The sequence below is a fragment of the Sphaeramia orbicularis genome, chromosome 11 (assembly GCF_902148855.1).
Source record: "Sphaeramia orbicularis chromosome 11, fSphaOr1.1, whole genome shotgun sequence".
NCBI lineage: Eukaryota > Metazoa > Chordata > Actinopteri > Kurtiformes > Apogonidae > Sphaeramia > Sphaeramia orbicularis.
The window spans coordinates 15,871,150-15,932,097 of record NC_043967.1 but is presented as its reverse complement, the minus strand read 5'-3'; the positions used below and the strand labels follow the sequence as shown (position 1 = coordinate 15,932,097).

The following is a 60,948-nucleotide window of genomic DNA, read 5'->3' as shown; positions in this document are numbered from 1 at the left end:
ACGTCGGGTCATGCTCCTAATGAGACCACGGATGGTGTCTTTGGGGTTCTTCTCCCAGATCTGGACCAGGGCATCACTGAGCTCCTGGACAGTCTGACGAGCAACATGGTGGTGCCGAATGGACCAGAACATAATGTCCCAGAGATGTTCTACTGGGTTTAGGTCAGGAGAGCAAAGGGGCCAGTCAATGGGGTCAATGCCTTCATCCTCTAGGAACTGCCTGCATACTCTCACCACATGATGCTGGGCATCATCATGGACCAGGAGGAACCCAGGTCCCATTGCACCAGGGTAGGGTCTGACAGTGGGTCCAAGGGTTTCATCCTGTTACCTAATAGCAGTCAGGGTTCATTATCTAACCCAGGAGTGTCCAGTCCTGGTCCTTGAGGGCCGCTATCCTGCGTATTTTAGATGTTTCCCTCTTCCAGCACACCTGAGGGTCATTATCAGGCTTCTGCAGAGCTTGATCATAGGTTTATCATTTGAATCAGGTGTGTTGGAAGAGGGATACATCTAAAGCATGCAGGATAGCAGCCCTCAAGGACCGGATCTGGACACCCTTGATCTAACCTGTAGAGGTCTATGCGTCCTTCCAGGGATATGCCTCCGCAGACCATCACTGACCTGCCACCAAACCACTCATGCTGAATGATGTTGCAGGCTGTATAACTTTCTCCATGGCATCTCCAGACCCTTTCACATCCATCACATGTGCTCAGGTTGAAACAGCTCACATCTGTGAAGACCACAGGGCACCAGTGGTGGTCCAGTTCTGGTGTTCTATGATAAATGCCAATGAAGTTGTATGGTGCACAAGGCCCACTACAGGACGTCGGTCCCTCAGACCACCCTTGTGAAGTCTGTTTCTGATTGTTTGGTCAGAAACGTTCACACCAGTGTCCTGCTGGAGGTCATTTTGTGGGGATCTGGCAGTGCTCAACCTGTTCCTCCTTGGACAAAGGAGCAGATCCTGGTCCTGCTGAGGGGTTCAGGACCTTCTACGGCCCTGTCCAGCTTTCCTGGAGTAACTACCTGGGGCAACTGTGGGACTGACTCAGTTGGTAGAGTGGGTCGTCTAATGACCGAAGGGTTGGTGGTTTGAATCCTGGCTCCGACTGTCCACATGTCGAAGTGTCCTTGGGCAAGACAGTGAACCCTACATTGCTCCCAGCAGGGCCTGGCAGTGCCTTACATGGCAGCAGCCACCCACTGGTGTATGAATGTGTGTGTGACTGTGTGAATGTGAGGCTTTGTAAAGCGCTTTGGGCATCATGAAGGTGTCGAAAATGCGCTTTATAAGTGCAGTCCACCTGTCTAATGGAATCTCTTCCATGCCTTTGAGACTGTGCTGGGAGATGCATCAAACCTTCTCCCAATAGCATGTATTGATGTACCATCCTGGAGGAGTTGGACTACCTGTGCATCCATGCTCTCAGTAGAGATGCAGAATCCAAAACCAAATCCAATGAAAAACTTGTCAAAAATCAGCCAGAAAAGTTGAGGAGGGAAAAAATGTCAGTGGCCTCAACCTGTAAAACCATTCCTGTTTCGGGGGTGGTCTCATTGTTGCCCCTCTAGTGCAACTGTTGTTTATTTCATTAACACCAAACCAGTTAAAACTGATTAACAACCCCCTCCGCAACTAAACTGATCAGATTAATATCTCAGAAGCTTGACCGATAGGTTGGTCTACTCAGATTAAAAAGTGTTCGTCTACTTTTTTTGACCAGTGTATAAAAAAACATCAAATAGTAACACTGACTCAAAGCAGCGAACTGCACAACACTTTCCCATTCATAAGAGCTACAACTTCATGGACTCACAGGAGTATTAGTGCCCTCGACAGAGCGTAGTGAAGCTTTAGCAACAGTACATAATACAGATACCATATATGACTAACTATGTCTTCGATGTCCAGGAACTACATATCTGGATGAACGACACGATCCTTTAAAAAGGCGTTCGTAACAACTGGAGCTTTTTTTGTTTTGTGCCCAATATGTCAACAGACGCCAGAAAACAACTGCAGTTTGATCCGCTCTTCCGTTTTCGCCTCTTCCTTGACACCTCCGTCATCTCTCTGACACACATCTGTCCATCTCACAGACTTCTCCAGCCTGGACAGAGGGACATCGTCAATGTCAGTTTCCTCTTCCTGGTCGTCAACGGAGGCTCTGCTCCCCGACAGGAACAAGAAGGCCTTTTGATGCCGAGTGCCGCCCTCCCTCTCCTCGCCTCCACCTCTCTGAAGGGCCGCTCCTTCGCTCCTTCCGCTGTCCCTGCTCTTCCTCCCTTCTTCCTCCTCTTTTGTGTTTCCTCTCAAACTGTCCATCTCCGTCTCCATCACAGGGGACCGGCTCTCTGTCTCCTCGGTTGTTTTTCCAGCAGAGTTTTTCTTTGCCTTGTTGCGACCCCTGAGGTTCAGCATCTGAAATCAAACACATGCGTTAGAGACAGTTTTTAGCTTTGTGCCGCATCTTCTCTTTCTTTCTCTCCAGACACCTGACAAACCACAACAAAGTCTCACTCGCTGAGGCTTCTTTCCTGTACAGTTTGAAGCAGACAATTTGCCTATAATTAGACGTTTGCTGACTGAGTTTATATCTGCTGTACATCCCATATTTAGCAACATGACTTTTTAATGACACCCTTTGTGACCCTCTGTATCCTAAAGGCACAACAGAAATGTGACAGAAATGATTTGAAGATGGAAAAACAGGGGAACAAACCTTGAAGTCTTTTCTCTTGCGCTGCAAAATGGGTCTCTGGAGGAAAAGGATTTGCTTGGTGGACAAACTCCCGTCACTGCAGAAAGACAGGAGCAGCACTTTTATTACTGTACCTGTTATGTTATCATATGAAGAGCTTGCATATTACTTTTATTGAAATCCAGATTCTGTTCCTTGTGGTTTGTAAAATGACAAGTTACAAGACAGTGCTTCAGCAAGGTGTTTTTTTGGTTTTTTTTTTTCCCATCTGACAGATTTCAAGAGTGGGCTCCTTTTGAGATGCTCACATGACCGTGATTTTAACAGAGCTTGTGCTATCCTCTCTGTGTGGATCTACACTGTATTTGTCACATCCAAAAAAAAAAAAAAAAAGTCAAGTCTAAGACAATAAAAAAATGACTATGAAGCCAACTAAGTGATCTTGTAAGGGAAAGTAGTAATTAGTCTTTACTGGTTAAACATGATTTTTAGAAATCATTGAACTAGAGATCAAAGTTCTAGGTTCAACATGCATAGCACAACTATTATTTAGATAAGTTTTTTTCAACCTTGGGGTCGGGACTCCATGTGGGGTCACCCAGAATTCAAATGGGGTTGCCTGAAATTTCCAGTAATTGATTAAAAAAAAACAACTTATTAATAAAAATATATGGTGAGTTGAGAGAGACAATCACAATCCATAAGACATGACAAACTGAAGCTGAAACTGAAGCACTGTGGTACTGTTTATTTTTCAAATGTTCATTGTGGTTGGTTTCAGATGCTGCAGCTCTTTCACAATTCATAGTTTGAGTTATTGTTTGTTCAGTATTAATTGTCAGCCTTGTAAATCCAAGCTGGACTGACTGTACATATCCTGAACAAGGAAAAAAAAAAATTCACTTTGTGCAGTAATCTACACCTGGCTTTTCTGCCTCCGTCCATAATACTATACATTATATAGACTAAATGTCATCTAAAATTAAGGTTTATTTGAAACATAGTATAGCAAACTATTAGATGATCAAAAACAAATTAATTTTAGCAAAAAAAATACAAAAAACTGTCCATTTTGAATGTCTGGGGCCGCCAGAAATTTGTGATGTTAAAATGGGGTCACGACCCAAAAAAGGTTAGGAACCACTTTTTTAGATTATTTTCACTATTTTTATCCTATTTCTTAGCTTATTGCCGGGACCTGAGTACATATTTCATTCTTTCATGTGCTACATTGAATGAATGGCAATAAATTAACCTTGAAAATTAAGTTCTGAACAAGGACAGTAGGAAGAATCTTCTGTGGGCTTGAGAAAATGCCCCACTCACAGCTGAGTGGTTATGTTTGACAACTGTAGTATTTTGCAAACATTCTAGTCCAACACACTGGAACAAATCAAAATCTTTCCAAGTGTATTTTTCTCATTTCTAGTCAAAATATCTTGTCACACTAAAATAAGACATAATCACCTAAAGAATAACTTTTTAGTGAGATATAAGAACTTATTTTTAGACAACAGATCTTGAAAATCTTATTTCAAGAAATCTTACCAAGATAATTTTCACTTGTCCTGTGGTGTCAGAAACCAGTATTTTAATCAAAAGTATTCAATTTGTATTCAAAAGTATTTAACCTGTATTCATTTGCATGCCAGGAGTTATTCTTAGTGTAATGTGAAGATTGTACCAGAGTAGCCTACTTTTTTTCCTGGGAGAACCACTACAAAAAGACATGTCCGCCAGTGGAAAGATTTTGGATCATGGTGGACAAAAGTAAAGTGAGTGGAAATTTTGGACATTCTGGGAAATAATTTACATATTCTAAGTAAAAGTTACATATTTATATATGATAAATTAATACTAGGAAATAGTTACATATGTATATATGCTGTCCAATCTAGATAGAGACCAGTAAAAATTTACCCTATCATGGACAGAGCAAAAAAAGGCGGGCTCTAACATGACTAGATTAATGTTCTAAATATGGTAAAAAGGGAAGGTCTATAACTAAGACCCAATCTATTTTTGGGCAAATAAAAATGGTCTCCCAGAGCAAAAAAGTCAGTTGTTTCTGCAGATATCAACTCAGCGTTTATTTTGTGAATGAATAAACACTTTATGCGGCTCCAACTCTGCTCGAGCTCCAACTTTGACTTGACTCAGTGTGCATTTACTTGACAAAGCTCCACTACATAGATTAGGGAGTTCAGAGACATAAATTCAACATGCCAGAAAACAGTGTGGAAGAGCATCAAAGGGACCAAAGATGTGTCCCACCTGCGGCTGTAAATTTTACACGACAGTTCCATTGGCAGATTCTTTTGCTTGAAATAAGCAAAATTTAATTGAATTAAGCAAAAAAAAATCTGCCAATGGAACAAGTGAAAATTATCTTGGTAAGATTTCTTGAAATAAGATTTTCAACATCTATTGTCTAAAAATAAGTTCTTATATCTCACTGAAAAGTTGCTCTTTAGATGATTGTCTTTTTTTTAAGTGTGATGAGATATTTTGACTAGAAATGAGAAAAATACATTAGGTAAGATTTAGATTTTTGCAGTGCATTAGGTTTATTGATCAGTAAAGTTCTAATAATCCCACAAATGCAGTTCTCTGTATTAAGATACAGTCTAGATATATGTGAAGTATGTTCAGCATAATAGGATGAAACAGCTTCTATAAACCAATGTAGCAATATTTAGTGTGACCTCTATTTGCACTAAACATGTCTTTAACCATTTTGTTCAGACAATATGAGATTTATTGCATTAATTTTCTGATGCTTTATACCAGGTTTCATTCAACATTTGTCAGATCTTTAACCTTTACAACCCATTTAGTTCAGTTTTTTTGTGTGTCTCTTGAGGCTGTGCACACATTTTCTGTAGTTTCTAGTTTTATCTGAAGAAACAAGAAAGAGAAATGATCTAAATGTTTTCACTATAGCTAATTGCAGAATATCATTGTTTTAGTTCTATAAGCTCTTAATGATCTCTTTAATGACTTTCAACACCAGAGAGAAAAATCTGGTGCAGTGATGAAAATTTCTATTACACTGAAGAACTCATTGGTCATCCTGTATTCCCTTTAAAGCTCAGCTCTCTAGAATTAACAGCCTCTGATCCATTTGTGCAAGTGGTGTGTTAGACCATAGAGCTCCAAATAACCAGTTGAGGACATGTTAAAAGCATATGAATAGATGGGTTGCAGAGTGTCTCTCAAAAATTTCCTATTTCCACCACTCGCACCTTGATATTTTTCCACTCAATTTGGGTGAAGTAATGAAAACACTGAAATAGAAACCACCAGCTGATACATGATGGTGATTACTGATGGTTTGTGCCGCTGCAAACCGTCAACCCACAGCGGAGACAGTAGTTGCTTTTCTATTGACCATCAAATTCTGCAAATATAACTTGCGCATAAACATTTACCTAATGGAAAAACAACAATTTCGCTAAAAGTCTCATTTTTGATTAAAAGTTTTTACGCTGGCAAGAGGTGGTTTTTCTGGCATAGTGCAAATGGTATATCACGCAAAACTGCAATGGAAAGACCTTTTTTCGCAACTAGAGTCAGGTGAATTAAAAAAACGTACGTTGACGTACGTTACAAGTGACGTAGAAGAAGAAACATGTCCCGGTATGTGTGGACACACCAGGAAACCCAATCATTTTTTAATTTAGTACGAGATAGAGGGGTAATATATAATAATAATGAATATATCTGTAAATCAACACCATATTTACTTTCGTCGCCATGTTTATGGAATGATTTCTAATGTCATCTCACGATAATAAATAAACAAATCATCACATTTTGTGATTTAATGGAAAAACTGACATTACGCACTTCTGTTTTTTTGACATTATTAAATATCGGTAAAGTTTTGCGCAGATGCCCAATGGTATAGCAACAAGTGTCTGAAGCATTTAGAAACAATTCTGAGTCTTTATTTTTTTTTTTATCCTAAGGGGAAATTTGTAAATTTAGTCAATTCAGCTCATATTCATCAGATTATGAAAACATAATAAAAGACATTGCTGCAAGATTGGAAGACTATCCTCCTACAACTCAAAATCCTAAAGAGCTGCCAAAGTTCTGTCAGATTTGAAATCATGCCCGATTCCAAAAGCCATGAAAAAGCTTTTAGTACCAGCCTATTAACACTTACAAGAGAAGAATTTTTTTTTATATACTTTACTGTGGGTTCAACACAAAAACTGATATAAATATTGCTGAAACACTTATAATTCGTCTTAAAGGCATTTCAACAAAATTTCGTTTTGGATTTAATCTAAAATTTGGCATAAACTTTTATATTAGTTGAATATCAGTTTTTATATTCATTTACTAGTTTCCTTGAATACTGATAATGATTATAGTCAGTATCAGCCCTGAGAGGGTCAGTGTATCTTTTGGTAATTGGATTTTCTTTTCAGAAACAAAAGAAAAACTAGTGGTTAATTGAATTTTGTTTTAAAATAGAGGGATTAAAATTGAATTTCAAGGTGTTTTTCTTTTTCAGTGTCCAAACAGATAAACCAAATTTAAAAAACAGATTGATTTTCATTTTCTCTTTCTTATAACAAAAAAGAAAGTTACTACCTGACAGAAATGGGAAAAATGGACAAAAAACAGCTGTTTTTTTTTTTTGTTTTTTTTTCATTTTCTGAGGCCGGATGTTGTCATTGTCAAGGAAACAGCATTAATGCCTAGGTCACAAAGATTCTTATGAACAATGGGTTTGTACGAATCTTCCAGTTCGTAAGAAATCTGGACATCGTAGACATGCTCCCTCCACGAATGTCTACGAACTCCAGATTTCATACAAGCTGGAAGATTGGTTTATCTGTTTTGACAGTGAAGAAGAAAAACGCCTTGAAATTAAATTTTAATTCCTGTCTTTTAAAATAAAAATTAATTAACCACTAGTCTTTCTTTTGTTTCTGAACAGAAAATCCAAATACCAAACAAGAAAAGCACTCAGAGAGTGCAGACCTCCGCCAAGACAGATCTGCCACCCCCCCCACCACCAAAATTTAATAATTTCTTCCTTGTGCCAGTATCAACATTTCCTGAAAATATCCTGAAAATCCATCCATAACTGTTTGAGTTATCCTGCTAACAAACAAACAAACACGCAAACAAACACACAAAGCAAAGCGATCACAATACCTCCTGGCGGAGGTAAAGATACACTGACCTGAGAGATCCCTAAACTGGATTTCAAAGAAAAACTGAACACGGATCAGGGTTGTCGCCAGTGGTGTAGTCCAGGGTATACGGCGGTATACGGAGTATACCTACTTATTTTTCAGTCATCATTGCGTAAACCCACTTCTAAATCCTCCTGATGCACACCATTCAGCAGTATGTGAACCAGATTCCTCATTTTTCCCCCTAGGATGGTGAAGCCATGACCCACCCTACTCTGCCTCTAATGGGCAAGCACTCGCTGCTGTCACTGATTAGATTGGTTAACTTTAGGCATGAGGATGAATGAGCCAATTAGAGGCAGAGTAGCATGGGTCATGCCAAGGAAAATATTACTAACTAGTGCCAGCCACCTCTGGAACCTGATTGGACACCTCAGGTGCCAGTGCCACCCCAGCTGATTGACAGGTCACTGCAGGTCTCGTTGAAAGGTGCGCGATTATCGGAAATGCAAATGAGAAAGGCAAAATAAACGTCTTTCAAATGAGTGACACATATTGAGAGAACCTACTTTCATGGAATACATAATTCTGAGGTAAGTTTGAAGGTGGTTTCAGAATGAGTCACTGTTAAAGTACTGACCATATGACTGCACATTTAGAGAAGAGATTTTGTCACCTAAAGTTCAACTGTGTGAGTAGGCTAACGTTATGAAAGGCTAATGTTATGAAAGGCAAACTTTATCCTATGTTTGCCTCATGTTTAATATGTTTCCATTCATGCAGCTGCTTGTGTGACCAGTAAAACCTATAAACTGCTCCTGATCAAGTCATGATAATTTCATAATAGTGAGCAAATACTACTGATGGATTTTTGGGTAAACGAAATAGAGTAGTCTGACATGTCACTGTTTCTAAAACAGCATGTTTTTCTGGACTACTTAAAAAAAAAAGGCCACTTCTCCAGGGACTACTACACCACTGGTTGTTGCCTTATTAAGTTCAGGTGTAGATTCATACCTATTGGTCTTGACAATTGGTGTGGGTAACACACACATCAGCCTCCATCCATACGGAGCCAGAGACTGAAGCAGCGGGATGTAGTCTGTTTTCACCACCACACCCTGGAAAGGAGAGGAAACAAGAAACGTACTGCAGTCATATATATGTGCATGTAAAAACAGAGAAAATGGAGATGAGTAAATGCTACAAACGCTACACTTTTCCATTTCCGCTCTTATGCTTAATGTTTGACTGAAAACAGCTTAAATTCCAAAAAGATTTCTTCCCTTCCCGTAGAGTGAGAAAACGTTAACTCACATCGACAACAGTCCACTGCTCTACCACGATAGCATCATAGGAGGTGTTGGTCGTCTCCTCTGCGGAGCTTTGGAAGATGAACACGCTGTCCACAGACGACACCCCATTGTCTAGAAGATGGACAAATTACAGACAGGCTGATCAGCAGAGGTGGATGTATGCGACTGCAGCAGGGGTTAAAAGCTCATCTTACCCTGTCCAATCTCACACTATTGATCCTCCATTTCCCTGGGGCTTAAGTCTGCTTATTCCATGGGTGACTGAACAGTGACTTATGGTGTAAGCCATGGACATAACGCCATGCATATCATCCATTACCTAGCAGGCCATTCTCAAACCCCAGCAGCTCCATTCAAGCACAAGTGCAATTCAGGAGTAAGGTGATCAGTTCATTTAGAGGGTTTTCTTTTGGGTTGGGGTATTGGGGACTATAACCTGAGGAGCTTTAACCCATAACAACCCAGTGCTACTTTTGTGGCACTTTCAAAATTAATTTTTTCTCTCTATTTAACCTTTCTTAAGTGATTTATCATCATTTATTTCAATATTCTCCTCTGTATTTAGATTTTTTTTTCAGTAAAAATCTAATTTTTTCCTATATTTCACTTACTGATCATGTATCTATTTTAATTTTAAAGTTAATGTTACTTTATGATTTTAAAATAATTAATGTCTTTCTTTTATTCTGTGAATGCATTTTAAGAGCACAATTTATCTCTGATGATTTTAATGTCTTTTTCCCTTTGTAGCTTACCAGCCGACAGGCTGTAAGCTATTGTCGTCATGCGGTGTCTAGCGGCGTCATTGGTCATCTGTCGTCCGTTACAAAAATTTCAATCGTCTTCTTCTCCGAAACTACAATTCCAATTGACTTCAAACTTGGTATACAGCTTCTTTATGATGATGTCAACAAAAGTTCGTGAAATTATTTGGATCCGGCTGTGATTCTGGATTTGGTGAGACTTAGAAAAACTTCCCCATTATAGGAGATAGGAAGTGGATCGATGCAATAACTCAGTAAATATAAATAATGTCCAGTGTAAATTTCTACAGTCCAGCCCTGATGGGGAGATGACCAAAACATAATGGCCACATGCTGATCAGGATCTTCTTCTGGATCCGGGAACTTACGGAAAATTTAACATGGGCTCTTATGGGGAAAAAATTTCAATTGTCTTCTTCTCCGAAACTCCAGTTCTGATTGACTTCAAACTTGGTATACAGCTTCTGTATGATGATGTCAACACAAGGTATTGAAATTATTTCGATCCAGATCTGATTCTGGATTTGCTGCAACTTTAAAAAATTTTCCCATTATAACAGATAAGAAGTGGATTGATACAATAAATCAGTAAGTATCAATGATATGAAGTTGGAATTTGAATTTTTTACAGATCTGATTGGAATATGACCAAAACATGGGCTATTTCTGTAATATAATAAATATACATAACTGGGTGATAATAAATGGCATCTGGATACATTTCCCAAAGCTTTTAATTTGGCCGGTAAGCTACAGGGCCATTGGCCCTATTTTTTGATTTTAATGTAATTATAATGTCTTGCTTTTTTTCCTTTCTTCTGTGATTTGTTTTATGCCTTTGTACAGCACTTCGAGTTATCCTGTGTATGACTAGTGCTATACAAATAAACTTGCCTCACCTTGCCTAGATGTTCATAAAAATTCAGATTAAACTTGAGGGTTATTATACCAGAAACAGAGAAAACTGAAGAAAAAGTGGCTTTCTCAGTAAAATCTATCATTAAATGAACATAAAACAAGTGTCTCCATCCACTGTCATTGATCCAACTCCATGGGTTTTACTGGTGAATCAATGTTGTAGAAGATGACGGTGTTTCCATGGTCACTACGGAGCCTCTGAACGTCCAAATAGGTCATATCTGATGACCATGAAAAGATGACACACTGTATTTTACATCAATTATTTACATGAATTGGAAGGATTAGTGGATCAATAGGTTTTAAACATTTTAGATCAGTAGGTGGTTTTGGTCACCAGTGGATGTTTGGGTCTTTATAGGTCAAGAGAGAAACCACTGAACATTTGAACCAAAACCAGTGCATTTCAATTAAGTCTTGAGATGAGCTTGATTTCTATTAGTATCGGATGTGGAAGAATTACTCATATCCTTTACTTGAGTAGAAATATAGCAGTGTAGAAATGCTCCATTACATGTAAAAGTAAAAAATTAAGTGTTAAAATCAAAAGGTCTCAAAAAAGTAGAGTGGGCCCTTTCAAAGTGGTTCATTGTCCTGTTAAATACGGGCTAATTCTGTTTTGACTTTTGTGTAAAAAATAACACACAGCCCTAAGTATCAAACATTAAACTACAACGTTTCCCTCCAGTAAAATAAAGGAATAGAAAAATAAGGTAGTGTATAAAGGAAGTATTTCCCTAAAGTAACATAAATATAAAGTAAGTACTATGTCAAAATTGTACTTAAATATAGTTCTTCATTGTGGATTATTAAAAACAAAAAAAACTATCTTTATTAAAATAGCTGAAGTGAACATCTATGTTAAAGTAATACATTAAACATATATATCAGCTGAATTTTGGCGTTGGCCTTGTTACCTTGCATCACTATCAATAAACAGGATGTGATTTCTCTGACAGCAATCCATGTTTGTTGAGTTTCATATAAGGTTGTAAGTTTGTGACTGATTTCGTTCTCATTCAAAGACAGTGAGATGTATGGCACAAAAACCAGTAGCATCAGTTGTTTGTTTTTGTTTTGTTTTTTTTTACATTGAACATTTCTTTGTTTCTGTGGCACAAAATTAGGAATAATAATAGACGGTAAATGAAAGGGGACGTTTAAAGGCCATTATAATAATAGATTTGAGCAGGACAAACCAACAGCAGATTAATCAGCCAATATCAGTCATAAAAAATGATGCTGTTGGAGATTAAACTCTATGACTGTTGAAATAAGAGTAATAAATACTCACATAAACATCAAAATCCGAGAAATGAATCAATAGGTCTGAAGGTGAATATCAAACTACAACTAACCAGAGGTAAGTCAAAGTGCAGTTTTTAAAATAGTTAAAGGTGCGGGAGACTTTCGTGACCAATTTTTCATCAGATCTGTAAAACCTCAGCCTAGGGCTGCACGATTAATCGATTTTAAATCGAAATCGGATTTTTTAATTAGGACGATTTTTAAAAAAGGGAAATCGTAAAATCGATTTCATCTTTCTTCTGCCTCCGGGCCGCGCGCCTCCGCGCGCCCGCAGGCTCTTCCTGTGACAGCGGTCTGTCACAGAAGTCCGTGTAATGACCACAGACGTTAAATCTGTTAATGAGCCCGCAGTACTTATAGCAATATAAGCCGTGGCTTCACGCAGGGATCCCGCAATTGAAATATAGCGAGATGGGGATCACTCATCTTCCGTTGTCCCGGATCCGTACCGTACTGTCTTCTTCCGAACCGGGTCTGGGTCTCGGGGTCATCAGCCTCAGCAGAGGAGCCCACACAGCCCTGTGCCCACACACATCCACCAGCTCCAGGACAGAATCCCTCCAGCGTCGGTCTGTTCCACACAGATCCCTCAGTTTAAATAGAACCACATGTGGATCACTCATATTAACCTGGTCCACGCACGCACGACTGATGCCTGTCACTGACTGACACTGGTATCACTGCTGTGGACCAGATACCCAGAAAAGGGGAAAAAAAAAAACAAACAAAAAACTTTTTTTTTTTTTTTTAAATAATTAATTTAGTCCTCTTACTTGCCTAATTTTTCATTCACAAATGTAAGTTCTTTAACACAAAACCAAATATCATTTATATTTTGTAAGATGTTGAACTTTATTTAAAGCTGTTGGATAAATGTGGAAACAAAAAGGCTATAAAAAACATAAGTATTTGCTCTGATTTGGACATTTTATTATAGTGTATTCCCCCTGGCAAACTTATGTTATTTTCTTGTTGTATACATTGTTTGTATACTCTACTTCATTTTAAAGATTTAATGAAGAGAAAAAACAAAACTGTGGGTTCATCACGTGATCCCATCACAGCTTTGAGGTCAGAGCAGTGGCTTGCATTGTGGGCTGCTCATGAAAACGACATGCTGACTTCTGTTGTCTTTTCTAGTTATACCCAAAAATCGAAATAGAAATCGAAAATCGAGTTTTTAGAGGAAAAAATCGGGATTTTTTTTTTTTGCCAAAATCGTGCAGCCCTACCTCAGCCATTTCCTCAGTATCACGAATCTGTAAGTCTGTCTGTGATTACTCACCTGAATCTCTTGCATCACAGTGAACAATTTCGAAGTGCCATCCATCATAAACAAAACATGTGTTTACAAACAGAACCAGGAGGTAACTCAGGCATCTTTGGAATTTTGTCGCGACGTGCATTGTGGGAAAGGGAGGTTTGCGCAGCCACCTGCAGCGGCAGCGTGACCGTATGTTATTATATGGATGAAACAAACACGTGGAAACATCTGAAACGTGGAAATGGCTGGAGGAATATGCATAGAGGGAAGGGAGCTCCTGCTGTTTCCACGTCGTGTCTTTAGCAGCTGCCGCTGTCAGGTGGGAGCGCGAACCTCCATTTCCCACAATGGACGTCGCAACAAAATTCCGAAGATGTCCGAGTCACCTCCCGGCTCTGAATGTAAACACACATTTTGCTTATGGTGGATGGCACTTCGAAATTGTTCACCATAATGTGAGAGATTCAGGTGAGTAATCACAGAAAGACTTACAGATTCATGATACTTAGGATATGACTGAGGTTTTACAGATTTGATGAAAAATTGGTCACGAAAGTCTCCCGCACCTTTAACACTTTTTATCAGAATTTGGACTCCACACCTTCATTTCACTAACTTATCCGTCACTTCTGTGCTTGCATACCTCATCAGTGACTGAAAATCTTTAGTGCCTGTTCACAGATCACTACTGATCTCACCTGTCACTGCTTGATGGTTTGATTCTTTTTATCCTCACTACAACTGTATATTGTGTACTATTTACTTTATCTTGGATTAGTCTATTTTCTTTTTTTTTTCTTACTCTATTTATTCTCCAACAGCTTCATATTTTTATTTTCATACAGACCAGGTGTTGTGCTGAGCCATTTGTTGTTGTAAAAATTTAATAAAAAGTTAATAAAGATAATTAAAAAAAAAAAAAGTTAACTTTTATTTCCATTCAGTTATGATGCATGATACCAGATAGCGACCAGTATTGGAGCCAAGTTCTGATTTATTATTTCTGATTTATACAGAGTTTTTATCTTATCTACCCAGATTAACTGATTAATTCATCAGCCTCTAATAAAAAACACAACAAAAACAAGAAATGACAACTGTGGGTGTATCAGCTGTAATTCTGAACATTTACATTTGCCAAGAATTTTGCAATTAGTGCATTCCTAATAAATTGTTAAATATACTTAAGGATGGTTAAAAAAAACCCACAATCAATTATCAAATGTAAATTGATGACTTATAGATGATGATGACCAAAAAAACAGAACTTTAGGTAAATATTGTGTTGAGTAATTGATTCATAAACACAAATCCAGACATTTTCAGGTCATGTAATAGCAAGAGCTGCACAATATATCATTGGAGCATCGTCATTGTGATGTATGTGTGCACAATAGTCACATCACGGGTCCTGTGATGTAGGAAGCAAATTAACTCAATGTGGTCTCATCTAATTTCAACCTGACATACAGTGGGCACAGCGATCAACCTGTCAGCCAGTAAGCTAAAAATGAACAACGAACAAGACAAAATCGCCAAAAACGAAGACTTGGTGCCAAAAAGAAAAGTGTTAGATCTATGTTCTCATATTCAAATATTATTTACGCATATTTTGACTTGTTTGTTTTTCCTCTATTATTTATTTTTTGTAAATACACTTTATATTTTGTATACTTTTAAGTTGAAGGCCAGTGTTCTGTACTTCCTGCTGATGACCTCACTTCCTTCCATTGCCTCCCACCAAAGAATGAGAAATGTTTCTGCACCACACATTTCAATAAAGCGAAACAAAGAAGAAATTACTTGTCTTTTCTTACTGAAACATGTCAGAAGAAGGAGAGAATACTACGAGCTCAACAAAAAGCAACGTTAGTTATGTGGAATTATTTCGGCTACAAGAAGATTAATATTGTAACGTGTGTTCTGTGTTGATAGTGTCATGCACCTGTTACCACAACAAAATGTAACACAACTAATTAGTTTGACCATTTATGTTGGCACCACACAGCTATTATATCCTCCGGAGTATTTTTTTCATATCTCAACATATATATCGCAGAGTTTTTAAAAATCGCAGTCAGTTTATTCCAATATTGTGCAACCCTAGTAAAAGCTGTACTTGTAATAAAATTCCAGATGTGTCATTATCATGTATAATCATCACTGGCATGAAGCAGTGCAGTGAGTCTCTGCAACTGACAAGAACCCATCCTGAAGGTGGATGTGGTGATCTGGAATAGGAGCTGCAATATGTGGTTGGCTACGGCGACAGTGATCTGTGATGCCAACAGTCTGTCTTTAACATCTATTTAGCCTTGATATAGTGCTGTGATGAGCTCAAGAGTGCTTTGCTACAGCTGTCTGTGTACATCCTGCTCACAGCATAAACTGCATAACAATGACCTGCACATGTTGGTTTAGTGTCAAGTGTTGCAAGATGTCGACTCATGATTACAAAATGTTTTCACCCAGGTTGCTATAATATCAATTAAAAGGCCTAGCTCCATTACCAGAGAACACATGCTTTGTTACATTCCATGTTATTAACTTTGAGTATGTGGAACATTTCTTGTCTTAAGACCCATTTTTATTCTCTGGTGTTTGACTCAGTGTGAGTTGTGTGGTCCTCTGTGTCTTATGTATTTTATTACTTTTAACTATTTGATTTTATTGTTTTATTTATAGCATTATTGTAGTTTTATGTCCCATTATTGTAGTTTTATGTCCCATTATTGTAGTTTTATGCCCTGTATTTATTGTTGTTAGTCTATTTTCTTTTATTTGTTTTATTGTTTTTACAATTCCATGTGAAGCACTTTGGAAATGTTCTTGTTGTTTAAAGGGGTCATATTTTGCTAAACCCCCTTTTATTAGTCTTTGGTACATTTATTTGTGTATTTGGACCCTAATAGTTCAAAAAAGTTTGAATTTGAACCCACCAGGTGATGCAAAGCAATCTTTATATTCATTTCGAGTGGATTTCTACAACCTGTTTTAATTCCTGCTTAGTTTGTTACGTCTATAACTAGTTACGTCATGACATTTGCACATATAAGGTCAAGACTTCCAACTAACATTTCTCCGAGTACAACATAATTGTTGGTCAGCAGCAGCGGTTGCAGTCCAGCTGAAAATATGTCCAAACTTTGAGCCGATTACCTAAAATGTTCAGTTGTTGGTTGAACAGGACAGAGCAGCACAGTCAATAACCTAGAGGGGGTGGGGCATGAAGTGGCTCATTTGCATTTAAAGGGACAGCGCTCAAAATGACCTTTCTGATGTCATTAATCAGAAATAGGGTTGAAGATGGACCTGTGGAGTTGAATTAATGATGAATTCAGACCCAAGCATAACATTTATAGTTTATGTAGACCAGTGTGTTTTAAAATGCATAATTCCATTAAAAAAAAGCTAAATATCACTCCCTTAAATGTGCTGTATAAATAAAGTGGATCGGATTGGATTTCTACAAACATACATTCACATATGTTTCTTTGCTGTTTCTACAAACATACCATTATCTTCTCCGAGGTGGAAAAAGCCATCAATGAGGTTCGCGCCACTAGTGAAATGCTGAGTCATGTGGTCGAGCCAGTGTGCATCAACTTCTGTGATCAGCCCGGCCTCCTTTTGTACCTGAAGTGGAACTCTGAGCGAGTAGAACCTCAGAGATGTGTTGAGTTCCTCCGTGTGGTTATACAGAGCAAAGAGCTGCATCCCTGCAGGAACACAAAGGAACAGGAGCACTGAAAACTGGAAAGAGCTTTGCATCATTATGCTGGTTTAATATCAAAGGTAAATGTTAAATCATTACTTCTTGTCAGTTTAAAGGCAGATTTGCAGACCTGATTGATATTGTGATTTTATAGTTGGGAAAGAAAAAATGGATGAAAATAATGTAAAATACACACACACAAAAAAACAAGATATATTGTAATAAACACAAGGCAAATATTATGTAAAATATGAAAACATATACGAGAAACAAAGTAAATGTGTTCCAAAAAGCATAAGATGAAACAATGGAAAAGATGCAACAAAAGTGATATAAAAGATGAAATCATAAAAGATGTAACCAAAGGGAAATGTTGTAAAAGACACATGAAAAAATGAAAAATGTGTAGAAGGTGCACTAAGATGAAAACACCATATTATAAATTAAGAAGTAAAAAGACACTGTGTGCTGATATCATAATTCTCTACTTATTTTGTTCATATTTGTTTTGTATTCATGAATGAATGAGTAAAATGAATGCAATCTGACTCTACTCCAGATGAAAACAATGCAAGATGTTTAAAGTCATTTAGCTACAAAGTAAACAAATTAAAGCTTCAAGAAAAGAAAGAGCATATGTTATGATAACTGTAATGATCACATAACATAGTCATAGTTTTATTTTATCACAGTAGTCAGAAGTGTAGTGTACTAAAGAAGTGGGGGCATATAAGCATGTTCTGAGGGATTGTCCCTTGGTATTACTGCCTTGGAAAGATATACTTAAAAACCTAGAGGAACAGATAAAACAACCACTTCCAGAGTCTCCCCAACTGCTTTCTCCTAGGGGATAAATCTCTTAAATCACCAGGAAAGTCTAAAGGAGAGTTTGGGCTGGCAGTGACAGGTTTTACTTTAGGAGGCAGACTTATTCCACAAAAGTGGAAGAGCCCACAGAGAAACCAGACTGGATTAAGCTTGACAGAGACTAGTCGAACAATGAAAGATAAGATATACTTAAGAATTTAATACTAGGTAGTAGGGCTGCAACTAATGACTATTTCAATAGTCAACTAGTCATCGACTATTGTAATGACTAGTTGACCACACAGATTATGAGCCGCAAAAAAAGCTCTTATTTGTATTCATTACAGCAATAAAATACATTTTCTTTCCTTTAACAAGAACATTTGGTGCACAACAATTAGAATGCATGGCAAAGAGTCTGGTTTAGACCTACTCTAAAGTGTCAAGAAATAACTTTTGTTATGAGGTGGCACTATATAAGTAAAATTTGACTGAATGATTGATTAACACTTTCAGTGCCATGGGCCGATTAAATCGGCTTTACGAAAACAACCTGTAAAGTGCCACGGGCCGATCAGATCGGCTTTGGAGAACACGCCATATTTGTGTACAAACAAACCATCCACCCCCATTTCTTTCTCACATTTCGATGACGTTCTTTCTGTTTCCCCCTTTTGAGACCAAGCAGACGGGAATTTGAGGTCACGCGACCGAATAATATTTTTATATCTTTTTAATGTTTCTTATTCTCCGGTGTTTCATCAGAGGGAGCCCTCCATGCCGGGGGGCGGCTGTGGACTCCGGGGGCTGTGGCGGCGCCTTCTCACTGGGGTCCGCTCCTTTCTGGTGGGTGGGGGTCCCAGTTGGCCCTCTCCCACTAGTTGGGATGCGGGGCTGTGTTGCTGGTGCCTGGTCGCCGGGGTCGGCGGCTGCCTCCTGGTGCGGATGGCTCCCTGAGACAGCGCCTCCTAAATTGATGTTTTACTTTTACTTGTACTTTTGTTCTGGTCTACCCGTGCTCAGTCAGTCTTCTTAAGTATGTGTGAGCTTGTGGGTTTGCATGTATATGTGTGTGTGAGTGGGTGGGTGCGGGTGAGTGGGTGGGTGCGGGTGAGTGGGTGGGTGTGGGTGGGGGGCGGTACTGATTTTAAACTGATATGTAAAGCACTTTGTGCTACAGTTTTTAATGTATGAAAAGTGCTATATAAATAAAGATTATTATTATTATTATTATTATTATTATTATTGTTATAAATTATGCAAATTACGATCAATAATGAATCAGCTGCGTCCGGTGCGTTTTGGATCTAATCAGCAATCGGTCGGATGTTACCGAGCGGTTTCCTGCAGGATTCTTCAAATATTATAAAAACGACGCGAAATACTGAAAAACGGCCAAATTCTGTGGCACTTTTAAGGCTTATTAGCCCCTTAACTGTCTGGCACTTAAAGAGTTAAAAAAACTGTTAAGGGTTAGTGATATTCTGTTGTATTTTTGTAGTTTTTCCTTCCCTCATCTAGGTGTGGGTATGTTTTTCTCTTTCCCTCTCTCTTTTTGTAGGTTGTGTTTTGAGTAAGGATGAGTTGCAGGTGTGGTGCTGGAGTGCTCTCTGATGATTGGTTCCACAGTGGTGAGCGGGAAAATATGAAGGCGACTCACCCTACTTCCTGTGGACTCCTCTTTTCCCATCCCCCTTGTTTGACCAGCAGCCTGTAATTTTGTTTAGAGAGCTTTTTTTTTGTGATCGGACTTGAAAGGTGGGAATCTTTTGTTTAAGTTTTCTCCCATTTCTTGGTTAGGAGTCTAGGTGAGACTAATGTAATTTGTTTTTTCTTGGTTTATGTTGGTAGGTAAGCATAGTGGGCTTACAGTATTATTTTGTTTGTTATTTTCTTTACTTTGATTCCCTTCCTGATTTCACCTTTTTTATGTTCTTGTATAAATAAATAACTGAGATTGCCGTTTGGTCAATTGCTGGTCATTTCTTTTTTAACTTGTTCCCTTTTGTTAAGGGACATGGAAGGAGGGGATTCTCACATCATGTTTGCATCTTGGTAAACCCTAGGCTGAGCATAACAAAACATTTAATTCAATATTCAACAAATATTGCATGAAGCAATAAAATAACCATTAAATAAAAGTGCATTTTCTGCATAACAATTACAGTGCTGAACATAATTTGTTAGACAAAAAACCAAATACCCAAGAATTGCAATCAACAATAATTTTTTTTTTCTTAAACAAAAGTGCATTTTGTGCATAATTAACACAATACATAGCATTAAATATATAATGTAGAACATCATTTAGCATGACAATGCATGCCATGGGATACACGTGATGATGTCACTAATGACCCATCAACTACTAAATTAATTATCGACTTATACAGGGTTCCCATTCTTTCCCTGAAATTATTTTCCAGGACTTTTCCAGTCCATTTTCAGTCGCTACAGAGACAAGTTATCACATCATACACTAATCCATTACCCTGTCCCCCTAATTCTTTGGAAATTGTAACTTGTATTTGCCCAGATTGTTTCTTTGTTTATTACTCAGACATTTGATGTGCAGTCTATGGCTATAATTTATCTATGAAAAATACCTAAGACAAATGTATTATAGAATAATGCAAATACACCCACAGATTACAGAGTAGCACTTCATTAGCATGACAAACTGGAGTTACAATGTTCAACCGGATAATTCCCAACTCAACTTTTTCTTCTCTCTTACTTTTCAATAAAAAACAATTTCCTTTGTTCCATCTCAGTTTAGTCACACAAGGTCACAAGGCAGGGGGAAGATAAATAATTTTCCAGGATAACTTAAACGTTCCAGGACATTTTACCTTCATTTTCTCCTTTTCCATATGCTTTCCATGACTGGAAAATTGGTCAACAATTTTCCAGGTTTTCCAGGACACATGGGAACCCTGTAATATTTGTCAATTAGTCAACTAGTTTTTGCAGTCCTACAAGGCTGAAGAAGATCAGTTATTTTGAGGTGCTGTTCCGCAATTTTTTGAACCCTTGCTGCCTTTATGTTATTGTTTAGGTGACTAAATGCTGTACTACTGTGTTTCTTGTCGTGCCATTTTCACACAGAATATCTCTGTATGAAAGTTAAATCCAAAAACCAACAAGGGTGATTACTTACTACCTGGTCCTGGTGGTGAGGTTGCTTTCTTTTCTGACACTGAATTTTTCAGTCGAATGTGATTGTTGTTGTGAGTCGTTACACTTCTTTGCCCATCTGCACAGGTAGAGCTGGACCTCTTTTCACACTTGTGATCGAGCTCTGGAGAGCTGAGCCAGCTGTCTGAACTTGAACCTAGTCTTTCTCTCTGATTTGGAGGGTCAAAATGTGTGTCTGTGGTTTTGCTCGGGTCTGGTTGAGCGTAGGCGTCTTCCAGTCGGTGACTCCCTTCATTCTGTCCGATTGTTCCAGTGAGTTTCCCGGGACTGGGACACAGCTGGTTCCCTTGCTCCTCTAGTGAATTTGGACTTGGATGCCGCTGAAATGCATCTCCATCAGGTTGCGTTGTTGAGTCTTGAGAGGCACTGGACTCCTCTTGGGTGTACTGGCTGAATTCTGGTTCTACGGGCACCAAAGTCTGTGTTTTATGTTCTTCATGTTCTAACTCTTGTGGGTCAGTGAGGTGTTGGTCTGGTTCTGCATCATTAAGGTGCGGTTCTGTGGGATCCGTTGGGCTGGTGTGGGCACTGAAGGGGTTTCTGTGTATGGGGGAAGGACTAGAATGCAGGGAGGACAGCTCCTCAAGGTCCCAGTTCCCTAAGAAGCAGGGTCCTCCGCCCGGCTGCTGAAGAAAGCCCACAAACATCACCCCTTGCTCTGCCACATCTTGGATCTGTTGTGGGAGGTAAAATACACACCACAATGTTATCATCTACACACACCCACGGACTCTATTAAAATCAACAATGAATGACACAAATATAAAAGATGTAATTCATGGCACCACAAACAAATTTGCATGGTCTCTTCTCCTGTAGTCAGACAAACAAAGCCTCATTTACACACAAACAAAGGCTGACGTACGCAGAGTAGATATTCAGCTAAATAACAACCTACCTAATCATCTGCAAAGATCAAATATTCAAATGACAAAAGGACCTCATTATCTCAACGCATTCGTGTGTGTACATGTGCGCGATAGTGTGTGCATTTGTGAGCGTCCCTCCCTCCCGTGAAGCTCTGGTGGTTAATTGTCATCTGATATTTGGGCTGACAGTTTTCAGCAGGCTTGACGAGAGAGAGGGGGAGAGAGAGAGCGATCAGATCCGCAAACTACAACCGAACAATAATGAGACACATCTTCCTCTATTACCCACTACTTTTGACACTTCACTCATTCTCCCACACACAAATATACTAGCAGTCAATTACCATTCAACAAACAATTACACACACTCACACGGGTTTCGTCTGATGAGTGCAATCGGAGACAGACTGAGAGTGGGTGGGATGGCGAGGACTGGGAAAAGTAGGAATACACAACGTCAAAACTGAAAATGCACACACACCAGCCTGTCACCCTGTCTGCCCCATCCAGCTCTCGGGCTCTTATCTCTGGCAGCTTGTGATCTGATTGGTTATTCATGTCACGCTGCCGGAGCCTATCACATTATACTCAGTGATGTGCATTTCCATCCAATCAGGTTTCCCTTTGTGCTCTCTGGGTGTTCAGATGCAAATCTATTCAATAGAGCACATTTTCATTTCCCATTGTGGAAGTATTGGCAAATTCATGAGCAGAGAGACCAAAGGTGAGTTCTACAGAGCGTAAATGCCAGTGATGACACTACGGTTGGAAACATATCATAGTGTTAATCCTCACTAGTTTACTTTAACTATTGTACCTGTTGGCTTATAACTCCTACCTTTGTTTCTCAGTGACAGAAAAAACAAGCAGTTCCACAGGAGATGCAACTAGTGGGACTCCAGTCTGTCTTATATTTTACAGCCTGCTCGGGTGTTATGCATTAGACCTGAGGTTAGTTACTGCTCATCTCAGTTCTCCAAGACTCCCAATCAGGTAAATCAGGTTGAATGTTTGAAATGTAAAACTTCTAATCAAATGTGGAGCAGCTCTGCATGTCAGGACCAGAGGCTGGTTACCATATGGCACAGGCTGGCAATTATCGACAGTAGCCTGTAGCTTTTTAGTCCTGTTAGGCTGGCCTCACTGTCACAGCTGTGCTCTGCCTACATGACAACCACATGACAACATGTGGTGCAACAAGTACACAGAGGGTCAGGTTGTGGATCAAATTCTTAGTGTCCACAGAGAAAATTCCTTAAAATCACATACTAGATTTTCTATAATTATATGTAATGTTTCCCTCACTGAACTGAGTGGACTCTTCCGCCACATTTAGTCTCAAACGGAGTTAATGATGACTACAGGCAGCACAACTCAAATTCAATATATATGCAGCATTTTCAAGATGGATGAGCAACAAAAACAGGACACACACTTCAACAAGTGTCGACTTAGATATAATTGAATCATCTATCCAATTTTGTATTATATTCTATCCTGTATCAATTATATGTTTAAAGGTAAAATTTACATTCATGTTCTAAAAAATAGGACCCCCACAGGCAGCAAAGTCATGCTGCCATCTCATTAGAGTTGTTCTGACTTCATTTATCCACCATGATCACCTGGGAAGGGTTGTTTTTTTCTGGTTGGTAATGGCACCATGAGGGAGGCAGATACCAACTTGTATGACATTTTCCAAGACAAAGGAGACTCATATCACAGAGACTATGTCATTTATCAAGATGAACTGTAGATATCCACCTTTTAAGCTGAATAAAATTCAAAATGTGAGTGTGCAGGCTGGACAAGCGACTCCTGTGGGGAGCCTACCCTGATGCAACATGAACAGAAAGGCACTCAGTTCCAAACAAACGATCCATAAAGTTAGGAAGTGACACAAGCCTAAGACAGCATAGCAACGTAAGAAAATATTTTCAGAATAATCAGAGATATTGTTGACTATCTTGTTTAACTGTATGCGCTTATACTATGCATCAACTCTATGTAGACACGTATCCCAAATTTGGTGAGTGTCAATCATTTGAGCGGGGCTGTGGCTCAAGAAGTCGTCCACAAACCAGAGGATTGGCAGTTCAATCCCCGAGGCTATCTGTCCACATGTTGAAATGTCCATGAGCAAGACACTGAACCCAAGTTTTTCTCCAGCTCTCAGTGGCTGTTTTACTGGTATGTATGTATGTGTGTGTGTGTGTGTGTATGTGTGTGTGTGTGTGGTGTGTGTGTGTGTGTGTGGGTGACTGTAACCCACTGTAAAGCATTGTAACCATCGAGGTAGAAAAGACTAGAAATAATAGAAACGTAAATAAAAAAAAAGGAAAAAAAGAAATGTAAATCCATTATGATTATGATCATAGATACATGTAATACTGCCTCATAGGTCTCAAAACTTTTGGTTTTGGAGGGAAAACAAGGCTAGATGTAATGTTCAAGACCCAAGGGCTTTAAAAATTGGACAGTTGACTTCTACTAGTTGCATCTCCTGTGGATCTGCTTGCTCAACTGAGAAACAAGGGCAGGACTTAAATGAAGAATGGTAAATCTCCTCCATGGATAATTCTCTGAAATTGCAATTCGAGAGTTTCTACATCAAAGTCATTTTACACAAAGATCCTTTTGCACAGCCGCTGAAAATAAAATAGAACAAATGTTTATGCCTGGATGACATGTGTATAACACACTGACTGCAAAATATAACAAAAACATTTTTCTTCCCCCAGTCTTTACTACTTGAAGACAAACAAAGTTCCTTGGTATGACTGAACTGAGTGCACTCACTCTTTTCACATAGCTTTGGATCACGTCTGGGTCGGCAGCCTGGTTACCTGCCACACACACATCTGTCTCCAGACGATGTCTTGACCATCTCAGTTGGCTCTTCTCTGAGCTATAAGAAAAGGCATAAGAAAAATGAGACACATATTCAGTACAAGGCACCAGGTGTCGTCAGGGATTCCATCTAATTCTGCTCTTATAGCCTATAAAAAGTTAAAAGGTGCTGGTGCTGTTATAACATTACACCAGACTCTTTCCCTTAAGGTACTTTCCTGTTCATTATCACCAGAGTGGTTCCATCGCCCAGTAATACTACGGTTTCAACAAGCCTTGGCTCCATAGAATCTGGCAGACAGTTGCCCATGTTCACAAGTGTTCATTGACCCAGAATGATCACAGCTGAGACATAATAACGACTGTCATACAGGGTGAATCTTCCATTTAAGGAGAGCACACATTCACCACAATCACAATAAACTTATTAGACAGAGAAAGGGAATGAATTTCCTTCTGCTCCTACTGCAAGACATGATCATAAAAGGAGTATTCAGATACGCCTCTTCAGATTTGGATTGAGGTCAGTGGGAAGGCCGTGCTAATATCTTGTGCTCTGAGGCATGAGTGACACTCTCAGCTGGATTTGAAACAGTAGATCTGTCAGATTTTTTTTATTTCATTTTTAGGGTTTTTGATGAAAGGGGATGGCGGTGATGGGGAGATAAAAAGGCGGAGTAAAGGGGACAAAAGTGGGAGGGAGGGGGGTGAGGAGGACAAAAGAAAGGGGGGGACGGCCATCACTGAAGAAAGCAGATGAAAGGACGGAGAGATGGTTTGTGTCTTTCAGCACGCCGTTCCCCACTGGCGAGCGCTGATGATGCAATCAGCCGTCTCCACGGTGACAGGTGCCAGGAAGCAGCAGGACCACTTGGCAGGCGGGGCATCAAAGGAGCAGCCCGGCACCTGTCTGTGCACTAGAAAGTGTGTTTGTGTGTATTCATACAGTATGATATTACTTTATATCTCATTATAAAGAGCCGGCTGAACACAGAAGGATGCCCATAATTGTAGACTAAGCAAAATGAATCCCTTAAATGCAAAAAGCAACAAATGGAATAAAAGGCAAGGATTGAACTGCAGGGGTCTGAGGAGATGGGCGTCTTTCCACATTTATATACAGAAGCAAACAGCTAATTTATGTGCATGTTTGTGCACATGCTAATTTATGAGCACGAGACAGTGTAAATGATAAAGTGCTAAGCCTGAGAAGGTCTCTTAAGTGTATGAAAATGGGTTCTGTTCAGAGCTGATCTGTCAGAAACATCCGGAGTGACAAGTTGAGAAAGAAGCTAAGCTCTACCAGAGGTGAGAGGTTTAAAAATAACGCTCAAGTAAGGTTTTAAATATTGTTAGTTCTTGAAAAAGTGGCTACAGAGGAGAGTCACACTGTATAGAGTATAGTCACATGTTCTATAATCATATAGAGTAAAAAGTGAAAGAATTGGGACGTGCTAAAGTTAGCTGTTGCTTTTTAATGGTCGACTCAGCTGCAATTAATTTTACATCAAAAGATGAAAGTCAGCTACAGAATTTTGTTTGTAATAACGTCTCAATTAGCTTCCATGACGACACAATGAAGTTACAAAAGCCGTTGCCTTCCAGCTGTTCTCCAAAACCGGCAGCATCTTTACCATTCCATTTACCTTAGTCAATCTGTGACATACTGTAGGTAATTCCAGGTGGTGCTGATGCTGAAGACGAGGGTTTGTTAACTTTGCCTACCTTGGCGTTTCTCGGACAAGCACAGCCCGGTGGAGCTGCCGCTGGATGTGTGCATGGCGAGGGCCACAGGGGTGGACAAAAGGGTGAACAGCAACCAGGACAAAACCCTGTGCGTAGAGATCACGGACCTGCACTGGAAGCTCTCGGACTGAGGACAGACAGAGCACGGATGACACTGGCACCTCTGGAGGGAGAATGTGTCAGAGAGAAGGAAGAAAGGAGGTTAGTTAAGAAGAGGTGATGGGAATTGTTCAAAAAAGGAGGTGACAGAGAAGATGCAAGAAACTAGAAATACTGCACCTCTGTTGGGTGTTTGTGTATAAGACTCATACAGTAATGTACAAAAGTCTGCTGACACCCTCAGCTTTGTTGTATTTGTCTGGTTGTAAATGAACAGCAAAAATAGGAGGTTCCCTTGGTTAGCGGAGGTATTAGGCGCACTGACAGCTTTTGTTGTTATTTGACTAAAAGCTCTGCAGTTTTGCATAATGTTGGACCTAAATGACTCCAAAGAACAGCTTAAGGAAACAAACCTGCTCAACACACAATTCAACATTTGTAAATAATAGATACCAGAAAATCTGAAAAAAAAAACACTGTTTCTTTAGGACAGTATGGTATCTTTTATCTCCAGAGTTTTTCTGCTAGGTAAAACATTTCGATTCATGCACTTTAGTCTTATAATTGGAGGGAGTTCTTCATACTCACTTTATTTATTTACACATTATATATAAATACAAATGTAAGAACTTAGCTTATTTTGCAGGAAAGGTTGGAAGCCAAAATGGCTTATACAAATATCTGCTGTACAAAAAAAAATATGAAAAGTCAAAGAAAACAAACACAGATTACAGGTAGAATCTTATGTAGTTTCTTCTCAGTGTACAGAGATAGAACAAGAAGATACAGGACTATACACATATATATATATATATATATATATATATATATATATACACACACACACACACACATCCATACACACACACACACGGTCAGCATTAAAAATACAACAGTCTTTGAACTGAATGACTTTAACAGGGAAAAGTCAGTATTCAGTGTGACCTCTGTTTGCATTTAGTACATGCTGAACTCTCTTGAGACCACTGTGTTGAAGTTCTCATCAGTAATATTGTAGTTTCTTATGCCAAACATCCTTCAGAACTTGCAGTTCTTTAGACTCAGGCTGTCTTATTGGTCGCCCATTCTAATGATCCCACACAGCTTCTATACCATTCATATATACAGTATGTATATTAGAATCGTACGAAATTAACAATTAATGGCACTTTTACACTGTATTATATATACTGTATGCACTGAAGACATTGCAAAAAACTTAATAAAAATATTGAGTCTATTTTGGATGAAAAGCGAGTTCAAACCACATTGACGTGTGATTGCAGTAAATAAGACTGAGAATCAAATTATCTTCTCTAAATGAATATTTCTACAGAGGATTATGGTGTTGAGTAATGGTGAGAGGTGTGGTCTTAGCCTTATATAAATTGTCGTTGTACCATCATTTCATCCATTTCATATTTGTGTGCAATTTTGTCATAAATGAAATCGTCAAGAAAAGGAGGTGACAGATGATAAACAGAGGTGGGACCAGGGACCCTAAACCTATGTTCAGACAGCAGGTCTTAATGCACAGTTCAGAGTTTTTGGTGAAATCCAATTTTTTTGTATGTTCGTTCATATTACATATTAAATGCGACTTCTATCGGTCTTGAGTATGAATTGAATGAGACCCTGAAGTGACCCACATGCGCAAAAGAGGTCCTGACGTAATACGTAACCACGCAGACACGTGCTGTGTTTATGGAAGTAAATGTGTTTTTTCCGCTGCTCCTCCTCCTGAGATGCAGAATTGTGACTTTGTCGCATATCAATGATGTAAAGATCGGATAAAAGCGACTTGGCCATTCAGACTGAAGTCACATTGCAAAATATCAGATACGTATTGGATTTAGGACCACATATGAAAGTGGCCTGGGTTGGATTTGAAAAAATCAGGTTTGTGCTGTTCAGACTACCTTTAATAGATCAGATACAGGTCACATATGGGCAATAAAAAAGACATTTGGGCCACACTGGCCTGCAGTCTGAACATAGCCTTAGAGTAGTGTTTTTCACCCTTGGGGTCAGGACCCCACATGGAGTCGCCTGGAATTCAAATGGGGTTGCCTGAAATTTCCAGTAATTGATTAAAAAAAAAAAAAAAGTACTATAAAAAAATATATGGTGAGTTGAGGGAGACAATCCCAATACATAAAAGACATGACAAACTCTGAAGCTGAAACTGAAGCACTGTGGTACTGTTTATCTGTCAAATGTTCATTGTGGTCGGTTTCAGATGCTGCAGCTCTTTCATAATTCATAGTTTGAGTTCTTGTTTGTTCAGTATTAATTGTCAGCCTTGTAAATCCAAGCTGGACTGACTGTACATATCCTGACCAAGGAAAATAAAATTCACACTTTGTGCGGTAATCTACACCTGGATTTTCTGCCTCCGTCCATAATAATATACATTATATAGACTAAATGTCACCTAAAATTAACGTTTTTTTTTGCAACATAGTAGAGCAAACTATTACATAATCAAAAACAAAGTAATTTTAGCAAAAAAATGTCTGTTTTGAAAGTCTGGGGTTACCAGAAATTTGTGATGTTAAAATGGGTTCACGAGCCATAAAAGGTTGGGAACCACTGCCTTAGAGGCATAAAACCCCAGGTTCCAACTGACATCCAAGACTGTCCACATAATGTAATATGGTGAATATTTTTTAACAATATAGTGAAGAATTTAAATGGTGCATGTTATTGGTGTTATTGGTATTGGAATCATTTTCAGTGCATGATGATTCCAGTGAATCATGAGACAGATGCTTCTCCACTACTTTAATAGAGATGGTTCTGAATCATGGCCAGATCATTATGCAGGTTTGACCTTTTGGATGTAAAATGTCATGTTTTTTTATTTTACCCCGATACACATTTGAGCAAATTAACATATGAATTCTTTGAGTTCTTGAGTTATGGCCAAAAACTTGTTTTGTTAGATGACAGTGACCTTGACCTTTGACCTCCAAAATGAGCTCATCCTTGAATCCAAGACAACATTTATTCCTCAGATGAGAAATATTTGTAAGACTTTTTGTTCATTCTTCAACCCTTTTGCATGTGGGTGCTTCTATGAAACTGGTCCCTAAAAACAGAACGTGGGGGCTAAGAATTCAAATAAGATATAGACTGTTATGAGGCAAATTTGGAAGCACTTTGGGTCTATTTTAAAAATGAATATTTACAGAGATAAAAGAGAAACTATTTTTCAGATAAAACACATTTTTATATTATTTTTATACAAAAATCTGCATGTGACACGGTGAAAAGGGCACAAAAATTATGTGCGACTATTCTCTCACAGTTACATTTTAGGAATCGATCTAATTATGCAAGGCAGACTGTTTCACAAAAATGACCGCTGTTGCAAAATCACCTGCAATTTATTTGTTTAAATTGGCAGGTTCCGCATGTAACGCGAGTGGACATGATGGGTTGCACACGAAACCTGGAAAGAGACTGCAGATTCATGAAAAACCCACATGTCTGGATTAGAAAAAACACTAGGATCATCACATTTAACACAGTGTCTTTATTTATAGCGCTATACAAGACCATATCAAGCTATGTTTTCCAGATCCAATGCCTAGATAGTTTTTCATGCCCCAATTTTGGTCCTCTTTTTGGCCCTGATATTTTACTAAAAATTCATTAATTTTGGAATGGCTCAGAGCAAGAGTATAATTTTTTTTGCATTTATCTGAGGTCATCATTAGGTACATCCTGGGGTTAAATATGTCTAAATTTCTCTTTTATTATTGGGTCTAAAAAGCAGACAAAATGCCAGGTACTAAAATGAACCCAGTTTTATAGAAACACAAACGTTCATTTTAAGCTTTTTAATTGTCAAATTAGTTCTCGAGTAATGGACAAAATTATTTTTGTTTGGTCACAGCAACATCATCCTTCAACTAAAACTAGATGCAGAAATCCCATCGAGTCGCATTATCACATTAAAGACCACGGTGGTCGGAGAGATAACCTGAAATCCTAATGTGTCTGGTCCTGTTTGTTACAGACACAGAAGCATAAAAAGTGCTAAGAAAATGAGGTTAAACAAAGAAACAAAGAGTACAAGGAAAGGGGACCAAGGAACAAAGACAGAGCTTGTTTCATTATGATCATTTTCACTGAACAACAACACATGGCATCTTCACGCTAAATCTGAATCTAATTACACCAGAACTATTAGCCTCTGTCCCCACTGTCACCCGCATAATGTACACACACACGCACAGACACACAAGTGTACACAAACTACACATACATACAAATATGGACAGATGCTGAAGAGGCCTCTTTGCACAACTGTCTCCATCTATTTCACAAACACAGTTGAAGACAATTCATAAATGCACACACACGCATACATCAAAAGGCTGGAAAGACAATGCTATCACATAGCTGTGTTTGGGTGTGTGGTATTAGCAGTAGAGCTGGTTCCCTTATTAACAAACACAATAGAGAAAACCCCTTCACTTCAGTGGAAACGGTTAGCTGTGCTTATCGTATGGATGCAAACTGTCACGGCAAATCCATGAGGGAGCGTGCGATGTTTGCGAGAACCGCCCTCCAGAGGTCGGCGCATTGTAGTGAGGCTCTCTCCCCTGTTCACAGGCTTTTAAGGGAACACGTGCGCAAGTGTGGCTGTTGGTTTCTGTATCACTGAGTGAAGCCAGGTGTGAGGGAGAGGGAAGGATGGAAAATGAGATGAGAAGTAAGAAAAGCGTGATGGGAAAAGAGAGAGCCAGTGTCTGAGCGGGAGAGAGAGAGCGAAGAGAGAGATGAGGCTGTCTGTTTGTGCCTGAATGCTTGTCATCCTTTCCCATTCAATCTCATTTGCATGGGTCTGGAGAAGAGAAAATAACCTGAATAAATTAACTAGACACACACACTGGCATGCACACATATACACACACACAGAAGAAAAAAAAGGGAAGTGCAACCCATCTCATTTTCAATTTGTTCACCATCATCTGGCATGTTCATACATACACAGACACACACACATGTGAGAGACTGGTCAGTGTGTATGGATAAAAACGCACATTCTTCTGATTTCCGTCGCAGTTAAACAACGGAGGAATAAAAATTCCCTGAGAAAATCCAACCATCACATCATCTTGGCACAACTGCTTGAAACCATAAGAGCCTTTCATCAACCAAACACTTAAACGGGTGTCTGTGGGGACTTATCAAAAGCAGCACAGTGATAATAATAATAACAGCTGGAGACTGGGGTGGGGTAGGGCGGGGGGGGATAACAACGATCCTGTCACCGTAAACAGTCATTAGCCGTCATTAGCTCTGCGCGGCTGGCACTCACCCACCGACAAGACGTAGTCAAGGCAATGCAGCTAATTCAGGCAAGGCATACAGAAGTTATTAGGGTGTTATGTGGTGCTTTAGGCTGGGAAGCGACTTCATTTATACTGTCTGCCACTGTGGGATTTAAAGAGAGACTGCAATTCTTCTCCAGAATGGGAACATGGGAAAGGCTCAGGGCAAGAAAAGCTGAGTGGAGTTTTATAGTGCAAGCTAGTAAAGGGCAAGGAGGTTGAGTGTGAGGAGTATGAGTGTGTTTCTGCAGTTAAATGTGATTGTTTGTGTACTGCACATAGAACAGGGTGGGATCATTTGCATCCACACATGCATGTAGAAGTGTGTGAACATCCAAGGGTCCACTGGGGAATTTTACAAACACCATCAGAGCGGCTGTTCAGCTGCTGATCCCCACTCTGCTATTTCTATCTCAACCCGCAGCTTTGACCACATGACAACAACCGTTGTGTGTTCTGAGCGACGCCTCACTTCTTGACCCTGGATTTCACAGGCTGTGTTTGGTGTGTGAGAGTCATCCTGTTCCTGTAGCTGCTTGAAAGGCCTTATTAATTCCTTGTACAAATCCCTGAATTTCTGTGTATGACTGTAAAGAATATTTTGCGGTTATGAGTATCACACATCTCAGTAAGTGTGTACGGGCCATCTTTCTTTTCCTTCCTGTGTTGTGTATGTGTGTGCATGAGAAAGAAAGAGTTTGCACTAAGCCTGCTAGGTGATGCATGAGGATTACTACTCACTGCCACCCTCAAGGCTTATCCCTCTGCTTGTTGGAGGTTCACGTTTATTTAAATAGCCTTCTAATGACTTGCAGAGGTTTTAGGCAAGGATATGTGCCAAAACAGTGACTATAAAATAATCAACTTCCTGGAGCCCGGAGCTTCCTACTGTTTGGGGAATGCATAGCCGCAGTCCGTGACAGTTGCCAGTCTGCATCTGAGCAGCGTCAAATGAGAGCACATCTCCTCAGAGCTCCGGTTTTACAGAAAATATTTCACAAAAACTGACGGGTTCACAAAAACGGCTGAAAAGGTTTCTTCTAAAGAAACATTGTACTGCCTGAGGCACATACACTACAGTGTACTCGCGACTTGAGAATTCCAATCCTGCTTACTTTTGACACTTAACATCTTGCAGTATTCTTTACCTGCACATTAGCTTTTGCCAGTTAAACTGAAACTGTATGAGGCTTATTAGAAAAAATGGCTTGAACTATGTCAGATCAGCATTTTCAACAATCTTTTCTAAAAACTGTTCATGCATTCACCTAGAAAACTGTCAGGAAGCACAGATCTGGTGAACTGATGGATTTGTGCTTTACCCGCTCTCTGCGCCAAATACATCACACTCGTATTCTGATAGCAGAGATATTTCAGGTATGGCAGAGGGAATATATCACGCTTTGTCAGCAAACGGAATATTTATCTTAACATTCAGGCATAGATTACATGCACACACAAACACACTGTACGCACATAACCCTTGCATTAACTAAACATGTCCTTCTGGTCAAAATGAACTTGCTCACAGGTACAGAGGAGCATTGTCAACAGCCACACACACACACACACACGCACGCACACACACACTGAGCATTAGACACATGTTGTAAGTTTTAATGAGCCGAGTGGGTCTCCATCCCTGCAGGACGGCAGAAAGTCATCAGCAGAGTTCAGCTCCTCGCTGTCTGCTCCAAAGACCAGCGTTAGTCACACAGCATCACACCTAACTTATTTCCTCACACATCCTCAGATTCCTGACTCCCGCTCGCTTGTTCTCACACCTCTCTCTCTCTCGACTCTTCCCCTCCCCACTCCAGACTTAACTAATGCTCGCTGCAGCTCTCGTCTCATGCGCCGTTCATTCTCGCCCCCTCTGTTCTTCTTACACTTTCTTGACTTTATTCTGCCTTCTTTCTATTTTGCCTTTTTCACCGTTCTGTTTCTTTTCTTTTTTTTTCTCTCCCCCTCACTGTTCATGTTCTGTTTCATCTGCTCATTATCTGAGCAGAGCTTTGACACAAACAGGGCTGAGGTAAAAGTGTCACACCTGGCTGTTACATTACTACAGTCATGCTGACATGTCAAAATAACCCATCTTATAACAGATATACTGTCGATCATGCCATTTTTGTTGAAGGTGTTAAGCTACAGGTGACTGGAGATTTGTACCATTTTTTAGACTTCAACCTCTGTTTAAAATCCAAGTAAGTAACTGACATCCACAACCACAGGATAAATAGTGTCTTTTTTGTATTTTATATTTTTTATCCAACATCCCATAAGCTAAATTACTTCAGTTTTTACACCTTAATTGCACATCACCAGCAATAATTAGCCAATCAACACTTAAATGAAAAAAATTGCTTAAAATATTGTCAACTTAAAGACCCATTTCACAGAAGATTTCACAAAAATGTAATTTTTATAAGAGCCATCAGAGGGTGGCATGTGCCTCTGGACCCCCCAAAACCAGTGACAGTAAGAAGAAGTAGAAGAAGCAACAGTGAAATGAACAAAAGTAGTGGAGTGGAAAAATACTGAATGGTTTTCCAGTTTTTTTCCAGACACAAAATGACAGATGGACAGACAGACAGACATGGCCACTGTTTTATCCCTCATTATAACCATTTGTTGATAATGATCCTAAGTATTTTAATTACAAAAATATATTTTTGAAGTGGACATTATCTATTTATTTCCTGTGATTGTTATTATTTTCTTTAATTTCTAATTTGCCTATGGAGGTTGGTAAAAATACACATACAGAGGAGAAAAAGGAAAAGAACTTTTTGAACTGTATTTACATGTATACATTGTATTGTACTGATAAAAAAAGAAAATCTAAAAAAACTACATATATATATATATATATATATCGCAGCACCCCATTCACACTAAATGCTTTACAGTGAATTAAAAACTCAAATAAAATATACAGAATATACAGGTTTGTTGTCTTACAAAAGATGTAAACCTAAACAATTATGAACTGAAATATTTTAATAGAAGTGTAATTTTAACAATATTCTTCCTGTTACTAAATGTTTGGTGTACTTGTAGATCCTTAATGTTCTGTAAGTTGTAATATACATGTGTAAATGATAAAGTGAAACATAATATTGTTTAAATTGCACTTATTTTTCTTAAGAAATTTCAGGTTGTTCATGGTCCATGTCATTCACATTTTGTTAACGGATAGTTTGTAGATGTAAACATTTTCATAATCTTACTTTTTTCGCTGTTATTATTTTACTGTTTTGGCTCATGTGAGATTATGTTGGGCTGAATGTGGCCCCTGAACTAAACTGAGCTTGACACCACTGATATAGTGTAACTCTAAATGACAAAATGCATCCAATAGCGCTCTCAGTCTGCCAACAGTTTCTTTCCCAGTGCTGTGCGTAGCCTTAACAACTCCATATCACATACTTAACAATGTATGGTGTACATTTTATTTTTGTATTTGTGCATAAATAGTGCACTTTATATTCATGCACTTTGTCCAAGTGAGTGTCGGTTGATCTACAGGGGCACCTGTCTTTTTATTACTCTTATTCATGTAATTTTTCCATTGTTTTTTTTACTTTGTACTGTCTTTTATGTATTTTTATGCTGAGCTCTTGCATCTCGTTTTCCAATGCAGTTTTTCTGCAAATGGCAAATAAACTGATTCTGGCTATGAAGTAAAATGTTCCAATTCTCCATTTGCTACTAATTTTGTTGTTCCAAGTTAAAAAACACATTCCAGACATTTTTCATAGAGCTCAGTCCAAGGAATTCATGGATATAAAGTATGTCAGTGTATGATGCACAGTTGAGAACCAACAAAAAGCATTTACATTTATGCTAGCTCAGAGGTGACCAAAGAGCAAAAGCACCACTCCAGCACATAACTGATAAATTGTGGTATTATATGCAAAGGGGATAATAATCAGAAAATCTATTTATCTATCTATTTATTTATCAATGTATTTAGTGTTTCTATTACAACTACTATTATTGCTTTATCATTATTATTCATTTCTTTTTACGCTTTATGTTATTGAAAGAAATTATGTTTATTTATATGTGTGTGTGTGTATATATATATATATATATATATATATATATATATATATATATATATATATATATATACACACATACAGGGTGGGGAAGCAAAATTTACAATGAACATTTAGTTGTTTTTTCTCAGCAGGCACTACGTCAGTTGTTTTCAAACCAAACATATATTGATGTCATAATCATACCTAACACTATTATCCATACCTTTTCAGAAACTTTTACCCATATGAGTAATCAGGAAAGCAAACGTCAAAGAGTGTGTGATTTGCTGAATGCACTCGTCACACCAAAGGAGATTTCAAAAATAGTTGGCGTGTCCATAAAGACTGTTTATAATGGAAAGAAGAGAATGACTATGAGCAAAACTATTACGAGAAAGTCTGGAAGATACTATTAAAGAAGAATGGGAGAAGTTGTCACCCGAATATTTGAGGAACACTTGCGCAAGTTTCAGGAAGCGTGTGAAGGCAGTTATTGAGAAAGAAGGAGGACACATAGAATAAAAACATTTTCTATTATGTCAATTTTCTTGTGGCAAATAAATTCTCATGACTTTCAATAAACTAATTGGTCATACACTGTCTTTCAATCCCTGCCTCAAAATATTGTAAATTTTGCTTCCCCACCCTGTGTGTATATATGTGTGTATATATATATATATATATATATATATATAAAAACTATCATTTCTGTTACGTTTATGCCATTTTTATTTATCCCTCTACTTCATGGAAGGTATGTAAATGACATTCTTTTATTTCGTTTAAAATACAACTAGGTCAAGGTGAGGTCATTCTATAAGCCTCTCTGACCTCACCTGCACATTTTCATACCCTCCTCTTACCAAGAGAGATATGTACATGTATTGTTTTATTTTATATTTGTAGGGGGAAATAAATAAATAAATAAATAAATAAATAAATAAATAAATAAAAACAAAACAAAACAAAACAAAACAAAACAAAACAAAACAAAACAAAACAAAAACATATCCGTCAACCCCTGCTAAATTTCTGAAGTCCAAATATCTCACACATTTGTCTTCAAAACGGAGTAGCTGTGACCCACAGTGAGCGAGTTGGGCTTAGTCATACTGGAATATTTTTCAGCACAAGCACCGCAACTTAGTGCACAGCTCATAAAACAAATAAACACACACACCATATGATCAGCTCCATTGTGTCTGGCCAGCTTCATCACTCACCGGTCAAAGGTTTAGTCAGACGCAGCATTACACTCTCACCACAGCCCCCAGCATTAAGCTCTTCTTCCTGAGTGCGCAACTTAGTTTAATAAACATCCATCTAGTCGCGCACATCTCAGAGGGGCACCGGCAAACATATTTGTTTTTCATTGCCGTGCTGGAGTCATCAAGTCATGCTGGCAGGGAAATAATATTATTAATGGAAGGCAAATTAAATTAAAGCATGGATTTGACCGTGGGTTTCCTCAATGTCATGGGCTGACATACAGATTCCTCTATCTGCCTCCCTCCCACACACACATACACACACACAAATACAAATAAATCCCTTTGCTGGGAATGAGGTCTCTCAATCTCTGCAAACAATCAGATAATCCTTCAGGAATCCTTCACTTCTCTTGGTCTCTCTATCACAAATGGAGTGAGAGAAAGAGGCAGAGGCAGGCATACAACCCCTCACAAGCACACACACATACACAAAATCACTTCATAGTAGCTGTGTTTATCCTAAAACAGAGTATATCTTAAGCAGCTCAGGTGGCGTCAGTAAGTTTACCATATAAATGACCTGCCTGTCTGTCGAAAGATAACACTAACTCTGTCGACTAGAAAGAGTTTTGTGCGAGAGTGAATGAGCAGCAGTGGCCTCTTGTATAAACACCGTGAGCGTGTCAGTTTGTGTAGAGGCTTTTTGTACATATATGTGTTGTGTCCGGCTGCCTGTGTGATTAGACAATTTATCTGCTCCTGCCTTAAGCAACGGGAAAGGAAGAGAAACCCTCATGTCTATTGTGTGTTTTGGTCACCGCGACCATTTCAGGTTGCCAGATCTCCCTTGTTTCCAGCCAACACTACAGCCTAACTCATTTGCCAAACATAACAGGGCTGGCTGAAAATGAAGCCGACTGGCAAACAGACCATTGCCACTTGGCTATGGCGCCATGCCTGCTGTCTGTTACAGTGTTGTATTGGAAACTGCTCTAAAAAGGACTTTTGTGAGCTACGTGCACCTGCTCCGGCTTGTCGGGTGATGGAGTACACACTGAAGGCTTGTAGAAACATTAAGCCATAAGGAAAAAAAAAAAAAAAAAAAGAGGGTGATTTTTTTATGTCTGCTTTAACACTATCTGTCTCCTCCTTGCTTTACTTTTCCCCTCACCGCATCCCTCTCTTCCATCTCCACCCAGTCCACACCAACACAATGGCAGAATTAGTATTTTTAGAAACCAGATGCCTCTAGAGAATTCTTCAAACATTCTCAAGACGCTGCAAGCACACAAACGCATTTTTTTTTTCATATTCACAAACAGATGCATAAAAAAAATCCCTGCGCACAGTCCCAAAGACAGCGTGCAAACACATATCGGCTTTAGTATATTAGTATTACAGTGCAAGGGGGAGACGGGGGTATGTTTAAGGGCACAGGCTACAGCATGTACAATAGAGCTGAATCTGAGAATTACAGAACTCTTTGAACTCACTGCAACAGGAGAGGCACACAACAGACATAACTTCAGCTTCTAAGCCACTTTCTGCCCCCCAGATGCTTAAAGTAAAAAAAATAAAAAATAAAAATACCATTTCCGCAAGAGTTGCTGACCTAAACATTTCATTTAACTGGTTGAAGTTGGAACAGCAACTGTGGCTCACACACAAACAGCGTATCAGAGCTCAGAATGACAGCCTATAACATCAGTTCAGCATTTGTACAGTACTTTTAGAAAACACAGGGTAATTTGCTTGAACAATTAGTTTGGAATTATAATTAAAAGTAACAAATGAACAAATACACATTAATAAAACAAATGAGGCCTGTCTGCTTTGTCTGGCAGCCAAGATGAAGAATCTCAAATATTTTGCGTTTTTTGTATAACAAGTAACTCAAAATAATTGTGGATAAATTTTGTGTTGCTCAAGAGATGAACTCAGTAACAAACATAACGTAATAGGACATAAGAATTTAAAGGGGTCATATTTTACTAAACCCACTTTTATTAATCTTTGGTACATTTGTTTGTGTATTTGGATCCTAATAGTTCATACAGTTTGAATTTGAACCCTCCAGGTGCTGCAAAGCTATCTTTATATTCATTTGGCAAAAATCAAGTGGATTTCTACAACCCATTTTAATTCCTGTTTAATTTATAACTAATTACATCATGACATTTGCACATATAAGGTCAATACTTCCAACAAACATTTCTCCGACTATGCTATAATTGTTTGTCAGCAGCAGCGGTTGTAGTCCATACTGAAAATATGTCCAAATTTGAGCCAATTACCTAAAATGTTCAGTTATTGACTGAACAGGACAGAGCAGCACAGCCAACAACCTAGAGGGGGTGGGGTCATGTGCATATAAAGGACCAGCGCTCAAAACGACCTTTCTGGTGTCATTAGTCAGAAATAGGGTTGAAGATGAACCTGTGGAGTTTAATTAATGATGAATTCAGACTCATCATAGCATTTACAGTTTATGTACACCACAGGGAGATGTTTTAAAATGCATAATTCCATTTAAAAAAACGTAAATATCACTCCTTTAAAATGACCTCATAGGCTCATGTGTTAGAAACATAAATCACAATATCAAATTGTTTTCCGGGTTGAAGACACTTTATAAACCCATTTACTTATGAAAGCTATATAAATATTTGTATAAATACAATTGAAAAGCAGAGCTGCACAGTTGATTAAACTGCAGTCTGTTCAGTTATTCTGTATAATCACCATTTAAAGTTCCCAGTGGGTGTGTGATATTTACCTCCGCCAAGGAGGGTATGTTTTCATCAGGGTTTGTCTGTTTGTTTGTTTGTTAGCAAGATAACTCAAAAAGTTATGGACATATTTTCATGAAATTTTCAGGCAATGTTGATACTGCCACAAGGAACAAATGATTAAATTTTGGTGGTGATCGGGGGGTGTGGGGGACTGATCCGCCTTGGTGGAGGTCAGCGCTCTCCGACTGCTTTTCTTGTTTGGATTATGTGACGAGCAGAGTGTACTGTGTAAAAAATAAAACATGAAGTAGATAAATTTTTAGACCACTGTAAGTTTTTCATATCTTTGAGTTGGAATTGTGTATCATGTGCATTTAAGATACATCTAATAATTGTTTTCAATGATTAATTGATCAATTAGACTGTAATGACTAACTTCTGGGGGGGATGTAGTAGCTCAAGAGTTAAAAATCTTTCACATCTTGACTTTTGATGGTTAGTTTCATGCTCACTTCCACAATTATGTATTAATTATTTGGGTGAGTTGAGTGATTCACCTTATTTTTGGATGCCTATTAAACTGGCTTAGTGTTCAGGTCAAAGATGATTAATTTCAGACATGTGTAAGGGGTTTTCAGTGTGAACATTTTTTAGGGGAAGGGATGATATCAGTTTTTTCCTGTTCTAAATTATCATTTTAATAATTCACAATGGGTCAGCTTCTGTAACTTCCTTGATAACAAACCAAGTAGACTCAAATTGCAAATTGCTGCTGAGGAATTGCCAGGCTAATTCTGAGTCTGAGCCTTCTCAGTTCATTTTGATTTTCAAGGGGCGTTATCGAGTAACTCAGATCAAAATGACTGTGGATGCAATCGGATAAACCTACAGTTACAGCAGTGGTCACAAACAAAAGCCAATGCTGGACTGGATGTAGTCCCAGGTGGAAGCTCATCATAGTATTAAAGCACATAACCAGAACTACACCCCCATATCAGTGAAATGGTTGTGGCCAGTTGTACCCAATTTGGGCCCAGCAGAAATCAGTTTGAATGGGAGCGGTGCCAGGCTGATCTCCCAGAACACATGAACATTTGCCATCAGGTAGATTCATCCAGTTTCTAGGTTTGAAAATTACAGTGTTTCCCATATTAATCTAATAATCACAATAAAATCTTCCGCACCTAATTGTGTTGACTCTTTGAAGGTTTTTCCAAAAGGTTCCAATACTTCATTTAGAGACAAATAAAAATTAGATGTTGGATTGTTTATAAAGGTGTCTCCTCTTTTTGGCTCAGGGGGAGAGAGCGGTGGTGGTTGAGTGAGCTAGTGAGTTAATGAAAAAAAAAAAAAAAGAGAAAGAAATAAAAAATAATTTCCAGATTATTTCACAGCATTTACACTCTAAATAAAAAAAACACACCCACACCTTTGCGCAGGCCTGCAGGAGAGTTCTGAGTGAAAGCACTCATTTCAACCCTGCACAAAGAAGTATCTGCAGCTCTGTGTGTGTGTGTAAACCCTGAACATAGGCTCACAGGCCACCAGCAGACCAAGAGCAAAGCAATGAGAGAAGATGGTCATTAAGTGGAATTGCTACTTTTTTATAGAGTTCTGTTTGGGTGTACACTCAGTGCCTAAAAGGCCCACACCCCAACATGTTCACATCACAGCAAAAGAGGAAAATATAATGATAACAGTAGATGACTGTGTCTCTGCAAGAAAATACACAACCACATATTTTTAGAGATCAAATGATGATTGAGAGATTGTTATGACCCTACATGTAGCTTTTTAATAGAAAATCTTACATAAGATAGCACGATGTACTAATGGAGTGCCCCTTGTCTTCATTATCTTAACTACAAAAAGAAACCACTAACAAAAAGGCAGTTATAGAATGTAAGAGTACAATATGTCATGTTATCCGTCTCACTGGATTTCCCAAACCCATCATAAAGATAACAGAAAGTAGGAGTGTGCAATATGACAATCGTGGAGGATTAGAGTGTAACAACGATCCAACAAAGCAGAGAGATCGTGGAATTGGGGGGGTTTATATGGGGGAGTGCGTTCCGTGCCGTACGTACCCCACAATGAGTATGCGTACACCATATGACCATAAAAAGGGAAACTGAAACTTAAGACTAAAGCCTCCCACTGTTGTGCAGCTCATTTTCCTTTTCCCTACCTTCAGAAACTTTAATTTGAGGGTGCAGGACACAAATTGGCAAACTATTTAAATAAAAATGTTCTGGTAAGGTTCTCTGGGCTAAATTGTCTCTTTTATTTTTTCTTTTAGGGCTATGTTTTACATAGGGAAATTGTTTGTTGCACTGAAATTTGCAAATTAGTCTCAAAGATCCATGTAAAGAATCGAGATAAAATCGAGATCGTGATTTTATTTTTTGAAAATCGTGAAATGATATTTTTGCCATATCACCCACCCCTAACAGAAAGGATAGCTGCACATACAAAGAGTAAGAGTAACCATACCTTCTTTCCCCAACATGAAATCTAGGAAGTGGTAGGTGTAGGCGACCCCCACTTTAGTCTCCACCTGAGGCCGTCGTAGGGTGGAGTAGATGTTACCTGGGCTTCGTCTCTCCTCTGCCTTCCGCAGCTTGGGCAGCCTACAACCCATTTCTCTGAGAGGAGAGGAAACAAGAGGGGAGGAGAGTTAATTAAATGTAAGACATTTTAAGACATTTTTAAGACTACTTAGAAAATAATTTAATGTCCATTTCACAGCGATACTGGCAAAAATTTCTGACTCCTAGAATTTAACAAAATGTATTTATTTACTACAACACCTTGATTCCTATCATTCTGAGTTGAATTGATTTCTTGCACAAGTCACAGCAAACTTCAAATACATTCCCCTCAACTCATGTCAACCAGGTGGAGAATGATCTTTTCTCCAACCAGGCATTATTAAATTTGCACTTCGCTATGCTTAGTTTTCCACTTGCAAGCCGTCTCTTAAAGTTCCGAAAGTCAGCTTTCTGCTGCACATTAGTTGAATGTTCTCTGATCATTTCTCACTGGGGGCTTTAAAGTTAGCAGTAATTGGTACCTAATTTCAATCTAAATAGTCGGGTTGGAACAGGTAGAACTGAATAGATTGTTACTTTCTTTGCAGCTTGGACATTTCCCAGACACATTTAAACACAACACAGCGAACAAGTTTATAGTAACAGGACCTATCATATCAAATTTAATACCTTTTAAAGACTTTTTTAAGGTATTAAATGCAGATTGTAAATTCAAGACCTTTAACACTTTTAAAGACACTGTGGGAACCCTTTAATAAAACATGGGGATTCTTCAGTGAGACATTTATCTAAGGCTACGTTCAGACTGCAGGCAAATGTGGCCCAAATCCAATTTTTTTGCCCATATGTGACCTGTATCCGATTAAATCAGATTTTTTCAAATCCAACCCTTTCATATGTGGTCTTAAATCCGATACTTATCTGACATTTTACAATACGACTTCAGTCTGAATGGCCGGGTCACATTTATCCAACCTTTATTTCAATGAAATGTGAAAAACGCCACAATTCTGCGTCCCAGGAGTGTTACTTTCGTAAACACAGTGCGTGCCTGCATGGTCACATATTACCTCAAGACCTCTTGCGCATGCAGGTCACTTCAGGGTCACATCCAGTTCATACTCATAACTGATAGAAGTCGCATTTAATGTGTAATATGAACGAGCACACAAAAAAATTGGATTTCGCCAAATAATCTGAATTGTGCATTAAGACCTGCTGTCTGAACATAGCCTAACAGACCAAATGGTACAGGGGTATGACAGGATGTAGCAGAAACTCAAAGACTACAGAAATCACCTCAGTTTTCACCCCGAGATACAGAAAACACAGACCTGTCCCTAACAGCTTACACTCTGGCTCCAATATTAAAGGCCATAGAGCGGAACGGATACAAATGAAGGCACAGAACCAACTTCTGACTGAGTCCAGGGCCATTTAACCAATGATGCACTCAAGGACAGGTTGATCTGATCCTCCAGAAACTCCCACTACTTCTACCCAATATAATCATAGATGAAGTTTCCTAGTGTTTTGAACAGTTATCTCCACACTATATGAACTGATAGGTATCAGCATATCAGCACAGCCAATAGAAGGAGTGTGACACAAAAGTGTAACCACTACCGCTCACATGCAAGCACGAGCTAGAGGATGTAGTGTATGTGGCTAATTCGCACACACTCAAACTGCGCACACTGCAATAATGCTGAAGTATGAAAGTGTCAGCCATTACCTGCTTGGTGGGCTGTGATATGTGTGCATCTCCTAATCAAATAGGGCTGATTGGGAGCGACATGTTTGATCAAAACGAATTAAAGCTGAAATGAGACTGATTTCCTGCCCTGTCAAGCAGAACGACAGAACACTGTATGGATGGAAAGAGAGGAGAGGAGAGGAGCATTTAAGAAAGGTGGGAAATGGAAAAAAAAAAGAGGGAGATGTGAGGCATGCAGAACCTCCATCTAATTTATACAGTGACCTAAGGGTACCTGTGAAGCACAAATAAACCGCAGCTATTTTAAGACTTTTTGTATTTAGATTTTGTAAAGACCCATGTATACCCTCAGGAGAAGGTGAATTTGGGAGCTTAGAAAATTTGTTTCGACTCCCTCTCTCTTCTAAATTTTAAGAGGTGCTTCAGATGCAAAGGTCTGCGCCACATAAAAGGAAGCACAAGAATAGTGATGTGGCTTTTGAGACAAATGACAAATTAGGAGAAAGATACTTGAGGAATGACGAATGGATTGGACAAATGGTGTGAAAAGAGAGGGAAAAAGGGGTAAAAAGGATGTGGCCAAATATCGTCAAGCTAATCTGATGTGACAGCGGTGCTACCCTGAAACCATCACAACAGTTACACTTAATATCCTCGTCTTCCACGGCTTGTAAGAGCCACCCGGTGAGGTGAGCATCTGCATGGCATGTCTGTGTGCAAGTATGTATGTCTTCCCCAAAGGCAGGTCTATATTTGTATCTCAGTATCTGTTTGGGGACTGAGAATGACACAGTAACTCCCATTGGACCAAGTGTACGGACATTAACTCGGCTAACGATCCTAACAGGCTACATTAAGCTTAATGTGTGCACGTTCGACAACTCGTGGCCTTGATTGCATAGTATGAGCATTTCAAAAAGGTTAAAAAACTTGCAAAAAGGAAGCATCTTTGATACATTTTCATACTTCATCTGTCTTGAGACAATATACTCTATCATTTAAAATTTTGCATAGAACAAGCAATTAAGAGTCATTACTTTTTCAATATGATGCACTCTTTTATAATGAGAACAAACGAGGAACAAATGGAGATGACGCGATGGTAGAAAGAACGAGTCCTTCTGACCATCTATTCTCCTCCATCATTATTCTTCAACACATCTAATGGTGATTTTAGCCAAACCGATGCCATCACCTTCTGGTTTTTGTCCCCTATTCTGCTGTCTAATCTGCCGTTCTTTATTAGGACTACACCTTTCTTTCCCTCTGTACAATGGCCTTGATTAGCTTGACAGTAAACCTGTCTTCGATTGTGATGGTCTGATTACAATAACTGACAATTCCCCTGCTTATCAGACAATCCTGACTTCACCTTTCAATCCATCCTCCTCCTTACACTCCCCTCTATTCTTGCTCCTTCAGTGCTGTACCTAAAGTATTTCTGTTCTGTCATTCATAGCCTTCATGACATCCATTCTACAGCCTTCAATCTTGTGTCATTTCACTTCCAAGTTACACTTATGATCCCAATCCTTTCCATCTCCCCTTTCATTCATCATCCTGCATCCTCTGTCCAGCCCTCCTCCCTCCTTCCTTTCTTCCTCATGTCTGGTGGCCCTGTGAACGCTCCCCTGCTGAGCCTGTTAAGTCTCATGAAGTATTACACTGTCTCCAGACAGACGGCGACTCAGCCAGACGGCCAATAGGGGGCTGAGGCTATGACTAAGTTGGAGAATGCAGATCCTCTCCCAAACATTTTCCCTCCTGGGCGGCAGTTAAATATGTTGTCTACTAAAGAGACTGAGGCAATTGGGGATTCTTAGCTGGGTTCATCTCTGGGTTTAAAGTTAAGAATAGGTGGAAGAGGAAAATACTGTATGTTTGCATCCTTCTATCAGTGAATCTTGTACTACTCCTGAGCTCTCATATTTCTAAATCTCTTGTATTTTTGCCTTATGCCAATGCAATTTTTGTCGGTTGTAAAAATGCACTCATTCATTTATTGTCCTTGCTCCTCCTTATGTATAATGCATTCCACAGCGCCAGAAAATCACTACAATTTTTAATCATTCGCTTACCATTTTGCCAGTGGCAGTTGGTTTTATTGCTAAATAAAATGTGATTGGTTCCAGTTTTGGTCATGACTAGCCTACAGCTCCACCGTTTGATCCAACATCTCATCTTTCTTTTTTTTAACTGTAGGCTGACGGTTCTGTTTCAAAACAAAGGCTCTGCTTTAACAGATGAACTCTGAGGTTTAGAAACAGATCTCTGTAATTGGACACAACTTGCAATGAAAAACCAAGGTTGTAGTACCAAGAGACACTGACTCGGGGCCTTTTTATTACATGTGAGGCCTTTTTCTCTACATGTCGACTTCAAACAGAATCTCTCACTTGCTCTCATACAAGCATGCAGGCAGAAAAAGGCCTTGACAGCAAAAAACATCAATAAAGCAGGGAGAGACAGGAAAGAGAGACAGATAAAAGAAGGGAAAGAGAAAGAATGGAATGAGGAGGAAGACAGACAGCGAACTGCAGAGGGCTTCTCATTAGAGAGTATCTTGTGACGGAGAATTCTGAAATGACAGCAGATTTACAGTGGAGCATAATCTGCCTGTGCAACGCCACTGCTATGCTACTTTCCATGCTTTTTAGGAGGCGCCTGCTTTCCAAGAAGCAGTGTTCATCCAATACTGCATAAGCGAGATACAGGTGAGTTTCACTTTGGTTTGGGTTTTTTGGTCAATGTCAAACAACAGGCGAGACTCGCTTTGAGGGCTGGTGTTCACATTCAGCATTCTCCTTCCACTGTGTATCTCACCATTTACATCACAGACACAACAGTGATAAACATATGGTCCAGGTCACAGGACATAGTCTGCTGGAATAAACCTCCAATTAGGCGACTATATCAGTTGGCGTTCCCATCAGCCAGCTGAGCGTTACGGTTTTGAAAGCCCTCCTCTTTATGGGACCTACAGTCTGCTATGTGATATTTTCTTTTGTGGGTGTTTAGTCATTTTAGTACTACTGCTCACTTGTCATGTAAATGCTCCATAAAAATAACTTCTCCACTATAATTTTTATTTATTTATTTATTTGACAGGGACAATGCAGCCAAACATAGTTACAAGTATTCAGCTGATATGATGCATATAGAGTTTATAGCTAGTTAATTTTGTACAGCGCCCCAAGAAAATTGTAATTAATATCAAGAAATACAAAGTAGTCAAACAACCCTGTGAGTTGAGCTTTATTACCTCCACCAAGGAGGTTATGTTTTTGCCAGGGTTTGTTTGTCTGTCTGTCTGTTTGTCTGTCCGTTAGTGTGCAACATAACTCAAAAAGTTATGGACAGATTTTGATTAAATTTTCAGGGTTTGTTGGAAATGGGATAAGGAAGAAATGATTAAATTTTGGTGGTGATCGGGGGTGGGGGGGCCCATGGGGGGGGCGCAGACCAGAAAATTTCATCAAAATCTATCCATAACTTTTTGAGTTATGTTGCACACTAACGGACAGACAAACAAACAAACAGACAGACAGACAAACCGTGGCAAAAACATAACCTCCTTGGCGTGGGGGGCCACTGATCAGCCTTGGCGGAGGTCTGCACTCTCCGAGCGCTTCTAGTTTCCAATGTGAAGCCAATGCTATAGCGTCTGAAAGTGTAATACTCCCAATATCCACTAGATGGTGGATCCCACAGATTTATAGCATATTGTTCTTCATAAAAATATTAAGTCAATAACTGTTTCCAGGAGTTATCCCGGTCTCATTTGTGGAATTTAGACCCCCTTACTAAGTGTTATGGTGGTCCATCTTTAAATTACTGCACTATTAAGATTTTAGGGCTGGTAGAAGACTTTAATGTCTTATACATCAGGTTGATGACAGCTCATTTGCCTGCTAAAATAGTGTTTTGGAGTTTCTATTTAATGAATAGAATGTATTTTTTTCCCCTCAGACAAGACTAGATTATAGTTATGGTCAACAAGTTACCAAATGACATTGTTACACAAAAGTTAGCTCCTCCTTTACCCATTGCATTTCCTCAGGTCCACCCTTTTGTCTGATTAAAGGCCACTGGCTACAAAAAGCTAAAATGGTGACGGCCAAAACACAAACTTCTGGCTTCAAAACAACAGTCCAGAAACCAGTGGATGATGCTACGGTAGCCCTGCCCACCACTTATTTACAGTCTATGTGCCAAACCTTTTTCTATCAATGGCACAACGCTAAGTAATAAAATAAGTGATAATAAATTTTATTCATATAACTGCCTCACAGAAGAATAGAATAATTCAGTATGGAGACAGGTCTGGCTGTGCAAGACTAATAAAGGCATTAAAACAAACCAATTAAAAGTCTACTAGAGTGCAAACTGCAAGAGGCAAGAACAATTTGCCACAACAAAGAGAGAGAGCAAATATTACAATATTAGAAGATAGTACATAACAGTGAACACTTGCAGACTGCATTAAAATGGAATACATCAAATCAGTTATTAGTTTTTAAAGTTTGTTTGGAAACAGTTCAACCTAAAGTAATATTACTTTCACAAATACTGCCTTCAGCAAAGGTTATAGAAGTTGATTAATTTTATAGTACCCCATAAAATGTTTCAATGCATGTGTTGCTAAGTGCCAACCAATCAAAACCAAAAAATCATTTTAGTTATGGTTTAAGCATGATGCTGTACTTTAAAATGTGTTTCTATAAAATGGGAAAGGCATGGAAGAATAGCACTATACACCACAATCTGGCTTTTCACAACTAAATCTGATGCCTGTCTCATTTCAAGATCTCTCATTACATGCAATAATATAAACTATGGTCTCAACAAAAAGGAAAGTGTGAGGTCAGTGAATAACCACAACACCTGAATAAAACAGTTTTTATTGTTTAACCCTCATCATAACCTTCCCTAATCATAATGAAACAAATAGTTTTCATAAGAATTTCACAGTTCAGTTGCTTTATACTGTACATGTTGCAATTTTCACTGAACACAGTAGACTGCAGAAGAGGATGACAGATTATAGATACACATCAGGATTTTAAGTGAGCTCTTATTTTATCAACATTGATAAAAGCGACTGTAAGGCACTAGAAGATGAGAGATACCTTGCCAACGAAACTATCACTCCTGACGTGTGTTTACCATTTGATCCAAGGAACTTTGTGTTTATACTAGTTTCACCTGTTCTCAGCTGCATTTGAAGAGTTTTTATTCATCACTTCAGATTTGCACTGTTTCTTTTAAGCTTAAAGTTTTTTATCTGTTTATCCATTTTATCTATTCATCTGTTTGTTTTTCTCATGCCTACACTTTATTATTGCTTCCCTGCTGTAATGCTTTTAATGTTTTATGTAAAGCACTTTGAATTGTCTTGTACATGAATTGTGCTATATAAATAAACCTGCCTTGCCTTGTCTTTATAAGTGATGTTTCCTCCCTATTGCTGCATGTGTGAACACTTGTTAAGAGGCATTTTACTAAACAGTGGAAAGGTGTGTCAATGAAAGCTGATCTACGCTGTAAAGTCTTGAACGACACTGTACACAATTGACTGCTTTTTAAAATTAGAGGTGACAGACTGAGTCCTGTGGAGTGGGCTTCCCCTCCCCTGTCACTGGGCTGGAGCTCCACTTGGTTTTTATCCAAAGATGAGTGTGGGGTGGGGTAGTGTGGAGTGGGGGCAAAATGAGGAGAAACAGAGGAAGAAGAGGAGACAGACAGCTAAAGCGAGAAAGACAGACAGAGAGCAGGCTGGGAGCATGTCAAGTTGCCTGGAGGGAGGTGAGATTTCCCCAAGCAACAAAGTAGTCACCTCAAATAGTATTTTAATGAGCCTGCAGGGGTGGGATAAAAACAAATGATGACAGTGATGTATTAGTGTGTTGCGTGGCTTCGCGCATAGCCTATTTTGCACTCAGAAGAACAGTTTATGAACAAAAAGGACTGTTTAGACTGGGACATTAATTCACTAAGGTACCTCTCAAGATTACTGGATCCATCATGTAAAGGTTTAGACTCTGTTTATTCGGAGTAAGAATAACTGATGACTTACAGGATATTAGCCACAGTGTGCATGGCCTTTGTGATAAACTAGTTGTCACTTACCACTAATGAGTGCTTTTGTAAATAGATCTCCAGCTGTATTATGGTGAATGGTCATACATGGAGACATGGAAGTCATTTTTGTGGGTGCATCCTAGCTTGAAATTACATGTTTCTGCCTTTCTCTTTTCCTCTTTAGTGAGTTCAACCTTTACCCTCCTGCACACACACACAAACACACACTCACACCTCTTCCTCTCTCCTCAGGCTCACAACACGTGGCTGCCTGGTGCTGCCCGTTAACGGTGGTAGTTTAGTGAACGGGAAATGATACATGACAAGATGCACACGCACAAAATCTGTCTCTTTGACGCACGCACACACTCCCCCCCTTTTCCATCTGCGCTCGGCACATTTACTCCGTCACGCATATCTTGAGTTCACTTCAACCTGTGACAGTGAGCAGAGGGCTTATTCATTTTGTTCCGCCAAGAATATAAATGACACACAAGATCGCACAAATCAAATCAGCGGCTCACTGCCCAAAGAAAAGGATTTCTGCTCTGTTGCGCGTCCAGTGACTTCCCCAGTGTGGATTAAAAAGATCCCAGGGAAAGTTTTTTTTTTTTTTTTCTTTTTTAATCCCTTATCATTGCAAAAATATAATCCAACAGCCTCTTGCATGTAAATATATAAACTTTGTCTGATCACACATTCACCAAAAATATTCATAAGTTAATATTCAATGGAGTGCTTAATAAATGAGAAATAAATAAAGAAGCAACTTCAACTCACCAATCGCGTGGGGTGTACACTGAAGTAAAAAAAGCGCACTTCCACACGCTTGTCCGCCGATGCGCGTGCCTCCTCTCTCCCCCGTCTAGAGCGTATGAACTCCCGTCGCGGCTCCTGGAATAAGGACGGAGCGGCTCCTATACTGCGATCCAATAGGAAGGAAATGTGAATCCGATAGGGAGAAAACATGAATCCTCCATTTAAGGCTGCGGGGTCGAGATCTCATGGGCGGCACGTCATGATAAACACTCCGACTACCTCTGTGCTCTGTCAGCAGCAGCAGTGAAGAAGAGGAGAGGGAAGGGACGTGTGTTACTGTCATCCTCTCTCCTCCCCGGTACAACACGTGCTTGCCTGCAGGTTGCATCAATAAGATTAACATTAGAAACTATAAATTATCTGATTTGTTGAGGTATGAGGCAAGAGGCAGTAGGATCAAGTCTGCAAACTGTTAAGAAATATAACTAGTTACTACAGTGTGTTTATGGGATACTCACCATGCTTCCAGATGTTTTTGTCCTAGTTGTAAAGTAATACAAGTTAGTCACATGTGGTTGAGTCTCCTGTCAAGGTTACCAAGGTTAGCCGGAGGTGTTTGTATTTTTCAAGGGTCTCCTTTGGAAAATTCATATTTTATAAGAAGCTATCCAGACCTATCCATAATTCACAAACGTCTGACTGAGGGGTGGTGGGTGGGGCTAAAGAGGTGGTCACAGGCCGGACAGGACACCCCTGGGAGCCCGTCACACCACTAGACTGTGACAAAAAAGAAAAAAAAAAAAAAAAAAACTATGTGTCCAAGAGATGATGGGCTTGTTGCCAGGGAAGAATAGCAACCACCCAAGCCGTGAGTGGAAAAGCAGCAGCAGACTGGAAGGATCAGGGTGAGGATGGAAGCAGCAGAGATGGAGGATCTCCTACATGGTCTGCAGGCTCAAAATATGAGATATGAACATGAAACAATGAAGAAACAAGTCACCGCTGATTTAAATTATTAAACACTTTAACTTTTATTTCTGAAACACTATGCAAACCCAGAAAACAAACACTTAACCGAAACCAAACAGTGCAGTGCCCTGGCTCTGAACACAACAGATGGAACAGTACAGTCGGATGTCAGCACACAGAACACCCATGAGGTCAATGTTCAACAAATTCACACAACTTTATCACACAAGACAAAATTAGTGTTGTACACCCAAGCACCAATGTGCATTTCCAATCAAATAAATCTGGTAATGAAGTGGACATTGTTCAACTTAAGAAAAAACTAAACAAAAAACAAAATACGCATTGTGCAAAGGCCAACTACAATAACTGTACATTAAAACCCAAAACAATGAAACCAGCATTAAGTGAAAATTTTAGAGAACATTAACCCCAATACAGATTAACAAAGCATGTTATGTTATCCTGTGAATTTAATTTTCAAAAGTGGATTAAAACTGCTTCCACCATTTTGATAAATGTCAGCTAATTGATAAATAATGGGGGGGTGTTATGATGTGAACCTCAGGCACAACAAACAGTCCCATGGATCTCAACCTGAAGATCTGGGGCACAAGCAAGCTTTCAACAGTGATACTGATGAGGTGCTATAATCTCACAAAATTGCTGATCATTTACTGCCTTAGTTGAGACCAAACAACATTAAAACCATAATAAAATAAATGTAGTACAAAGTTAAAGTGAGTGCTGGAAATTAATTTAATAGCCAAGTGCTCTTATGGTGTTATAGACAAGTTAATGGAGTTTGTTATCAGAGAAGCATTAACAGTTGCAGTGAGGAAACAACCAGATTGTAGCAACATCTTAACCCTGTTAATGTACGTTCTATGTACAGAGAGCCCTTGGAGAGGATAAGAAAAAAGCCACAACCAAACATTTAAAATAATTCCAAAATAAATTATAATAAAACAATATAAATAGGCACAAAAGGTGAGTTTAAAAGTCTTGTCCTTTTTATCTTTGACTTATTTAACCAAGGTAAACAAAAAAAAAAAAAAAGACAAATAGTGAGACCATTTATCAAGTCCTAGGGGGATGTGGGGGGTTAAAAGCCACACACTAAAACTCAGCTGTAGTCAAAGTGACCGTGATCAAATTTGTTGAAGTGAAGTGCTCCTTAGGTCAGGTGTTAAAATGGGTTTTGACAATGAACGGGAGTGAGAAATAAGGCAGGGCATTACGATTACACTCTTAGTTGTTTCCATCCATCCAGAACATCTGTATCATCCTGTCGGAGCTGTGGCAAACTCTAGCCTCTATCTGGGAAGCAGGAGAAAGAAGTTCATATTACAACTTCACTTTATTCACATACTTTTTAGGATTACAGCTTACATGGTGTCAATACAGTGATAACAAAAGAAAAATGTTTTACTTAGTATTGGAAGACTACAGAGAGTGGACATAAAGGACAGACTGAACAAAGATCAGAGGAACCAAAAACGTTATAAACTTTACCTGGTAGGGGCTCAGTAAATGTGAACTACTGTACATTCATCGTCTGGACTCCACAGTCCACACAGCTCTGAAAATTAAGGAGGATGAAACAGTACAAATCAAGCTTGCAGAAATGTCTAATATACGCTTTAGAGAAGACATCAGCTACTGTTACGCTGTAACACAGATGTAAACACTGGGCGGACAATGCCATCTACTGGACGCTTCTTGCCACAAGCAACAGAATGGTATAAAAATACTTGCCTTCGTCCCATTTTTCCATACTGTTCAATATTGATTTATTGTGGAACATAAATTAATAATGCTGCCAAATGGAAGACAAGAGGATTCCCTGTTTGTGTCCCTTTGACTAGACATTTATGATTTCTTTAAAAATATAATTACAAAGAAATTCAAAGGAAAAAACTGTTGGTTAAGTATAGAAAATGAAAATGAAAAATACCCGCAGTCATATTAAAATTTACTTGCGCATCACTGTAGACAGCATGAACACATATTTCATGTTTTCTATGGTTGACTAATTTTCGTTTAGAAATATAAATCTAATCCTCACATTCAGGTTTCAACACATTCAAAATTAGGGTTAATGATGCATTTAAATACTGAAACACAATGTTATTATGAAACAGGTGATGTGAACCAGTGATTGTAATCATGGCTTTGTATAAATGCCGTATCCGGGGAAGGTCTAGTCCTTTAGGGGCAAAGATAGGCTGAGGACCACCAGTTTGTCAACAAATGTATGAGGAAATGGTCAAAATACTTAAAGTTAGGAGAGATTTGAAGCTTCTGACTAGAGTAAATGATATAATCTAAAGATTCTAGAAATCTGGATGTGTTTCAGTGCATACATGCATAAAACCTCCAACAGCAGCACATCAACAACCGCCAGTGAGCTGTAGCCAGTAGAAGCACTAAATTACTGAGGCAAACCATTATCAAGCACTTCATCAAGAACCACAGTGATATTGATATTGATAACAATAACAACACATCACATCCACAAATGTCAGTTAAAAAAAAAAGCAGTGTGTTAATAAATGCATCCAGAAGTGTCAACTTTTCTGGGCTCAAAAGAAACTCTGGAACGAACCGTCACTCAGTGTAAAACACGCATAATGCTTGAAACCACCAGTTTTATGTTTTTTCTTTATTATTTTTCTTTCTTTTTTCTTGGAGGGGGGGGGTGGTACCAGTAGTAGGTCCAGAGGCCAGGTTTTATCATGGTTAAGGGTTGTGTCAGTGTCCTTGCCAAATGTCATTTGCAATTCTGTGATGCACCATTAATGCTAAGAATATGCTGCCTTCAAGATGACAACTTTTCCAGGGACGCCTACACATACTTCAACAAGACAATGCAAAATTACATCCAGCACACATTTCAAAGGGGTATTTTCAAAGCTACTGTCAGACAAAATTTGTAAATAAAGAATTGGAAAGACTCTCCAAAGATATGCCTCCCTGGTCCATCACTGTACTACCACCAAACCAGCCAGGCTAAATGCAGACTGTATAACTTTGCCTCAGTGCCTCCAAACTCTCATGTGCTCATTGTGAACCTTCTCTGATCTGTGAAGAGGACAGGGCGCCAATGGCACCAATTCTAGTGTTTTCTGGCTAATGTCAGCTGACTTTTACTGTGCTAGGCTGTGAACATGAGGCCCACTAGAGGACACTACACCCTCTTCCCATCCTCTTGTCTTTTTCTGGCAATTTGATCTGAAACATGTTCCGTATATAGGTAGCCCACCAGCAATCATTTTATAGGGTTCTCGACCCTCCACTTGTTTATCCTTGCATAAAGGAGCAGATACCAGTTAATTTGCTGGTTAGTTCCCCCTCTACAGCCCCATCAAGCTTTCATCTGTTTAATGTGTCAGAGAATGCCTAGGAACTGGATTTTAAAACATTTATGTATGACAATAAACCTTAAGTGACATTTGGAAGCATTTCTCTGTAGGTTTGCAGTAAAACAGGAGAAAGAAGCATAATACAAAAAAGGTTGAAAATATATCACAGACATGACATATCGCAGCCTTATTATGATTAAGTGACATTCATTATGTTGAGCTGAATTGAGTTGAATAGGTGAATAGCTAGGTTGCTGTTTTGCAATTTTAAGAAACTAACTACATTGCAACAGCTTTTAATAACATTAAGTAACAAAAGTTGTCTCTCTCTCTGACTCTCTCCTCTTTGCAACAGCCTGTTAGATTTGTTCTTATTACATATAATTCTCCAAAAATTATCACTACTACTGACTCAAGTTCCATTGTAATCCTGTTGAAATTCATCATCTAGCCCTATGTATAATAGACTTGCTACTTAAAATTCAGTGTGTACAATGTTTTCAGATCACAGGCCATAAGAGGGTTCTCACATCACAGATGTTTTGCTTTCCCTCAGTCTTACAGACATTCACTCATATTCCCAGTACATGCAGAATCACCTGATTGATATGCCATGTCCTCTGGTCCGCTGTCCAGTAAGGTGGGGTGTACTGCATACCAGGGGAGAGGAGTCAGGGGTCAAACAGAGGGCAAGACATCACACCAGACCACAGCAGATGAATGGGTGTGTGAGGGATGAGGCGAGCAGGAACAAGATGACCTAAGCCAGGCTCAACCCTTCAACTTATATCAGGGTTTTTACAGGTATCAGCAAATCTAATTTAATGCCCTTTTTAATGCCACTTTAAACAAATGTAATGCCTGTGTCCAACGGCAGATACAGTTTTATATATAGTTTTATGACGGTTTACCGTCGACAGGCTTTAACCAGGTTCTGAATAGTTCCTCTAATCACTTCTGCTTAAACTTGCATTTTCCCATTTTTCTGACATTTGCTAATATTCCCTCCACTCTTTCACCACAGCATGAGCACGCTCAAAGCACACTGAACTCCAAGCATCCAGTGTTGTGACTTTGTGTATCAGCCATAAACAATAGCCAATTAAAGGGTTCCGCCTGTCAATCATCATCCCACTATACTTCTGATCAAAATTATTAAATGTTTACATAATCAAAATAAATCGTGAATAACAATGTTTTTTTCCATCAGATGTAATCCTTTTAATGCCTCTGGACAAAGAATTTCATGTTTTAATGCCATTTAAGGCCTTAATTTTCACAAAATCTATTTAATGATTTTTAATGCTTTTTAATGACCCGCAGAAACCCTGGATATGCAGAAGCGTATGTTCTGTTCCTGGGGGGACCCTGCATTGGATACTCTAATTGGTGTATGGGTGCGTATGTGCACATACCAGGTAGGCATAGGCATTATGGGCATAGTTCATCGGCATCTGTGGGAACATGCTCCCTCCAAAAGTAGAATATGGATAGGGCTGTAAATAGAGAGAGAATACAGAGTGAACTGCAGTACTGAACAGCCGATAGTAAACAGCTATTAAAATATTGCATATTACGTACTGTATATAGTCAAAGTCTGTAAACAGACTGAAAGTTGAGCCTACAGTGGTATATTTATACAAGTGTTACATCTTATATCTGTGCAGCACTTCATAATTAGTATTTTTCATTGATTTTATAGACTGTGGCAGTCTGCTATAGTCTACATAGTTCAATGTCAGTCTTAACAAACCAGAAACAATGTGGTGAATCTACAAAAATGACTGTATGATGAACAGGTGAGACAGACAACACCTCCTGCATGACACAAGAGCAGGGATGTCAAACTCATTTTCTTTCAGGGGCCACATTCAGCCCAATTTGACCTCCAGTGGGCCAGACCAGTCAAATAATAGCATAATAACCTATAAATAATGACAACTCCAAATTTTTTATATGCAAAAAATAAGATTAAATTATGAAATCATTTACATTTTACAAACTATCCAAAAAAAGATGTGAATAACCTGAAAAAACTGAAATTTCTGAAGAAAAATAAGAAGAAATAAGAAAAATTTGATTAATATAGATGAGTTTCACGTGACATATACATACATTAAGTCTTGGAGGCGGAAGTCACGCCGAGTTTGTAGCGTGTTAAACGATGGACCTGCTAAACTCCTGTGTGCCGTTTATTACTTAACTTTCACCAAGTACAAGTTGGGCATAAAGACCGCTCGGTTCCATTGGTGGCAGCGGTGGTTCTGTTCTGCCGACTGCTGTTTATAGTTATTACCGTGGTTAGCATAGCTTCTCAGTATAGTTAGCCTGCATGCCTTAGCAACATGGAAAAAAAGAATTGTTATCATGTGGTACGATGATGAAGACCCCTTTAAACCTACCAGGAGGGCTTCCCCTGACCTATCACCCTATAGAGAGAGAGCGATTGTGGATCTACCTGCTCCCTTTGCCGACGTTGGCAGCCAGAGTTTCCTCAGCTGGGTGAAGCAGCTGGAAGTGGCAGTCAGAGCTACAGCGGGTGACACCAGTGAGTTCAGCAGGGAGCTGGTGAGAATACTCCCCACCCGTCTGTGCAAGTCTACTTTTCTACTATGGGACAACCTTCCCCATGCGGTCAAGTCAAATTATGCGGCTGTGAAAGAGAAGATGGGATCGGCTTTTGGATAGAGACAGTTAATGGACCATTTTAGAGCAAACATATCTGCTCATTCACGAGTTCCAGGGGAGAGCCTGGAGGTGTACGCGGCTGATGTGAGCTGGCTGGTAGCTGGTACTCGTGTACTCGCCTCCGAGTTGCGCGTGCATCACTGTTGTTAGTGAACATTGAAACTCATCTATTATGCCTCAACTTATGATTTATACATGTGCAATACAGATCAGATCTACCAAGACACATAACAGGCAGAATATTGTTAAAATTACATGTATTTTTCTTTAGACATTTCAGGTTGTTCATATTTGTTCAAGTTATTGATGTTTTATTATTAAAGGATATCAGAGTTTAATGTTCTCTGCAATAAATCAAAGAGAAGAAATTGGAGTTGACATTATTTATAGGCATAACGTCATATTTTTTTTCACATTAAACCAAGAACATTTGGAGTCATTATTTCTAGGTTATTATGCTATTATTTTCGAGTTCAACACCCTTGACTGTTACTATCTTCTGCACTTGGCAAAGTCATCCCACAGGCCGGATTGGAACATTTGGCAGGCTGGTTTTGGCCCCCGATTCGCATGCTTGACACCTGTGACATAGAGATAAACAGAACATGTAGTCTCTGAGTCTAAAACTAATTAAGATTTTGAACAGACAGGTCACAACACACAGGAGATCAAAGGCCAAACTGGATCTTATAACTAAGAGAAACTCCACATTCTCAAGAGTGCAGGTTTACTCACAGTGCTGAGTTTCCTAAATTAGACCATTAGACAGAGCCTTCGGTTATCAGGCACCTCTGCCAAATCAGACCCTAGTTTGCCTTCATGAGGCCTATACTCGCTGTTTAAAGCTAGACTTTAAACTTCCCTTTCTAACAAATCATATTGTTGAAGTATCCCTTAGTTCTTCTGCCTACTCCTTGGCTGGAAGGCCTGTGCACTGAACACCTATCCTCTTCTCTCATTCTCAACCCCTCTTCTTCTATGTGTTTATATGTCAGCACTGAATGTCACCAAGTGCTGTCTTCACTTTCCCATAATTTGTTTTCTCTGTCCTCTCCCTCTGCTCCTTTCTGCAGGTATCTGAGTCCAGATATGATGTGTTCCTGATGTGTGGTTCTTCCCTCCATCCTGTCTAGTGTCTGTGTTGTTTATTGCTCTTTTTGTTTTTCTTTTTTTCTTCTTTCCATTCACCCCAACCAGACAAGGCATATGGCTGCCTACCCAGAGCCCAGTTCTGTCTGAGGCTTTCTCTCCCATAAAAGGAGGTCCCTACTTTAAGGCCTAGGCCTTTATTTGTGAAGCGCAGTGATAATAGCCGTTCTCACAAAACATCATCAGTCGTGGCCAAAGTACTTTTCCATTTGAAAGTTTACATAAACCAAGAATGCATGAAATACATGGATGTTGTTCTTGTCTGCTAGCTTAAACTACGGAGGCACTGGCTGGTGACTTGTGTAGACATGGTTGGCAAAATATCCCAAGATGCACTTCATGCTTCTCTCGAATGCTGCGGCGGCTTATGTGAAAACTTAATTCAGAAATGTTTTTTGACTAGATGACCACAACAAGATGATGCGATATAATGCTAGAACATGAACGTGAGAAAAGAATAGCGAGAAATGCATTGTTATTATCATGACATGGGATTCAACGAAATGTATTAAAAGTTTTGAAAAATAGACAAAATGTATAAATGACATGTAAATACTAGTACAAATGTATTGAAAGCAAATCGAGTGACAATGTGGTGATTTGAGGGAAATACATTAAGGAGCTGATGACAGAAATACAGCAGAAACAGGGAGGAAAGTTCACAAGTACCAGCCGTTTCAATTACAGAGAGACTTGTGTTCTTAAAAAGTCTGTTCTACGGGACCGTTCTTACCAAGACCAGACTTGCCGGGTTCACAAGACTGTACTCTGCGTTCTTGATATTGAGAAACAGCCATAATCATGTATTATGAATGTCGTTATTGAGACAGCCCCCTGAAGCCTGTGCAGCACACTTTGGGAGTTCCTGGCCCCAATCAGCAAATTTGAGAATTTAGTGTATGAAATTCAGTCTGTGGCAGATACTTGAGGTTTGGGCTCAAACTCCAAAGAAAAAAAAAAACTGGGGATATAACTAGGTACTCATAAAACAGTCCTGCCTGAAGGTGGCAGTAAAGTTACTTTAATAGTTTAGCTGCAGAGGAGGAAGATCACAACGCAGAAGTACACTACTGCACCACTCACATCACTGTTATGCAGCCAGAAAACACAACTAATTGGATTATATTGTTCTGTTTGTTAAATATTTAATTTATAATGATTTGCAGTTTCCTGATTCGTGCTGTAGAGGGCACATCTATTGGTTATACTCATGCAAACACTCAGAAGACTGTTTGCATGAGCCAAGGCTAAAAACATATTATTAAATAATAATAGAATTACACAAGTTTGACTGTCATGACAAGCTGAAGACTGTCTAAAGACAGCACAAACTGTGTTTTATGACCATTTCACACCACGCAATTGAGAAAACTCATTCTCTTACACTGGAAATATGTCTGACACTTGAAAAGTCACTGAATATAAGGTCGTCTTAAGTAGGGCTGGGTAAAAAAAAAAGATTTGAACGATTTTGGATCAATTTCTTTTTAATTTTGCATAATCAATTAATGGTGGATGAGATTGATTTTTCCGGAGCATGACCGTGAGTAAATGACCCGGAAACTGCCGACGCGGAAGCGCAGCCAGCTCTGTCTCGTGAGCCCCTTGTG

The 60,948-nt window shown here is 39.0% G+C and overlaps 2 protein-coding genes across 2 annotated transcripts in view; both read right to left on the bottom strand.

Annotated features, from left to right (window-relative positions):
* Window positions 1–1,978: 1,978 nt before the first annotated feature.
* Window positions 1,979–42,699, bottom strand: rftn1a (raftlin, lipid raft linker 1a). Its single transcript, XM_030147779.1, has 9 exons — window positions 42,552–42,699; window positions 26,599–26,782; window positions 24,823–24,931; window positions 21,117–21,828; window positions 16,950–17,153; window positions 9,182–9,291; window positions 8,882–8,985; window positions 2,730–2,805; window positions 1,979–2,428 (listed from the first exon to the last, which is right to left on the bottom strand). The coding sequence occupies exons 1-9, from the start codon at window positions 42,697–42,699 to the stop codon at window positions 2,003–2,005; spliced, it is 2,073 nt and encodes a 690-aa protein (XP_030003639.1). The 3' UTR covers window positions 1,979–2,002.
* A 10,688-nt stretch (window positions 42,700–53,387) lies between these two features.
* The window catches only part of dazl (deleted in azoospermia-like), a 16,440-nt gene continuing 8,879 nt past the window's right edge, over window positions 53,388–60,948 (bottom strand). Inside the window, exons 7-10 of the mRNA XM_030148077.1 lie at window positions 56,917–56,997; window positions 56,101–56,151; window positions 53,686–53,718; window positions 53,388–53,456 (exon numbers count right to left, since the gene is read on the bottom strand). Coding sequence (XP_030003937.1) covers window positions 53,388–53,456; window positions 53,686–53,718; window positions 56,101–56,151; window positions 56,917–56,997 — 234 coding nt within the window. The remainder of the gene's footprint in view (window positions 53,457–53,685; window positions 53,719–56,100; window positions 56,152–56,916; window positions 56,998–60,948) is intronic.

Bases quoted from the DNA above. Each gene is read 5' to 3' on its own strand.
- rftn1a (XM_030147779.1), bottom strand. From the start codon at position 42,699: ATGGGTTGTAGGCTGCCCAAGCTGCGGAAGGCAGAGGAGAGACGAAGC. The intron at 17,154-21,116 runs GTAAGTAATCAC...GTGTTCCTGCAG, and splicing joins CTCACCACCAGGACCAGGTA to GGATGCAGCTCTTTGCTCTG. The intron at 9,292-16,949 runs GTATGTTTGTAG...TCCATCTTCTAG, and splicing joins CCACCTCGGAGAAGATAATG to ACAATGGGGTGTCGTCTGTG.